Genomic DNA, 72,089 nt, shown 5'->3' with positions numbered 1-72,089 from the left:
GGATTTCGTTCATTTACAATCTAATCCCACGACAGCTGCTATTGGTAATTGCACTCCAGGAAGTTGATTCATGGCCTTTTATGGAAATGAAATGACATTCATAAATTACAATAACAGCAGAGGACAAACGGCGAGAGGAGATCTCTTTGGGTTTGACCTTAGTGACCACATCATCCCGAGTATAAAATAATAATGTGTCAATTTATGCAGCACACAACCGCATAGTAGGTATTACCACAGCGCCAACAGTCAATAGCACAACACATAATTAACCCGGATAACCTTATTCTACCGGGTACCCATTTTCTGTTGGGTGAGCAGAGGCAATTTTAAACAAAGTCTTTTGCCTAAGGTGAGACCACGTGTATCACACGGGCTTCGTTGTTCTGTAGGACTGAAGTCCTAGTAACCTTCAGGAGTCAAGCTGCCAAACGCGTTCACCCTCCCATGAGAGACTCTCCGCGCCAACCATTGCTTAACTTCAACTGATGTCTGACTTGAGCTCTATGAACAGGACCACACTCACCAGCTCTACCTCATACATGTACACAGCCGTTGAGTTGAATCGGTTGACGAAGGCGCTACAAAAAAGTAGTGCCCTGGTAAGCCGTACCAACAAAAACTGTTGCTGTTGCCGATGTCACAGCAATGAAAGGCGTCTATTGAGCAACAGACCAATTTCAGTCCCTGATCTCCCCACATAAATCTCGACGCTGTTCCTGCGACAGTACTGTCCATTTCAAATAACAAGGTCGACATAGAAAAAGAATGATATGGTCAATTCAAAGCTCTAATTAGGGGGAAAGTATTCCCCTGGGGGGAGCGATCAAAAAAGTAGTCCATGAGCCAATTTTCTCCAGAGTCAAGCGAGACAAGTGAATATGATACATTTGAATCTGGAAAACCTCTACAGACCTGGCCAATAGATTGAAGCTAAGGACAATCTGTCTTGGCAAATCTTTGGGTGAAGATGGAGCTAATTGGTTGCAATGTTCTAAGAAGTGATGGGACAGGTTACGACGATCCCCTGCACGGTTAATCTTGACCGATCAATTGTCTTGTCCTTTTTATTGAAGAAAAAAACACAACTCTGTTTTCCACATGCGTTTTTATGCGCAAGTAGTTCCTTGAAGTTCTTTATATCGGGACTAGATAAACTCTTACAGATTGCCACTTGGGACACGTAGAGGTCTTCACTGACGTAGCATTCCAAACTCTGCTCTTAGGTAGATGGGTGCTCATTTCAGATCAGTTGAAATAGGGGTTGGCCTGTCCTATGCTTTCTAGAATGGTCTTTTTGGTCGATCTTGGGATCTTTTTACCTGTTCTTGAGCATGTTTTGTTTTTGTTATAAAACCTCGGATGTTTCTGTTTGGGAATGCAAGTTTCGAGAGGATGCTGGTCGTTTTAACTTGGGACGCTATTATGATGACGAAAAGGGTGGCTGCAGTCGTTCTTATGAAGTTTATTTGTATCCGTATATTGTAAAAGCACATTTACTTGAGATAAAACCAGAAAAAAGGAACTCTTTACAGGAAGTCCCTTAAAGATTACTACGTTCTCAATTGTGTTGTTGATGTTGTTTTTGTTGTTGTTGCAGTATCGTAAATTCCCTCTCCTATATTCCTCCTACCAGACCATAAGTCTGACTCTTCGCTTATATCTCACCTTATTCTCCTCCACACCACCTCTGCAGTTCGGTCTATCGATTACACTCTTCATGTCACATTTGATGTCTCATCATTGATTTTGTCATACCATCGTAATTCATACGATAAGATGGCGAACTAGTTTCACCTCCCGTATTGACAAATAAGATATAGGTTTCACCCTTAGATTAAAAATGAAGACACTGGTTCCACTGCTGTGCTTTCAAATAAAAGGTTAAAGGTTTATTTTACAATTTTTGTCGAGACGAGGATGGTTTAGTATGTCTGTAGCCATCTACTGGGTACAACACATTGTTTGCGTTTGCATTAGTGTTCTTGCCAACGGACCCTATGAAGATCCGGCATAGAATCTTCAGTACTAGAAATCCATATTGTCATAAAACGAGTAACAGGATCGGTGGTCAGGCTCGTTGAGGTAGTTGAAAGCATGGCATCGTATCCAAATCACAAAGATCGATGCTTATGATATCAATCACTGGATCGTCTGGTCCAGATTCGATTATGTACAGACAAGCTTCATATAAACTGACGAGCAAAAGAAAGTACACAGGTTGTGTTTCTTCCAGCGATGTTGAAATAACAAAACCTATTGTTGAAATGGCAAATGTTTGTTGAAGTACACTGAATTACATGTGTTTTGTCAGTCAGATAACATTGTAACAATAAAAAGCGATGTGGTGACAACCACTGCAGACGATTACTACGATTCTGGAAGGTCAAGGCCATTCCATGCAGCGGTCGGTAGTCTCGTATGGCAGCAGTACGAAGTCGCTCCCGCGATGACCCAATGATGTGGCTACTGATGACGTGACCGTTGACATCCGGTTGCGTATAGCGATCCTTTTGAGGTGTTGTGACTCTGGCACGCCCACTTCTGGGTCGATCTGAAGTCAGGCCTGTCATGTTGAAACGGTTAAACAGCCAAATCATAGTTTGTCTTTTGCAACCCAATGCCCTTGCAATATGTCTGTTGTAACCACCCATTTGTGGCATTGCCATGGCCCGTTCTCGTTGCGCCGACGGAAACTTGGCATTTTCTCGTGCGAATTTTGTCAAGTGACTATTCAGTCCTCACGACGAAGAGGTTTTGTGCCCTCTGTACGAAAAGTCCTCCTACATGGGACAATAATCACTACTTTGCAAACATTCGTGCAAAACACATAAAATGTTTGGGCAAACGAAACATGATATTTGGCTTCTATACAATCAATGTCCTTCAGTAATGATACTGGTTGGAACGCAAATGTGGGATTGTAGCAACAACTTTTGCTCGTCAAACAACACACATATCAGTGCTAGCAAGTTGCATGTGAACCAGAGACAAAACAAGGAAGCATATTTCAGTGACAACGTATGCCTTGTCGAAGAATGAGAACAAATAAGGTTAAAGTTCAGAGCCTCCTTTCAGAAAGCACCAAGGTGATCATAAGTCACTATGGTGACCTTGGTGCAGTGTTTAAGAGTGAGGGTTAAGATTAACCTTGGAAAAGGTTGCTTCGTTAAAGGAGAACCTGTCATCCTGTACCTCTATCTGAGAGCCCCACCTCCAGCAGCGATCCATCAGGACTTGCTAATATGAATGGATGTCAACAATTTGCCCGTTTTACCTAGCCTGCCTCACAGTCCTGGGACTATATTACATGCCAACTGCCAAGCCCTATCTGCAATGTAATCTGTCTCACAGTCCCTGAACTATATTATTTTGCTAACTGCCAAGCCTTCCCTGCAATGTAGTCTGTCTCACAGTCCCTGAACTATATTATTTTACCACCTTCCAAGGAAGTGCCAAGCCTTCCCTGCAATATAGTCTGTCTCACGGTCCTGGAACTATATTATTTTGCCAACTGCCAAGACTTCCCTGCAATGCAATCTGTCTCACAGTCCCTGAACCATCTTATTTTGCCAACTGCCAAGCCCTATCTGCAATGTAGTCTGTCTCACAGTCCTGGAACTATATTATTTTGCCAACTGCCAAGCCTTCCCTGCAATGTAGTCTGTCTCACAGTCCCTAAACCACATTATTTTTGCCAACTGCCAAACCCTCCCTGCAATGTAGTCTGTCTCACAGTCCCTGAACCATATTATTTTGCCAACTGCCAAGCCCTCCCTGCAATGAAGTCTGTTTCACAGTCCCTGAACCATCTTATTTTGCCAACTGCCAAGCCTTCTCTGCAATGTAGTCTGTCTCACAGTCCCTGAACCATCTTATTTTGCCAACTGCCAAGCCCTCCCTGCAATGAAGTCTGTTTCACAGTCCCTGAACCATCTTATTTTGCCAACTGCCAAGCCTTCTCTGCAATGTAGTCTGTCTCACAGTCCTTGAACCACATTATTTTGCCAACTGCCAAGCCCTCCCTGCAATGAAGTCTGTTTCACAGTCCCTGAACCATCTTATTTTGCCAACTGCCAAGCCTTCTCTGCAATGTAGTCTGTCTCACAGTCCCTGAACCATCTTATTTTGCCAACTGCCAAGCCCTCCCTGCAATGAAGTCTGTTTCACAGTCCCTAAACCACATTATTTTTGCCAACTGCCAAACCCTCCCTGCAATGTAGTCTGTCTCACAGTCCCTGAACCATATTATTTTGCCAACTGCCAAGCCCTCCCTGCAATGAAGTCTGTTTCACAGTCCCTGAACCATCTTATTTTGCCAACTGCCAAGCCTTCTCTGCAATGTAGTCTGTCTCACAGTCCCTGAACCATCTTATTTTGCCAACTGCCAAGCCCTCCCTGCAATGAAGTCTGTTTCACAGTCCCTGAACCATCTTATTTTGCCAACTGCCAAGCCTTCTCTGCAATGTAGTCTGTCTCACAGTCCTTGAACCACATTATTTTGCCAACTGCCAAGCCTTCCCTGCAATGTAGTCTGTCTCACAGTCCCCGAACCATATTATTTTGCCAACTGCCAAGCCTTCTCTGCAATGTAGTCTGTCTCACAGTCCCCGAACCATATTATTTTGCCAACTGCCAAGCCTTCTCTGCAATGTAGTCTGTCTCACAGTCCCTGAACCATCTTATTTTGCCAACTGCCAAGCCTTCTCTGCAATGTAGTCTGTCTCACAGTCCCTGAACCATCTTATTTTGCCAACTGCCAAGCCCTACCTGCAATGAAGTCTGTTTCACAGTCCCTGAACCATATTATTTTGCCAACTGCCAAGCCTTCTCTGCAATGTAGTCTGTCTCACAGTCCCTGAACCACATTATTTTGCCAACTGCCAAGCCTTCTCTGCAATGTAGTCTGTCTCACAGTCCCTGAACCACATTATTTTGCCAACTGCCAAGCCTTCTCTGCAATGTAGTCTGTCTCACAGTCCCTGAACCACATTATTTTGCCAACTGCCAAGCCTTCCCTGCAATGTAGTCTGTCTCACAGTCCCTGAACCACATTATTTTGCCAACTGCCAAGCCTTCCCTGCAATGTAGTCTGTCTCACAGTCCCTGAACCACATTATTTTGCCAACTGCCAAGCCTTCTCTGCAGTGCTAAAGCCATAAATGAAGCAACTCTAGATTTCCTCAGGTTCAGGATCTCTGGTCTCCCCTTCTTTTCAGTTAAAATGGGTTTATTTGTTACTTTCAAAATTATAATTATATATTCAGATACTAAACCTTAATCTACCATTTTACTCTTCGTAATGCATACGAAAGGAAGCACGAGCTTGTACCCATTTAACACATTGTAAGCTATCGACAAATAAACTATTCACATATTATTTTTCATGGACACAATTCAGTGATGAATGCGTATGAACGAGTGATTAATGGATTGTCGTTACACTATATTACTGACAAATGAAAATGACATGTAAGACTTTTTATCTTTGATTTTCATTCCACATAATCTCAAATTCACTGTAATGACACAGTTCCATGGGCTCTTTTCCCTTCCCAAAATGTTTTGATTGATTACATGATACACGGTTGAGACACCGATACAAGTTGTGACAAACTGTGCTTGCCTGTCAGAATAAGCAGAATGACGTTGATATGAGTCCTTGACATAACAGTCTTAATAGTTCAAGGTCATCCCAAGGTGAATGCCAAAAACAGCTTCGTGTCGACTTCCGTAAAAAGCATCTATCGTTCTCTCGCCATAACGGTATAAATCGAGATATAGTTATCAGAGTTCGAGGCAGTGGTGTTCGACTGCACATTGGGAATAGACCATCATATATTTTCGATGGGCTATCTTATCATTAGGTTTTGATTGGATTTTAGTTTTAGCTAGTGATGTCTCACGATTATTGTATCAATTCGTTTCCGTATTTAGAATTGTGTAATTCGAACATGTTTTTTTGGAAACGTTAGTACATGTGCGTATCTGGTCTTCTTCATGTGCTCATCTGTTGTTCTGATTGTGACTTTAGTGTGATGTATACTATTTAATATGCTCTAGCCCAACACAGTCATGAATTATTGGCATACACTTTCTATGTTCTATGCAACTGAACTGTGCTGCGATAGAAAGTTTACACCCATACCCTGTAGTGTTTCAATATAAAACATTAGTACAGATAGTGACAGGTCACAAAGCGGCTGAAGTTAATCAACATTGCTCACGGAGAGTCACTGGTTGAGTGACCGTGTTTGGCAGCTTGGCCCCTGAGATTTATTAGGACTTTGGTCCTACCCTACAACGAAGCACATGTGACACATGTGGTCTCACCTGTGAGTGAGTGAGTTCCGTTTTGCGCCGCTTTTAGCAATATTCCAGCAATATCACATCAAGGGACACCAGAAATGGGCTTCATACATTGTATTCATGTAGTTAATCGAACCCGGGTCTTCGGTGTGACGAGCGAACGCTTTAACTAGTCTACCCAACCGCCTCACCTTAGGCAAATGAGTTTGTTCAAAATTGCCTCTGATCTCCCAGCAGGAAATGGGTACCCGGTGGGATAAGTAATATACTCTTAACCTTCTTCCTGCACATAATATCAGCTGGGTTTACTCGGGGTAATAATGTATAGTATGTTGTGTGTTGAACACTTAGTTCTGTTCTACACCGAAGCACATATACATGTGGACTCACCTTCGGCAACGGAGTGAGTGAATTTAGCAATATTCCAGCAATATCACGGCGGAGGACATCAGAAATGGGCTTCACACATTGTGCCAATGTAGGGAATCGAACCCGGGTCTTCCGCGTGACGAACGAACGCCTAAACCAGTAGACTACACAAAGCTCTAACACAATCAGGAAAATTGTTAATGCTTTGCCATGTAGTTTCTCTTTGCCATGTAGTTTCTCTTTGCCATGTAGATTCTGACAAGGGAGACACACCGTTTGTTTTAGAACACTGAAAGCAGTACCTACCTATCCTTTCATACGTATTTATCCATATATGACCCCAGTTATTATCTGCTTTATCCTGCCAGGAAAGCTACAACTTAAATCTTTTACGCTTTAACCATCTCTGAGAAACATACACGGCATCGTGTAGCAATTTCGTAGGTTGATGCTCATTGTGTTAACCACCAGATTGTCTGGTCCAGACAGGATTATTATCGGCCACCATATAACTAGAATATCGCTGAGTGCACGTTAAACAACAACAGCAACAACAAAATACAAAGTCAAATATTTTTTTCTCACTGAAAGTATCCAGTACAAACTTAGGAGAACATAAATGATCACCAAATACAGCAAATGTTTTCGGAATATGGGTCACATCCAGGACCAGGGTGGGGTTATTAGCTTGTATAATTCAGTCACAAGGTAACATACTCTTCAAAAAAGAAGGGGAACGTCTTTTTTTTTAATTTTCGCTTCAAAATATTTAGGAGATTTATCGGAGTCATCCAATGTTGATACTATTGAATGTTTTGAGAGTGCATCACCATTTGCACCTCCTTACAGCCATAGTTATTTGGAATTTGGGAAACGCTCTGTGGAAATTTTAGCCAGATAAGATGTATATGCAGTGACTTTAACTTACCTTTAAAATATTTATGAACGAAAATTTAAAAATCTTTATCAAAGCTACATGAAATTCCATAAACATGTCACTTGTAAGATTCTAACCCTAAAAATCCCTGCAATTATTTCCCTCATCGCTGTGAAATATTCATATTATCAAATAGATGTTACTAGTCACACACTGAAACAACGTATTTGGTTGACAAAATAGGGAATATGCAATCATGCATTACTTGGTCTAGTTGAAATCGGCATATGGTCTAATATAGACATTGAAAATAGAATGTGTACAATATGTAACCAACATGCTATATGTGACGAAGTCCTTTAGTTATTATCTTATCCTGATAATGTAAGAAAAAGTACCCGTCCTTGTTTGTGCACGCTTTCTTGTAATAACGCTCATATTGATAAGTGTATTTCCCTTATGAAATCAAAATATCCCTCTTGGTACAGAAACTTTCCTGTTTGACAACAGCAGCATTATCCCAGATTTCAGCATACATTTCTGATATACTGAGCTTCAAAAGAAACGAAAGATCCCCCAAAATCTCATGAACGTAAGCGTCCATGTGCATGTCTTGACTTGACATCAATACAGAGTTGCGTTTCTTTTGCTGGTCAGAATATATTTAAATGTGTGAAGCCATAATGGAACATTGTATGAAGGTCCATGCCTGTTCCCTATTTCATTTTGTATGATTTATGAGAATAAAATCCAGTTCTGTTCTGTTCAGAAATACCCCACTGTAGGTAAACCGCGAGCATTATCTGTATAGAACGAAATGAACATCCGCGAGTGATATCCGTGTACGTCAGTCATCCCGACTGACAGGTGTGATTGATGACTCACCTCTCCCTGCTGTTCATTACATGTAAACTAATCATGTGTGTAGATCATGACCCTGCGTCCTTATATTTAGAGCGACAGGTAGGGATCTACAGGTTAGTTACGATAGTCCTATATAATCTCGGGGTCACGACGCCTTAGATGCCGCTTTCTTTAGTTGTAGCTGTTACTTGAAAACAATTCGTGGTTACTAATTGTGTTAAATAATCATTTAAAATATCTGAAATATTGCGTTTACATGAATCTGCAAATACACAAGAAATATTTCAAAGTTCAAAGTTAAAGATTTTAAGCATAACATATCTACGAGATCAACCAAAGACAAAGTGATACTTTCATCAAATGTTGCGTGGTTGTAAAGATATTTGTTCACTGATCTATAATAAAACCAAGGAAAAACATTAGGCTTCCTCCTTTGATGTATGTCATAATATTGTTTTGGCTGTTGGTGTCAGTGAAAAATTGCTTTAAGGAAATTCAGTGTTGTCTGACTATTAATTAGTTCAACTAAGAGTGAGAAATATGGAGTCCAGGCAATCTAGACTTGGCAAATCACTGTAGACTCACGTTGACTATCCTTTTCTCCTATTCTCTCGGATCTGGGATGTGATGTGAAATCATGAAAACAGCTGTAAAAGAAGACAAAATCCACAAACATGTAACCATTTCATAACATGTCGTTACATAATGTTTTTCTGTATTTGAATCTACAGTGGAGACACTGGATTCAGTGGATACAATGGATTCCACACAACAATTTTTTTATGATAAAAAGTTGCATACGAAGTATGTGATACGTAACGGTCTTCCATACGTATTAATACGTATGCTATACAGGGACAAAATAATTGAGAACATGAATGAAAGACACTTTGAGATGCAATTGACAGCTGTAGAACTACTTTTCCATGTGTCAATTTCTCTACAATGGCTTCTCTACTTCTATTAAGCATGGGGTATTTCTATGATGTCTGATAACCTAATATGATCGTTGAAGCAGCCTTATTTTCTGGAATTGATTTTCTTAATAATTAATTGTAAGTTGACTGGTAATGTACAATTATCAATCACATATATCATGATTGTCAGAAAAGACAAGTCTAGTATGTTGACATCGATCTATCATTCAGTTGTGCAAATAACACGTTGTCTCGTCCACACGTACACCAACTGACCCTCGCTACCGTCGTAGCCCATGTCGTGTTGCAGCCGGTGTATGCGTCCATCTTCTGACACCCCCGTAATCCAGCGTCCCACGTACACATAGTCGCGCTGGGTGGACGCCAGGAGCTGTGGACAGTCGGGAACTGCCTGATGGCTTGACAGTAGCCGTCAGTTAGCTTGTCACTCACAGGTGCGGGAATGGACAGCTCCTACCTGTTTGTCTTGATGTTCTCCTCTGTATCTCGTGTCAAGGGAATAATGATAATAATAACTGTGATAATAATAACTGTGATAATAATAACTGTGATAATAATAACTGTGATAATAATAACCAATCTTATGATACGTATGTGCATCAGATTAACCAGTCTGGTTTAGTTTCATAACATGCATGTGTGAACAGAACTTTTTTACGCCAAGGCCGGAATACTGTGCAGTAAAAGTACACACGATGGCGAGATGGTTTAAAAGTAACATTGTAAAGTTTTCATGAGGTTTTTATAAAATATACACAGTTGTGTTGTAAGTTAAACGTTTCGTTAAATGTGAACACGTGGCTATTATCATAATGGTTTGGGATATATGCTTTCCGATGATGTTTGAAGAAAGAGCAGAGAAAAATGAAGTGAAAGTCGTCACTATCATCACACGTGTCGAAGAGTTTACACATTCTTTCTTCAGGTGGAATTTTGCGCCAACTTTGCACCTACTTTTATGGGTAGACACGATGGCAGAAAATTCTAAACGTCAGCATGTTAAATGATACACGTATCGGTGTTGAGAAAGCGCATAATAGCGGAGACAAAGTGGACGGCGATGATGATGATGATGATGATGATGATGATGATGATTGTAAAGACGACGGTAATAATGACATAATAATAATATTCCAATAACGACTGTATTAATGACGACAACGACGACAACGACGACAACGACGACATCTTATTAATGATGCCAAGGGCGATGACGATCATGATTATACCATGAAAAGATAACGTCAGCTGCAACGCTTGCATCTGAGTCTTGAAGGGGATTAATAATATTTTGAGATATTGAATTATGTTATATCATTATCTTGCTCAGTATCCCCAATAACACAAATATGACAATGACAGATTACAACGGAATTTGATATTGTATAGTACAAATAATGAGACATGAATCATCAAAGAGTTGATACACTATCAGAACTGGAATTTCCTTGTCAGATTTGATTTCAGATGAGATACTGAAAGGATGGCATATAATCTTTTATTGCAATTGTCAAATGGGGTCGTTATTACCTTCTGAATCTATATTTTCTAAAATGACATGAATAAATGACCAGCACGTGAAACAACAATACGAAAATACTATAAATTGTTTGAAACTACGAAATGATGTCTGAAGATTAATAAGAATTCCAGAAATGTATTATTTCAGCTTATTAATGATATTACAACGTTTTGTGTCCAGGCGACTTGATGTACATTTCAGTAAAACGTGTACAACGAACTTCGGTTACACCGAACTAAAATTAATGGTTCCTTTGAATTCGGAATAACCGTATTTATTGCTTATATTAAATGTGCTGCATATTTGGACTGTACCCGGTCACCTTTGCCCATCTGGCCGAGATGTGCCACATTCATCCCCTCCCCGTGTAGATGTAAGAAAGCTGATGTTGACGTACACCTTCACTGAGGCGTGATGGCTCCGTCAGGTTAATGCCGTCGCGGGCTTGTCGTATGTCACTGGGGAAATATAAGTCCTTTTCTTGGACAGGTGTGAGTTGACGCTGGGAAAAGTAGAGTCTGTTGTGGTTGAGATTAATTATGGAAGACTGCAGGTACACTTGTAGAGTGTTTTTAAACTGTGGGAGATTGTGTGAGCGATGGAGTACATTCACCCCAGGCACCATGATTCAGATGTAATGAGAGTTTTTTCTTGATTTATATATCGTTCTGTTTTCGCTAAAAAGTAATTAATAATGACACGTGTAAGTGAGATGTTTCGTTGTAGCGTTTTCGCCAAAGTGATACAGGAAAGGCACAGAAAACGTGTTATTTGCGTTAGTTTGTGGTTTAAGGTCACAGTCAGCAATATTCCATTTATATGTGATCAAATTTATGTATCGTTCTATTTTCGCTAAAATAATCAATAATGACACGTGCTAGTGCCCGTTGTAGCTTATTACCGAAAACAAATGATGCAGGTGCAGTGAACTTCAAATAGTGTTTGTTGTTTAACACCGCACGTAACAATATTCCAGTTATATGGCGTTCTAGTAGCGAGAACTGTCTCGGCTGCAACGGCATCGAATGGATATTTCGAAATAGATTCGTGTCGATTTACATATTATTTGCATACACATTGTCTGGTGTGGCGATGGACCGGCTACTGCGAAGGCCTAGTGGATGTATACGGCGTCAGCAAAACAAGCGACGGAACAGCCTGCATAATGCACAGTTCGTAGCGTCTTGCTTCTAGTTTTCGTCTAGTATTTTTGTTTATTGTTCGTATGGGACAGCCATGCTCATAAAATGATAATCTTATACCCAGATAAACACCGTCCGAAATTCCATCTCCTAATCATCATCATCATCATCATCATCATCATCATCATCATCACCATCATCATCATCACCATCATCATCATCATCGTCGTCGTCGTCGTCATCCTCATCATCATGGTCTGTGTCGTCAACATCGTAATTGCACACTTCTGAAATAAAAACTACTCAAAGAAGACAGACGTTGACACATAGACTGAACCAGATGTTCTACTCAAACACATTCACACCTTCCTTCGATTTCGAAAAAGTCATCAGGACACATTGCAGTACCGAGATGGCCACTTAAAACAATGAGATGTATGCGTATTTTGACATGCCAAGTTTGACATGAGCATAAGCTCCACGCTGTATTTTGGGATTGACGGTCGTCTCATCTTCTCGGTGTTCAGGAGAGCGATGTGGAAACGTTCACCCGTCACGCCAAAGACCTGGGTTCGACTCTCCACATAGATACAATGTGTGAAGCCCATTCCCTGTGTCCCCTACCATGATATTGCTGATATAGTGTTAAAGCGGCGTAAAACAAAACTCATTCTGTTTTCTGGACGAAATAGGCAAGTACTGTGTTAAACAATATCCGGGCTTGTAACGGAATTCATGTTCACGTTTGGATGGCGTTAGAGTTATCTACCCTTGGGTACTAACTCCGGAAATGGTTGAATCCACACATACCGACAAAGACTGATAAACAACACATACGGCTATATCACTGGTTTATTTGAGAACAATCGTTTCCTGACTGAGACTGTATTTCTGGCATCAAAACACGTAATGACGTGGTCATATCTGAAAGTGACGTCAAACCAACGTCACTAGTTGTTAAGAGTTTGATTAATTTGATCAGTTCAACATGAGAATAAAACTGAAACATTAAAAAACGGTTACCATGAAAACCGAGAAACATCAGTAGTTCGCTATTACGTCCGAATTTCGATACTGACCTGAATAACGACATCGATTACAACTGGCCTTAATTTCGTCTTAACGGACAATTCGCCATAGCCAACGTTTTAATCAATGTGATTATTTTGCATGCCACACTGTTCGCCCATAACCGATGCCCAACCCACTTCGCCGTCTGCAAGGATCACTTTGTCTTAAGTTTGAATTGCATTCGAAGAGGAGCTGTGGCCTAGTCTTTGAAGTGTTCGCTCATATGCCTGAAGACACCTTTCAGTCCTAAAATGGAACAGTATGTGAAGCCCGTCTCTGGTATCCCCCGCCGTAAAGCAGGTGTATTATGAACAATAAATGAAACTCAATTTTCGAAAAAAAATGAAATCTCATAAAATTAAGCGTTCATGTTTATGTTTTTCTATAAAGAAATTTGACAACCCCCTCCCCCAACCCCCAAACCAAAACAAACAAAGAATAACAAAATAAACCCAACCCCCCCGCCCCACCCCCCCAACCCCCTTCCCACCTTCCAAATCCCAAACAGAGTAGCATTTCTTTTGCTGTTCAGTATATTTCTAGAACCGGCGTGAAACCATATTCACTCACTCACTGAAACAAATTCAGTGTCCCGTTCAACAAGGCAATGTCCATTAGCACAAAGTCGATGGGAACACCCATACTTTAAAACATACGCCACTGTGACAGCTTTCTGAAGCAATGAACAGTTCTCGTATCACTCATGTTTCAAGTCTGAGCGCCTAACGGAGTCCGATGGCTCCCGAGATGGAGCCTCATAAGGCATGTTCCGCTGTCGCCTCCCCCCAATACAATGTCTTGTCCCCAGGATCATGGTGTCAGGTACGCACAAGCTTCGTGTTTCTCCCCCTGCGACAATCGTGGGAACACGCGAAAGACCAATTTTTCTTGCGCTCAAACGAGTCCCCATTGTCTGAATAATTTACTGGACCCAGGCGAATCTGTGGTGGCTCTACGTTTAAGGTGGCCAGCCTTGGCGCGGCGTTTAGCCAGGCTCTCGACAGTCTATGCATTATACTGCTAATCTATTGGATTAGTGGACGTTAATCTCCGGCCCAGCCGCTTACTGTCGTGTGAAATCTTCCCTGTCATGCATCATTGGAGGTGTCTAACTCGCATCTCTAATCTCGTTTTCTAATCATTTGCGTAAAGCTAGCTGTTTCCTTAGTTAATATTTCAGTTATTCGTCTCGTGTGATAGTGGAGACAGGCCTGACAGTTACTGCATGTAAAAGTATTAATTGTAATGCTTGCGTGTTTTCGTAATAGAGAGACCTGTGAAGGTCCCGGGGTAGAATAGGCCTTCAGAAACCCATGCTTGCCATAAAAGGCGACTATGCTTGTCGGAAGAGGCGACTAACGGGATCGGGTGGTCAGGCTCGCTGACTTGGTTGACACATGTCCTCGGTTCCCAATTCCCAGATCGATGCTCATGTTGTTGATCACTGGATTTTCTGGTCCAGACTCGATTATTTACAGACCGTCGCCATATAGTTGGAATATTGCGGAGTGCGGCGTAAAACTAAACTAACTCGTAATAGGGAATGCATTTTATAGTTTTACTTATATTAGCAAAAACGTACCAGTCGTGTCCCGAATATCGTGTTTAAAATACGCTCGTTCCATATTCCTCGTCACGCTGAAGACCCGGGTTCTATTCCCCACACTGGTACAATGTTCTTGTGCCCCCTCCGTTCCCCGTTGCTGGACTAATGCTAAAACCGGAAGGCGACTTGTTGGGTAGGATGTTTTTTTCCACTTATCAAAATAAATAAATAAATAAATAAATAAATAAATAAATAAATAAATAAATAAATAAATAAATAAATAAATAAATAAATAAATAAATAAATAAATAAATAATGCGTTAGTATTCTCTTAAAGTGTTTGCATACTGCATACTAGTACTTGAAGACCCGGGCAATAGTCTTTTTCAACCTGTGCTTATCGTAAGAGGCGACTAACGGGATCTTATGACCATACTCGCTGACTTGGTTGACAGAGATCATGATGTTAACTGTTTGAATGTCTAGTCCAGTCTCGATTATTGACAGATTCCCGCTAACACCTGGAATGTTGCTGTAGGCGGGTTTAAACAACAAACAAACTTTAAAGTGTTCAAGAGACTTTTGACATTTCCTTCGTCTGATGATGATCAAGGGATTCTTAGCAAAATCTGAATGCATTGGAAATATCAGCAAAGAATTATGTCGTTTTTGGTTATACAAACGCATCTCATCAGATTAGATTAAATCAATTAATATTTCTAAATCGGTAGCATTGTAACAGAAGGTCAGTTGGTGAAGATTTAGACTTCTGTGATTTTTGGAGTTTAACCTTTGGTGTTTAATGTTCTTGACGTATTCCCATGATATTCACAAGAGTCGCCTTTCTTTCCTCTTTCATCATCATCATCATCATCATCATCATCATCATCATCATCATCAACAACAACAACAACAACAACGACATGATAAGAACCATTGTATTTGCATTGTATGTACTCTTACAATAATCGCACTAGTGTTTTCATCTTACTCGACGTCCAGTGCAAATATTTTTCATTTCTTTCTTATTATATTCATAATTATCAGAATAATTATCATTATTATCGCAGCCACATCATCGGCATCCTCACCAGCGTCATCATAAACAACGACTTGTTAACAACCATTATTACTGGAGTACATGTATATGCAATCGTACATTACTCTCATCTTAATCGATGTCGAGTTTAAATATTTTGGGTTTCTTTATCGTTGTATTTATTACAAAACATGACATCGATCTTCATCATTGTTATTTTACTTGTCATTGTTATCGCAATCAAAAGACCATCAGCATTATCATTATGATCATCATCACGACTTCCCCGTGAGTTGCAACCTTTGTCGCTGTTGCTCACTGGCCCCTGTATTCCAAAGAATGTCACCCAATCTTCCAGGCGACAATTTCATTTCATCCATTTGACAGGAAACATCTAAGAGAAAGACATGACCTCCTCAACCCAAATGTGAAACAGAACTTTAATTACGTCTCACATGTTTCACGAATCGCCTTGTCTTTGAATATGATATTCATTCTATATTAATGAAAACTAATTTGATATTAAAATCGTTCTTTTTCATTTCAAGCTCGTGTCATTTGATGGTGTAGATTTCTTTTCATTTTGTAAGTTTCGCGACATTTGAGGCCCAGACGCGACTGGCGTTTCTTGTTAAGACTTACCCGAACCTCTGCAATAATAAACGGACACTTCAATCTCATGTAGTTGACAAGTGAAATTAGACACGGTCTTTGCGCCGCGGCCGTAGAATTAACTATTGAGGTGTCAATCAAGAAAAGAAATGTCTACTTTTTTGGGTGCCACTTGACAGCTAGACTTTTAACGCAGATTATTAGTACAACTATTTCGTTTTATGTCTGTCAGACACGAAGAGTAACATTATGCGCTATGGATTAAATGTCTTTCGTCATTTGCCGACTTGTCTCGCGGTGACGTCATAAAGTTGTTTCTGCCAATCAAAACTCGCAGACAAAATGTTCTTAGAACGAACACGGCATGTTACGCTGCTTTCCATTCAGCTGCGGTGACTTGTCACATACAACAGAACATGTATTTTATATAGGATGATTGAATGGATGATTTTCAGTTTGGTTAACTGTTATCTGATAAAGTGATTTTGATTGTTATGGACGTTTACAATGTAATCCTGCCACACTAAAGGTAGGTAACTCTTCACAAAGAACACTAAACCATTTTATCGTGAGTTATGGTCCACATAGGTACAATGTGTTAAGCCCATTTCTGGTGTTTCTATCTGGAATATTGCTAAAAGCGGCGTAAAAGTAAAGCCACTCGTGTCACTAACTCACTCAGCATGACTGCACTACCAGGAAATAGGTAACCCCGGAAATTAGATTTGACAAAAATATGGCCAGTTCCAAGCTGTTTCAATGTTTTACAATGTTTACTTTCTCGACAGCTCCGTCCCGAAAAAAAAACACACAAAAAACCCCCAAAAACAAAACAAAACAAAAAACCCCAAACAAACAGTGACTCTTAGTAATGACTGTCACATTACATTACGCTACGTAATATATCGAAATTTGATCCTTCTATCACTCAGAAGAGAATTTGGTTCAATACGAGAGAGGTGAACTATACTTAAAGGGGGCTCTAAGCATCTTGTCTGAACCAAACTCGTCGTGTGCAGGGCGTACCAGAAATGGGGATTGTCTTTACAACAACAGGTGCGGGTTGTGCACCAGTAGTGCCACAACCTGTTTACAGACAAATGAGGTTTGGCCCATGATTCACAGAAGGCAAAACACGTTTCTGGCGACGTAGTGGGGAGTTTGTTTCATGGCTATAATTCTTAAATAAGGTGTGATCTAGAATCACACAGTCCTGACTCCTGAACCGATTTGTTTATTGTGTATGGGCAGTAAGAATGACCGTGACTGTCGGGTTAGAATTAATCTTCAGTAACCCATGCTTGTTGTAGGTGGCGACGGACGAGATCGGGTGGTCAGGCTTGCTGACTGGGTTGACACATGTCATTGTATCCCAGTTGTGTTGATCGATGCTCATGACATTGATCACTGGGTTGTCTGGTTCAGACTCGATCATTTACAGACGCCTTATTACTAGACTATCGCTGAGTGCAGTGTTAAACAACAAACAAACACAAAGACAAAGAAAACAGATTGAGCATAGAAATAGAACATTGGGCGAGCCCGTCAAGTCACGTGACACGTCCACAGTGGATTGGCAAAGTTGCATAGTATACACAAAAGAATGAGCATCCGTGGTAGCAGAGCTTCCGTTCGTGTTTAAGACGGAATGTGGTTAGTGAAACCAGAAGCAGCCATGCCATGGTCAAATTAACCTGTATCGTCTACACCAGATATTAATCTACACACCCAAATTAATTTTACAGATATTTACCGTCACACGATCTGTCATTTCATCAGTTCCAACGTTTTTGTCGGAAGTTCGGATTTACGTTTTATTGAAAATGGCCATTTTAACCGAACTCACCACAGCATAAACGAAGTGATGTTATTAATTATATTAATATTTGTCTTTCTAATATCCTTCAAATACCACCTGTGTCAGGTTTCTGAAATCGTTTCGGATTCTTTTTTAAACGTTTTCACAGAGAGCGGAGAAAAAGCCCTGCTTCAATGAAATAAAACAGCTTTCTCCGCTATCGTTCAAGCTGAGACGATATCACTTTGTTGACGGTGAATGGATATCATTTACTACTGCAGTTGATATAGCTAATGTTTACTGTGTCGCTTCTCAGCAATGAACATAGCTTGGCCATTACCAAAATGATATTAATACAAATATGTCAGTTATGTGCAAGTTCAAGATCGAGAAACAAATAAATCGATTTATCGATCTTTGGAAATCATAGAAATATGTATGTTCGTGGAATCACTGATGTCTGTCAAACCGAGTTTTGCCGACATGCTATGTATCACTTGACTTTAACTGGTTGAGTAAGAGTGACGTAAACTGTTTGTCGAGTCATTGAAGTAGAGAGACTCAGTGTTTCTGCGTCATAGTACCAGCGATAACGGACGCACCTTTTCATCGAGAACAGCGTGGGTTGGTGACGTCGAGACCGTTCTTTGTGATTGTTACCATCCCTGTTTCTGAGCGTTTTAACCTCGGTCATGTCATCGTAACTATTACACATTCCCACGCTTTCATTTCCCTTCCCACACGCCCGACACGACGCTGACTGTTTCCTCGATGTTGACTTCATGTTTGTTTTATTGTATAAAATTACTAAATACGATTATTCTAGCTGATTTAAATCCAAGACGCTCCGAGCTACATGCACGGAAATAACCAATGACCGTGCACGACAATATAGACTCCGAATAAATAACTTAATTTGAACAAATAAACTCATTTGAATGGAAAAGGAACACAAGCAAGACGAGACAGACCTGAGGAAATCTGGATTTGCGTCATTTGGGGCTTTTAGCGTTGCAGAGAGGGCTTGGCAGTGGGGGAAATAATGTGGTTTAGGGACCGTGAGACAGCTAGACTACATTTCAGGGAGGGCAAGAGGGTAGGGGAAATAATGTGGTTTAGGGACTGTGATACAGACTACATTGCATGGAGGGCTAGACTGTACGGACAATAATGTGGTTCAGGGACTGTGAGACAGACTACATTGCAGGGAGGGCTTGACAGTGGGGGAAATAATGTGGTTCAGGGACTGTGAGACAAACTACATTGCAGAGAGGGCTTGACAGTAGGGAAAATAATGTGGTTCAGGGACTGTGATACAGACTACATTGCAGGGAAGGCTAGGCTGTGAGGAAAATGATGTGGTTCAGGGACTGTGAGACAGACTAAAATGCAGAGGGGGCATGGCAGTAGGGAAAATAATGTGGTGAGGGAATTGTGAGACAGATAACATTGCAGGGTGGGCTTGGTAGTATGGACAAAACGCTTCAGGAACTGTGAGACTGGCTACACTGCAGAGAGGGCATGGCAGTAGGGAAAATAATGTGGTTCAGGGACTATGAGAGAGACTCTTTCTCAAAACATAAAGGGGCATGGGTATTCAACTTGAATATTTGATGCGCATAAAATTACATACACATTTGTATGCCACCATGGGCATGTAGGTTGGTAAAGCGTGGTTCGTTCCTGACGAAGTCCTGGGTTCGAGTACACACATGGGGTGAGGGATTGAGTAAGTTAAACTTGACCTCACTTTGATATCATTCAAGGAATACATCAACAGAGGAAACTGAAAATGGGTTCCGCTCATGGGATCGTGTGCCGGAAAAAATAAACACAATGTCATCCGTAATTTCTGAATAATTGAAGTGAGTGTTCATTGACGCCACAACGAACAGTATAAACCAAATATAAACGGAGAATGTGGTTGTGTATTGATTAGGAATATCATTGCCTGAACCATGCTGAAGGTTTACCACTGACCCGAGTATGTCATTGTAAAGGTCAGGGTTAGATATATTGGCATTCAGCAACCCATGCATGTAGTAAGGGACGAATAACAGGAATGAGTGGTCCACTCGATGACTTGGTTGACACATGCCATCGGATCCCATTTGCGCAGATCGGTGCTCATGCTGTTGATTACTGGCCTGTCTGGTCCACACTCGATTATTTACTATAGCTTGAATATTGCTGAGTGCGGCATAAAACTAAACTCAACCACTAAAAGGTTTATAATGGACCGATATTTCGAATTATGACGCTTTAGACCCAAATGATGAAAATCCATGTTTTAATTGTAAATGTCCCGTTTTCATTTTCAGGTGTAAAATTGCCTTGCATGTGTTTGGAAGGGATGGGACTCCGATTCGAGACAGTCTTACACATATTTTGATATAATCGCTTCTTAAAAGTGATTCCTGTGCACATGCTCACGCTATTACTAGTAAACTACATGGACATGTATGTTTTTACAGATAAGGACAGGGGTTTGGCGATTCTTTCTGAAATTCTTGAAAACTAACATACATATTCGTCCAACTTGCTCAATGGGCACACAACGATGTGAACCCGCGGGTCATCTCCCACGCCCATAGTCAAATGTCAATTGTGTATCACTTCCGGGTTGTTTATTTCACCGAAGCACATTGTCAGTGCTGTGATGGAATGGAATGACAGGCATCAACATCCAGCCCCTTCCTTGTCCATTACACTTGCCTCCGGCACCTTGTTATGTAAGATTGACGAGGCTACAATGGGAGAGAGAGCCTTGAACGTAGGTAGACTAACACGGAACCGAAGCCCGTCTAATCATGGCACGAAAATGCAAAGCAGGCATGGCGTTTCGGTAGTTCTGCTGTTAGATCTCTCTGTCTGACATGTTCCGGGTTGATAAGAAGTAAATATGTCATCTATTTCACGCAGGAAAGACATGCTTTTTTATGGCGATCTGTACACAGCTTGCATATTTGTGGATGCATGCGGTATTTTTAGAATGTTTATGTTTGATCTCCATCATCGTCGCCGCCTTCATCGTAGTCGTCATCATCATCATCACCATCATCATCATCATCATCATCATCATCATCATCATCATCATCACCATCATCGTTGTCGTCGTCGTCATCATCATCATCACCATCATCATCATCGTCATCATCATCACCATCATCATCATCATCGTCATCGTCGTCGTCGTCATTACCATCATCATCACCATCATCATCACCATCATCATCATCATCATCATCATCATCATCATCACCATCATCGTTGTCGTCGTCGTCATCATCATCATCACCATCATCATCATCGTCATCATCATCACCATCATCATCATCATCGTCGTCGTCATCATCATCATCATTACGATAGCCAGTATCGTATGCATTGCTATGAAATCATTTGTTATTGTTGTTAGCATCCTCGTTGTCGCCTCGACATGTGCATCATCAACATCATCATCATTTATATTTAGAACTATCGGTCGATGTACCAAGACCACAGATTTCTGTCCACGTCTTTGTCTACAGCACCCTCAGATACTAACCTCTTTTGGCCTGTGAAGATAAGGGTTAGAATTGGTCTTCAGCAACCCATGCGTTTCGTTAGAGGCGACCGACGTGATCCGGTGGTCAGACACGCTGAAATGGTTGATACATGCCATCGTGTCCCAATATCGTATATCGATGGTCATGCTATTGATCGCTGGATTTTCTGATCCACGCTCGATCATTTAGAGATCGCCGCCCAACAGCTGGAATATTGCTGAGTGCGGGGTTAAACAGCAAGCCAGCCTGTTTTTGAAATATGGACTCCATAATAACCATAATTGTTCCAGTCGACGAAAACACAGTAAGACATAAACTTTTGGACGATTTGTTCTAGAAGTCATCCCATAATTCCCTACCCAAGCTATAACTCATCGCATCCTGTTAACACGAAACAACCTTGCTGTTTTTTGCACTCTGAAAACGATTCAGACATTAGGACGAAAAAAAACCACCCTTTCAAATTTTAACGAAGGAAGCGACGGGAAACTATCTGAATGCACGATATTTCATATTTAACCTACGTACACTTATAAGCAGATTATGCTATGACTACCATTGTGTCGGTGCTATCAATTACCTCGATATCCCGCCGGATGCAAGAAACAAGGAATATAATGTCTAGATTTTCCCAAATACAAAAAACCTTCCAAATTGCTGATTTAATGAGTCCCGCCACTGTGTCACTTCACCTCAAACGCTCGCTACTCTCTCTTTACCTAATTCATCATTCATTGTTTTCCCGAGCCCAAATCTTGTTTTTCTCCTTCGGAATATTACAAAACCTACCTGTCATGTCAAAACCGAAACGAACATGTTTCGCCTTGTCACATGGGAGTTGTCTTCAGATTTTTACGAAGGCCGAGGTTTTCCACTGACGTCGGCAACGAAGATGCGTCACGTACGCAACGACCGCCCTCCAACCTCGGGGTTTGAGTTCACTGGGGTTGGAGATGGGGAATGAGGAAAGTCGTGGATGGAGTGGAGTGGGGTTCGACTAGTCGACACAGAAATTTAACAGAATAACCCATCTATACTGTCCGGTCTTGTGCTACAGGAGTAGGCTTGTGAATTAAACTTTCAACAGACATTTATTCATAATGTATAGGAATTTATTTGTATTTTCGCAAGTTTAATTTTCTAAAGTTATTTTTACCGAATCCAATGCATAAACTTTGTCAAACGGAAAAGCGTGACTTCTAACGTTCGTGTTATGAACATAATTTGTATCAGCTATAACATACGTATATGACTGGTTCCGCCCGTGGGATAAGATAAGCACAGTTTTTACGAATACCTAATTTTGGTAGTGATAACACATGTGCATGACAGTCTGGAGTAAAAATCGATTTCTGATGGATGTGAAAAGAGTTTCAATTTCCTTCTCACAACCCTTTCGGCATATACAATGAGGTTGCGGTAACTCTACATATGTTCGTGTATGCAATATACAGCAAACTTAGATTTGGATTGTAGATCAGCGACATCAACTAGGAGCACATATGAGGTCTATACCCTAAGATCGAAGCCAGCAAAGTGTTTGTTGTGTTTTTACGTTAAACGTAATGATATCACTATAATTGTAAACTAGTGATTTCAGCTATTTTGAAATGTGGATATGTTACAAAATGTACTACAAATTATACTGACAATGCCGTTATAGTTGTGGTTAAGAATTTGAATGATACATTTCAATCCAAATGAACCTTTCATCTCTGGAAAACAACTTTGCAATGTCTGGATGTAGCTACAGGACATTTCCAGGTATGAATCTTATCATAGAAAGATACCGTACTTATCTTTCGCAGTTGTAAAGACCTGTGGTACGATTGTCTAGACCTACGGAAACATAACGAATATTGCAGCGATTACGCTTGAAACTTTGGTTAAGGTTGGATTATTTGAGACACATTTTACTAAGTACGTATTCACATATTCACATATTTATTTGTAATGGATCTTGTATATATATACAAACTTGATTTCATCGTTTTGTTAAAATGTTTTGTCGTTTTATGAAATGGTAAGAACGCAACTTATCCATGAATTCAAGCAGGTACGCGCACTCATTCTTCAATAACGAATTTAGAGACATAGAACAATATAGTTTCAATTTCTCGTTGATAAACTGTCTCGAAAATTACCGACAGTTTTACCATTGAAATCTAGTCTTTAGGACAGGTTTGACTGCAATATGAATGTACATGTCTATAAATTATACTTTTCACTGTTCGTGAATTCCTTTATATCTGTATGGTGATATTTCTAACTTTGACGCATACAGTCACGTACTATACATGTATGTCAATTGATTTCTATTGTTAGGTTTCGTCAAAAAAGCAAAAAACCCTTCAGTCTTCTCTTGAAACAGTGATAGAATATTGCGATAATGAATTAACTGAGACAGGTGCATGTGTGTCAATACTTACCAACAAACCACACTGTCGATAAGGAATAATAATTACATTATAAACAAAACTAGTACTTGCATCGTGAACCTTTATAACTTTCGGAACAAGATATATCATCAATGAGTCTAGATCACGTGGTCAAAATCCAGGTCAAAATCCATACCTAAACGTCATCACTGACAGCTTACCTGTGTAGTGATCTCGTGATCAAATTTCGATGATGTTAACGCGAGCAAAATCTGTAGTTCTTGAAAAGCGCACTTTGCATGTTGTTGTATTACTGAAATAAAATTCCTCATCGACTGAATGACGAAACATACGTTTAAACACACAACTTACTTACATGTATTAAGCTTTATGGATAACAACTGGTTTTGCTTCGTGAGTGCGACGTTTCAGTTCCGATTCTTGTACTGTTGTCTAGCAGTCACACTAACCATATGTCTTATTAGTCATCACAATATTTCGTAATATTTTTAAGGCGGGGGCTGTAAAATCCGTCTTCTTCAGTCCTAAGCAGAAACTTTAGTCTAAGTTAAACAAAACATCGTAAGACAAATTAAACTAAATACACTTCCCATCAAAACTATATAGTCATTAGTGTAAATATGGTCACTTACTTCGGGCAGCTGTTCAGAACTATTTTTTTTGCAAAATACGCCATACGGTTTAAGGTACTGCTTATACAAGAACCAATGTATTGTAAAACATATTCGTTACATTGAAACGATTATTGTCATGAGTGCAGTAAATGAAAAAATCAGTGAAAATTGGCGCATTCTTTAAAATAATTATACCGAAACGCGTGCACGGTACCTGCGCATGCTTTTTGAGAAATCTATGACAGTTATGCAATTCAGCTGCACAAGGTTTGCAGTTGGTTCCCCAAAGTTAGTGAAGAAATCAATTTTCGGTGTAATTTGAAATTCACATACATAACATATAGTGAGTGCTTTAAGTGAATCTAAGGTTTTGATAGGGAATGTATGTAGTTTATAGACAGGTGAAAATATGGCTTTGTCGGTTTCCTTTGTTTCTGCACGAAATACACGAGGTGCTTAGGTTAAGATGGGCATATAGTAACGTTTCAGAAACATATTTGCGAAAATGAAGGAATGGTCATTTCACACAAGCAGTAATAACAGCATATGATATGAAAATATAATCGGTGCACGTAGCATTCTCGTGAAGTAAAACTGAAATTAGTAATTAACAGAAATCAGCAACTCTCGTCATTCACTTAAAGAGCGCGTTGCATATTATTACCATCGCACGTGACTTCTTGTCAGCTGGCTTGACCAACACAGAACAACGTCTTTCATTATACAGCCGAAATACCCACAGGATTTTTCAAATTACAGTTTATAGGTTTGATTAATTACCCGTCAGAAAATGACAAAAACTTTTTACACAACGTTGAAATGTTTTTTACAGTTCGTGACAAACATAACGTCCATTTGAATTTGTAATTTAGACGGAAAGTTCTAGGATTATAATTTCCTGTAATTTTGCATTCCAAATACCCAAATGGGTTAGCACAAAACGGTACCTTGCATGTTTCGATGGGCTCCCCTTTAATATTGTGGACATTTTTTACCACTTTTTTCTCTAGGTTCATCAAATGGCGTTGTTTGTCTGCGACCGTGTCAGATTCAATCAGTTTTATTTCTTAATACAATACACGGGACGGCAAATTTGGTATAAATATATTCACGGACGTATCCCTGCCGCGTTATTTTGATGAATTCAAAACGGGAAATTTTCACTAGTGGTGCACCGTGGTGTTCGATACCTATCATTGGGATATAACCTGACACATCAATAAAACATATATAGATAATTCATGCACTTGGCTTCAGAAAAAAAATGTGGTAGTTCATAAGCTGTTAAAGGTTTTGTAAATATTCTCGACCCTAGACCTATTCCCGCGACTCGCATTCATGGGTGAGACTTCCAAAGTGCTGAGATGGCGCTGTGCACTAAACACTCACTCACTCACCCCTGTCGTCATAGGTTCGCACACACTGGAACTTATTTATTGGATATTTTAAATTAGTCTCTTCTGTTTTTCAAAACAGTTAGAACCTTTTGGAAATTGAATAAAAACACCATTCGCTTTGCAAATTGCAGTCATTCGAAGTAACTAAATCTTAGCTTGCTTTTTCACATAAGTCTTACAAACAGAGAACAATACATATTTCACTTTGATTCATTTTCGAAATCATGAGGTTATTAAACTATAGAAAGTTTGTCTAAACATGTTGGTCAACACAAAAATGTGAACTTACGTGTTTATAAATGAGCATAAACGCAACACAAGAACTCAACTTATTTTATGTAAAGTTTACTGAATCCGACTGTACCGTATCCATGGAATCAAATAATGCGGAACAATGAAATAACAATGATACTAGCTGCCAGTCAGAAAGAGATGCAAAAACATGCTACGTGTGTACTTAGCATTCACGTCAAGACGTGGTACTGGCCAAAATACGGAATCACAGTGGACGTAAATATGGTTCCTAATTAAAACGTAAAAATAAAAAAAAGTTTAAAAGGGAAGGTGTCTTTCAAGTTACTCGATAATTTACAGTAACTGTCTCAGATAATTTTTGTTACCTTATATAACAAAACCACATGAACCAACAGTGCCTCTGGGCGATTCACGCGTTGAACATGGATCATACTTTAAGTTGAATGTCTACAAAAATACCTGGTTAGCCAAATCCTCGCTGAACCGGAAACTTCTTGACCCGGACGAGTAATGCAAGAAATAAAACAATTTACATGTCCTTGTCTCATGAAAAAGAAAGAAACTAATAATTAGAACACATTTTACAACATATTCTTTTCTCATGAAACGTCATCGCGAGAATTCGTAAATGCATGCAAAAATCAAGTCATTTCAGTGACCATGCATGAGTTGAGTCAAAACCAGATAGTAATGATGTCAGCTTGGCGAAAAGCGGCGCGTTTCCAATAGTACCACTCTCAATAGTAGGTTCAAAGCGCGGAAAATTGCATTGTGAACACATCTGTGAGAATCAACAAGGTTTAACGGTAAATAACTGAATCAGATTAAACGGGTAACATTTTTGTTTTCAACTAGTTGCACACAATTCTTGACTTATTTATTTTACGATTTTTCTTATTCAAAGTTTGTCCGTTATTCGTTATAATTCAGGGAATTAGGGACTGGTCTCGCATGAAGGTGTATTGCTGAAATATCTGAAACAATAAGTTGAAATACCAACTTAAAGGTACTCGTCTCCGTGTTGCCCTCCACAATGGAGACCAGATGGAACTCACTCGAGGATTTGGACATGCAGGCATATTAAGGAGGTGAGCTGTCGAATACAATTAGATAGTTCCGGCGTTATTGACTGAAACCAATTCGCCTTTAAGTGCGAGGATAAACATGTAGCAATGAACACGGTAAACAAGAAAATGTTGTGTAGTTGTAATCTCAGTAACCTGTCATTCAGGTGAAATTAAACACCCCAACACAGGTGACTGCGTACATTTCGTCTGCTCTTTCCTCAAATGAAGATAGGTTTTGATAACGCTTACGTTTTGAAATTTCTAAAAGCGAAATACAGCGGCATGGTTCATATGAACGTGTCCACTTAAGAAGTGCTCAGAAAGCGTATTAAGACATCAACGCTGAAGTCGCGTATTTAATAGCGAGTAAATTGCAATCCTGGGTCGTCATGTCCGGGAGGACCTCATCCTATCAGATTCAACGGTGTAGGAGTAACTTACAAACACGCTTTAATGCGTACATCACAGATAATGCCCCGGTAATGTAAGGGTCACCAAACGTGTCTCGTAAGGTTTATCCTTTTAAAAAGACATCCCCGTGCAGGATTCTGTCTGAAGAGAGTTGACATCCAACGTCATGGCCTCAGACTTCAACGACAGCGGGTGGAACAGTCACGTGACGTTCACGACCATGTCGTCCCTGGCACGACGTCAGTTAAGTTTAGTTACGTGTGGACAATTGCCCTTAACTAACACAGAAAACGTGGCATGCGCTCACAACGTTGAGGAGATACTCCAAACACGGGCTGAATTGTCGTCCATAGTGTTGACGATACTGTATGAAGTACTTCAGGTCTAATAGCAAAATAAGGCACCCTTTGAAGGAGTTGACAAATCGCCATATGGCCGCTGAAGTGCGTGTTTAAAGGCGGTTCGATTCCTATTACGGCGGGTGTGTGTGCTCTCTAAAACCCATCTTGTTGATACTGCTGTTTAGTATTCAGCCTGGTTGTACTGTCGTTGCCGTGTTGACGGGGGTTCCCCTCTCTCAATTTCCTTTCTCTTTCTATCGATCTGTGTCGTGTATGTACCCTGAGTACAGTGTTCAATCGGTAGTCAGACCTTTTGGTAATAGGGTTAATATTAACGCCGTGTGTGATCAACATTTTATTTTAATCGACATTGACTGTAATCTGAAACCTGTCGTCGACCAAACCTGGTGAAGATACATTTCACAATTTTATATAAATATCAGTGTATATACTGTGTGCGGGGACCTTGTCTTGTTATGTGTGAGGCGGGTGGTTCAAGCGGTCGCTCTTCACGCCGAAGTCATGGGTTCGACTCCAACATGGGTGCAATGTATAAAGCCAATTTCTGGTATCTCCTGCCTTGATGCTGGAATGTTGTTAAAGGCGGCGTAAAATAATACCCACTCAATCTTTTTTATGTGTCCGGTCTTTGTCAATAATCTTTATGGATTATTCTGGTTTTAGCATCTCTTGGACAAGCCGAATCTGATGACCGTGGGATCGGGGTTATGGTTGACCTTGACTATGAACTTTCTGTTGCCAGCACCCTGTTTGGTGACACACCTCAAATATAATAGTGTTATAGTTTTGATAAACTGTCGGGTAAAGAAAGGATAAAAAGAACACATATGCGCGTGATACAGGCTCTCAAACAGAAAATTTGAGGTCCAAAAACACAGCTGTGATATTCATTCCAAACAATCATTAGTTTCATTTTAGCCAGTTAAGTAGTTGATTTACAGTTTTACAGGTACGCAACATGCAGACTTTATTGAACATGCATACTTTATGGCACATGCATATGTTGTAGAGAGTGGTCTTGTACTATGGACACCGGTCATAAATTAAGTGCACGTTCGTCACGTAGAGTCCTTGGATGGGTGACGGTGTCTGGCAGCTTGACTCCTGAGATTGTCCACGACACACGTGCTATAGGCAAGTGGATTTGTTCACACTTGTTTTTGTTCACCCAGCAGAGACTGGGTACCAGGTGGGATAAGAATTAGAATTATTAACCAACAGCTATTCATGATCAGCTTGGTTATCTGGGGTAATTACGATGTATGCGTTTAGTAATCTATCTATGTATCTCTCTTATGTTGTGTCTTGTATATACACGGGAAAGAAGACTGGACATTTTCGCTGTGCTGCGCAGTCCTATTTATGCTACACTTGTGTCGGTGGGGTGACGGTGTCTGTGAAGCTTATTTTACGAGCCTGAACTAATGCCGGTTTTATAGTACCAACACGGTACCAGACAAATGTATCACGCGCTAGTTTAAAACAGATACCCCTCACAGACACTCTACTGACACAACCCGACCAGACTGTGTTTTATCCTCTTAATTCCCGGCGTTGGGCAGAGTAACAGTAAATACTGCCTAGGTAATGTCTCTTGGTTTGACAAGACCGGTTTGGCACCTCGGCTCCCAGCCTGGACTATTCGCCACTTAATTCTAAAATTGCCAGATTCATCAAAACTTGACTTTGCTCAAAATTTAAATAATACATGAAATTGCTGTATGTCCTCTGTGTCACATTATGCGATTTTTGAGAATACAATTTCTGTTCTGCTCTGTACTGTTCGTCACACCAAGGAAGGTGCATGGATACAATATGCAATCAGATCGATTTCGTGTTATATGAAACTTGATTGATTGGATGTGATATGTTCGATCATCCAGACTTGATCGATTCCTTTTCCCGCAATATTGGTTCGGTTCCTAAATGATATTAAGGCTGCAAACGCTCTCTCTCTCTCGACATGCATATTCTTGAGAGAATTATTTAACAAGCGCAGGTGTGTATTTAAGTGATTGGTATACTTAAGCCGCTGAAAGTATTGAATATCAGATCTGTTACATAGGCTTCATGCAGTTGGCATAACTTTCAAGAACACTTTCCCAGAGTTGTTTTGCCCTTATTTACGATACAGTTTATGGTGTTTGTTTGTTTTATCTCCAGCTGTGTAGCCAAGTTTACAACTCCAATAATTACATCAACATAAAATGGTAAATCAATAAAACATTTAGATAAACAGTGACACTTGTTCTCATCCAAATGGAAACAAAACAAGGAAGAAATTTGTTATACACCTGCAATGTGTAAATGATCAATATCAGCTGTTATATCGTTTTATACCCTCACCGTTGTTAAGATACTATACATACACAGGTCTTTTCAAACATGTTTCCAGGAATTTCCCAAAACACTGATGATATGTACATCAAAATAACTGTACATGTGCATTACCGTATACAATCTCATGACTCATTCATTTCAAAATCAGAACAACCAAAACTGGTACATCAGAGGGTCCATCCGTCACTTTGACCAATGGTCAATGTGACTGGTCACTCGACACGGTGATTCAACTGAAAACTCCAAACAAAAGAGGTTAGCACCGTCTGTCAGAGTAGCTTCACCTTTACCCGCTTCCCCTATAAGGTCAAATTTCCATGGATCGATACGAATTTATACGCCGACCGACTTATCTGTATGCAGTGAGGAAGAAAATCGTTCAGGTTGTCAAGGACAATATGGAAATCGAGACTGTATTTAATGTGAAATTATCCGCCATTTTCTGGTAACCTCAGACCCCGATTCGATGGCCAGATTCGGGCGCCATCTTTGAAACGGATATCACGTGACCTATAACCTCCAATCAGCAATTCACGTATTGACCCTTTAGACTTCATTGTGAACGTTCGGGATTCGTTAATAAGTTTATGATTGATTTTCAAGGTAATTACTGTACTGAATGCCAATTTTTCTCGTCATTCTCTATTTCAAATATCATTTTTCCAGGATGTGATTATCAGAATATCGAAAGTGATTAAAGATTTATGAAATTAACCAGACTATGAAATTCAATATTTATTATACAAAAGCGCGCCTGCGTTCGATACACGCGCCCTGGTTGTACTGTAGTTTGCACAACTTGGCCAAACGAGCACTTACATGAACAATGATGGAGGACCTGGCTAATTCAGGTTGACAAATTTTAAAGTGGAAACGAAAGAAATGTCATTTTTAATCTTTAATCTCATCCAATACCCGCTTTAGCCAAATGTGAGTCACAACGAAAACACTCCTCCCTCCGTATCCTTCCTCGTTCGAAATGAAAATCATCGCAAATTCGTTAACCGTTGTGAGAATATACACATGGGACTAAGCTAATCAATGGCTTTCCTTAGTAATACTGATAGGGAACATGTAATTAAACTTGAAATAAACATTCCTGAGATAATATGCTCACATTCATATTCATATAACGGATTAGATTTCATAGGCGTCTTTAATTTTTTAATGATATAGGATTATTTTAACCATTGGTATCGGCCTTCCGAAAATGTCCGCCCCATATGTATTTAACTGCTTCGTTACTTTAATGTTTTTAAAATTTAAGTTTTAAATCGGGGAGTACTAACATTGTAAACTTGCTTGGAAAAGGAAGTATGACATATACCAATGATAAGTCGATGGTTCTATTAATTTTAGACATGGTTGTCGTGTGTACACCTCAGTTTTGAGGGTTTTCAGTGATAATTTTCAGATCCCAAATGTTGTTGTAGTTTTGGGTTAAACATATACCATTCATAAAAAGTAGGAGATATTGGATTTACATGATTGTGAAAATGCAAATGATGAAGCCAAAGAGGAAACAGATGATGAAGATAAAATGAGGGGAAATATGACAATTTATTCCATTCCTTTGGAAGTGTTTCATCTGCATGAATGTACGTAATGATTACTGTTTTTCATATGCATTGGCATTCGCTAGGGGTATGCTGGCAAAATGAAGTATCTCCTACGTTTTTGAATGGTGTATTTTATACTTTCATTCTTTCATATAACTAATATATTACAAACTAGTTTTATAAATACTGCGTTAAAATATTTTATCATTCTTTATCAATCTAACGAAATACTATTGAATGACGTTAATGACAAAGGTTTATCAAAATGGCAGAAATTCTGTGTTTGAACCGTTTTTGTTCGGGTAATGCAATAAGTGTTATATACTGCTCAAAAGAGGTTAAGGTCCATCGATTCATAACGGGACAGGTCAACAATGGTAATAATTATAATCGGATGGTCCTTAGCGTATTTTGAGTAGTGTTGTCTTCAGTCAAGGATTACATGTCTTGGCACATGAATGCTTAACTACCGTATATAACAATAATCTCTCTCTCTCTCTCTCTCTCTCTCCCCCCCCTCCCATCTCTCTCTCTGTTTGACGGAGTGTTGAGTAGCTGTGCATTTAAAGCTTCCATATTTTACGTCAGAAACCTCTGCTCGAATAAATATCAGTATCCCATTTCAGTGTCTGAACACGAAGCAAGACGTCCACACCCATAGCAATACTCTGTGTAGAACTGCCTCCCTACTCTCCCTTACTCACTTATAGAAGCAGTGGACATGACTATGAAACAACCCATATCATTCATATTTATGTACATAGGTATCTCAGAATGCACACCGATTCGCACACCTGAATGTAAAGAGACCCATATTTTACAAGAAAATTGGAATATGTGCTGATGGGCCAACAATTAAAACAGTCAAACTATTTCCCTTCCGACCACACAGTATTAAAAACACAGACACATACATTTTTAACATTGGTTTATTATATTGCAAATTTTAATGTTTGACCAGACATATCATATAAATTATTTTGACAGATATGACAGTATAAATAAATAATATCTCAAATAGTTTGAGCATACAATACTCTTCATTTCAGAGGCTGACCAGCTCGCCTATCACAAAGTAAACCAATACTAACATGCACAGGACTAAAACAGAATCATTGCGCGGTTATAGCAGTGAAAATCTCCTAACATATAGCATTACAGCATAGACTCCGAGAGGTCCATTTCGCCTGGACGGGCGTCTTATGTCTATTGTATATTTCAAGCAAAAGCGAAAAAAATGAATATATTTTTATTTTTCACATTTATGATTTTTTTTGTTTATTTGTTGGTTTATGAATAAAAAAAGAAATAGCTCTACTCCAGGTTGTTTAGAACAATTGGGATTACGTTGCTAATTCGATCTGGTGTATTTTACATGTTATCGATTACAGTATGATTATTTTTTTTGTAAACAAGGGAGTAAAATGTATGTGAAATCTATGTTTTACTTTACACCAGAGCATGCCACTGATGCAGAACATCGCCCAACAAATATCCTCTAAAACGCCCATTTGTTATCAGACTATCATCACTCTCATTAATAACTAGGAATTGCACAACAAATATAGCTTGTTTGACATTGTCGTTTTCAAGTATTAGAATCACAGCAGTGTGATCAGTCGGTGTCACCCCGTGGTTTTAATACTATTTGAGCTCAGAACCCTGTAGACATGCAACCGCATACTGAAATCGGTAAACAGTTTTAGTACTTAGTCGACAAATAAAACAAAATAAATAGCAACTATCCACTAAGTCAATTTTGTTTTCTATTTCAAATTGATCCCTAAATGTGAAATACATTGATGTAGATTTCAGGACTCCATATTATAGATCTATTACAAAATCTCATAACCCCAGGTGCAAATTTCACAAGAAAAAGCACAGGCCTGGCTCCTCAGTGTCTCCACTAGCACCTGCACGCTATGGAAACAGCCAATCAAATTCACGGACCCTTTCGTCCTCTTTGTTTTTGCGAAATCAAGATCGAACATGTCTGTTAATTCCTGCCGGGTTCCGACAGCTATTTAATGACTTTTGGCCACTGTGCTCTGAGCAGGTTTAGTATAAACTCGGAAATGTACACTCAAACATGAAAATTAGAAAGGTTTTTGTTTCTAAAAGATAATATGATAACATAAAAATTTCAATTAACATTATTTTTTGATGCAGTGGGAAACATAATATCCTTTACCCTATTAGGGTTATTTTGATAGCAATCATTTTCTGTCAGGTCTTATATACCCACCCCGAGGACGTCGTTCGAGCACTGAATTTTTAAATGACACTGGCTAGCGCGAGCTTTAATCATGCAGAGGAATGAACCACTGAGTATAGATACTGTTATGTTCTGGACCCTGATACCTTACTGTTGGTATTAATTTCAAAACAGTCTCCTAACTCCTATAACTCCTAAAAAAAAAAATTCAAACAAACAAACAAAAACAACCTAATCACTGTTGCTTGTTAGCGACAAACTGAGTTTAAAGTGTGGTAATTGTTTGATCATAACTGCAATGAAACGAGGGTCGAGAAGATATAGATACACGATTTAAGACTGTTTTGAAATCAACATGAACCTACATGATATATACACGATGATGAAGACATTGAACAGTGCACTATACACAAACCTACAGCACCATAATCGAAATAGACATGATCACCACTGAAATAAACACATGCAGCTTTATACACAGGCGTGGAATGTAATATGCAGTGGACATTGTAACAAGAATTACATCTGTACAAAAATCAAGAAATTCATTCAGTCTGGAAGCAACGTTGCCATGCACAACCAGACACTACACAGTCAGCCGGTGTTCAATCAGGCTTAGAGTTTCCAGTCTGAAATACGACAGACACCCTTTCGGTTCTCGCTACTTCTTCATACTCGGAACCAGACATTAAAACAATTCTGTATGCATAAGGGGAGACCATATATGCATACTAGGAAGCTATTATTAATTTGTGAATCTATTATCTATTCCCCATATGTATATTTTAAGAGCTTAGGCACAACAATAAAGATGCGAAGGGATGTGTTCGCCACAGCCAGCTGTTCAACTTATGCAAGACTATAAAAGTCAGATTTTGAAGACATTTCATCTTTTAAATCTCTGTTAGTTCATTTATAAGGTGTTATTACATTGTAGCATATTTCTAAATGATTGATTTCGTTATCCTTTACTAACTTTCACATGGTGATAAGGAATTCACACAATGTTACTATCCACTAAATCAATTTTGTTTTCTATTTCAAATTGATCCCTGAATCTGAAATACATTGATGTAGATTTCACGACTCCATGTTATAGATCTATTACAAACTCCTAGTAGGTGGTAATTTCAATTAACTTTAACTGAGCCTGTCTAATTAGGTATGATTGAGAAAGCAAATCACACTCAGTTTCTATAGCAACTGGTTGGCAATATTTTGTAATTTTAAGAGCGTCCACTATCATTGCGTTGGTGCAGTTGTGTCCAGATGTGAATGGCAACATTGTTTGACATGTTTTCACTAACGCTTTCAAAATCAACAATTAATCATCTACTGGTCTACATGTGTCTTTGAAACAAACACAGAAAGTTGTCATGAAGTTGTTCTCTCTAGAAACAGGAGCATAAACACATCGGTGGTCATCTTGTGTACGTCACGTGACAGATATTTGTGGCCTTTGGTCACTCGGGTTGACTGACCGTTCTTGAAACTCGAACTTAAAATGATAAGGCAATTCGTTCGCTTACATACACCACGTCTGACTTATAACGAGAGAGAGAGAGTAAGGGTTTAATGCCACTCTAAACAGTATTCCAGCTACATCACGACATAGTGTGAGTGAGTGTAGTTTCATGTCGCTTTTAGCAATATACCAGCAATATCATGACGGGGGACACCAGAAAACATTGTAGCCATGTGCGGGATCGAACCCAGATCTTCGACGTGATGAGCGAACCCTTTGACCACTAGGCTACCAGGCTACCCCACTGCTACCCAATCCCCTTGGTCAGTGTGGAAGATCGCCAGGTCGCTAGCCACTTTGATAAAACCATCGAGCACATGGATGGTGCTGACAAACCAGAGAGATTCGAACGTGCTCAAGGGAAGCAACTCTGCAAATTGCAGTGGATCAGAAAACTGGGACACCTGTTACCCCCTGAGTATATATAATTTTGAAAGCAAAACAGACGTTAAAATATACCTTAACTTCACAGAAGATGTTTTTAATCCTTGAGAAAATGTTGTTAAATTAAAGACATGCTGAAATTGTAGCCAATGTGCTCTCAACGACAATTACAAAAGTGGATAAAGATATCTAGAAGGAAATTTCATGATCTCCTATTTCATTTGTTATTGAATTGTCATGGTGACACCTCTTTTGTCCATTTCGTGTATAGTTCTGGCCATATGGGCATAATTCTGGCAAGGAAGCTGCAAGTTCTATTAAAAAGAATTGAAGCGAAAGAAAATCCCTTTGAAAATAATGTTGTAGACTTCAAAGGATATACCTCGACACAGTTGAGAAGTTATGCCCCTTGACAGCACATCCGGGTACCTCGACGCCATATTGTGTTCATGTTGTCACTTCCGGTTTCACTGACGCATTTTTGCACTCATCACGGGCATTCCATTTCGACACAAACGAAATGAAATGAAAAGATGAAAGATATAACAGCTAGACACAAAATATTTAACGCGCGTCATGGCACAAACTTAACGTTGGGACTGACAGCCCTTCAAGTCCAAGTTGACACGAATTTTCATTGCCTTTCTCGAATTGTATTTCCCTCATTCGTTTCTTTTGCTTCATTCGCCGGTTTTGAAACCAGATTTTCACTTGTGTTTCATTGAGACCTAGCGCTGCTGCTATCTCAATTCTTCTTGCCCGGGTGAGGTATTTATTAAAATGAAACTCCTTCTCCAGCTCTGTTAACTGTTTATTTGTAAAATTGGTACGGCCCGATGCTCCTCCTTGCTGTTGTTGCTGCTGCGATGGTGCTGTGTATCCATACTCTCCAGGTTTGCCAGCTGAAAAACGAAAAGAACGAGAAAAAAATCAATTCTTTTGATGAATGATACGTCAATCTGCCTGACTGAGAGATACATCACTGGTGACGCGGGAAAGCGATCTGAAAGCGACAACACTCCATGCAAACTGTGACACTTCTATGATGAGTTATTAATTGAATAATGGCACACTAAATGAGCGCTAATTTCCTAATTACTCATTCATCAATTTGGACTTCCTACAGAGGAGAGGGAAGGCGATATTTATATCACTTTAACGCCTGGTCTTGTGAAAACGACACCACGTCTATGACCAGGGTGCTATGATATATTTCAAAATGTACATCTTATTGTCATTATCGCCTTGTAAATTTCCGCCTCGTCACAGACAGCGGTGGAGGATCTAAAGGAAACAGGTTGTTAATTACGAAATTGAAACGAGAGAATTTGCAATAGACAAGATTCCTTCACGACTGTCAATTACTTCTTAGTTTTCTGTTAATGAAGGCACACATAACCAACCCAGAAACTGTTACGAATGTGACATCTCTTTGTTATACCCTGATGGATGAGTTCGCAAGTCAGTTTCAATGATGCCTTGTCAATATCTGTCACGCGTAGATCTCTCCTTCCTAAGCCCTAACGCATGCGCCTTTGCCGTTGTCAGATATAAACATGTTCATTTCAACGTCGACCCAATATAATATATCCACATCGCGAGGTATTTCCAATAAACAAAAAAATCAATACACAATTACTTCCTGGACGAAATTAATCTGTGAGGGCAAAGCATCCGTACTTTTCGGTGAAAATAATCAAAAAGTTTAAATGACAACAGTTTCTACAAGTTTATTACCACGCTTTGTGTATTATATGGGTTTTACTTTCACTGAACCGGGACTGAAAACTGATGGATTTAGAAATATATTTCTGAAGATAGATCAACATAACTGTTGATGAAATTACACAGGCTGTCAGAAAAACATACTGAGACGAACTAAACAGATACATGTATATTATAACATCTTTTATCAGTAGAAACTACAAAGGCTAGACTCAAAGTGTATTAAATCTCTTCAATGATGTTAGCATAACTATGTGAATCTTAGAACGGAATTTAGGCCGGGACAACATATTCTAACACTCACCTATGTTATATCAGGATATCATCAGTACTGTAAGTATTATTCCGATCTGGTGCCTTGAACGTAAGTGTTTGACAACACCACGCCATTACATGTACCATATTGCAAACACTAAATTGAACTAAGAGCTAATACTACATGTAAACACAGCCGTATCTATTCTGTCCTACAGCGGCTCTAAATGACAAAGCTCGCGTATAACATTTCACGCTTGATATACTGGTATCGTTCAATACACATATGCGCTAGCATTGAGCGTACATATTAATCTTAACAGGAAAATGCTATCTTGATATATAAGACACAACATTTATTTTTAGGATACTTAAGCCATGAGTCCCCTTTACAATACGATTTTCGAGTTTATTACATTAAAATATATATTTGTATTGTACTTGCATCCAGTACAGAATTACAACTGAGTAGATTTTCGTTTTTTGATAAAATTTAGTAATTTATCTGGCGTTGAACTGGAATGGTTTTCTTTATATTAAAAATTTATCCTTCGAAGACGCTTGTTTGTCATACTTAACGTCTCGATCAGACAATTTTATTTCATTGACGCAGCCCTGTTTGTAAACATTATGCTTCGTGTGGCCATTACGATGTCATGATAAAACGCCCGTTTTGCATTTTTATACAGTTTGATTGAAACGCGTGCCAAATTGTAAGCGTTAATTGGAGAGTAAATCTGATAGTAAAATCTGTTTAAGACTGCATGCCTAATCTATTACAATATCTGATATGGTATAAAAGAGAAAACTGATGGTTTGCATAACAATATTCCAAAGTACAAAATAAATTACAAAATAAAAGAAATGTAGAGAGGTTTCAAGAAAGCCGAGTCCATTTGATGTGTCCTTTAACAAGAAATAATGTACATATATGGACTATAATATTTAGGTTATATTTGATATTGCTGAAATAATGTGAACAAAAATTGACTCTGATTTCCAGATATAAAATATTAAAAACTAGAGAGTCGTATATGGATTCCTAAAATAACAATTAATGTAATAAGCAATCCAAAATAGTAATAGATCGGTAATATGTCATAGAATTACATAGCATCTGCGCTTGCCGGGTTTAACAAAATGCAGGGGTGCCATTCAAAATGAAATTAATCATCTATATAGATTAATATTACACGATATTTCCAAATAAACAGGCAAGCTAACTGTTAATTTAATAACAATGCAGCCGTAGAATGATGGATTGACCAGCTTAATAAACAAACCCAAGTTCAGAGGAAATTTTATCCGTAAAAGCACGGTATTTCGTAGACAATAGCCTAATATTCCTACTGATGAACGTTATTTGAGTTTCACTTAAAACAATATCCATGCTAAGATCTAACACTGCAAAATCCGTTCTCAGGTTGGTTTCTGTTGGTATGAACATAGCTACAGTCTGAATATTAATATTTTGTAACAAACAATGATGATAAATGATTTTTTTTAAATATCATACAAAGTTAAAATCAGACTTGAGGAGACGTATGAAGATTATCTGAGTTAAAAATAACGCAAGCGTTTTGTCCGTATGATTCTTCCGAGATTAATATAATATCTGTTGGTTTTACAAAGCGTAATATATTCCTCAGTGGGTAATATACCTATTGATATTCAACGTATTCAATTCACAATGGAATACACGCAGACCTTTTCGGCGTCCTTAAAACACGACTTTCAGTGAATTCTTCCACAAATGGAATTCGAGGCACATATCTGAAATCAATCCTTTGAATTAAACAATCTTTCCACCATGAGATCAAATGTTTTTAACGGCATAAATCCCGCAATTTTTCATTTCCAAAAATGAAACATTTATCTCGACTTTCTAATGCAGTTTCCTTTGCTTCGTACGCATGGCATTAGAATTCTAACGAGTGCAAATGAACATTTTGTACACCGAGTTAAGCTGTCAAGCTACGAAAGGGAAGGGCTATCATTTAATTGATCAATTCACTTTAAACCAGTATCATTCATCATGTGCGCGAGTTAAATCGCGAGTTGTAGATGGTAATTCACCGCAAGCACGGTAAACACATGCAGTTAGCCAACGTCGAACATTTGTCTTCCGACGCCGATTGCAACTGTTCCAAGACCAACCGTTGTTACTATCAAAACATATCAATTACACGATCGGCGTAAAAGCGATGGCCGATCTATAATTGTATCTCTGCAATGGACAATTAGGTTTTGGCGGGGACAATGCCAAAAGCCATTGAGACCCATGCCGCGTAATAGAAATGTACAAGGTTTGATTTCAATCGCGCGCGAACAGGTGCCGCTCGTGCTGAAACTGACATGACTTTGTCATGCACGTTTCAGAATGACCAAATGGAATAAAACTGCATTTATCTCCACGAAAATAATGAAATGAAATGACAAGGCGACGAAAAAATCTTAAAGGCTAACGAAGCAGGGGATTTTTCTCTTCTTCTTCTCACAGAACGATACCCTCGTCAGAATGTAATTATAGAAAAGGATTAATCTACTGGCAATGTTATCAGCGGAAAACAGGCTCGTGCTTTTCACATGCCATCAATCCAATGTTACTGAATCGAAGTGAATTTTAAACTCTGTTTCGTTTTGGTCAGGCCAGAGGTAAAATTAACCGCACGCGTTGTATTAGAGCTACTAGTACTGCATACGAATACCCTAATCATGCTACCAGCGTAACCACCGAACACAACTACGATGTCATTAGAATATGAATATAAAGTCACTTTCAAATTAATCAAAATTTAAATTCACACGATTGATCATATTAAAACATGATTAAAGATTACTATTCAAGAGCGAGCGTAACGCTCGTGCAACCGTTACGTTAAATCGTCAACATCTGGTGACAAGTTTCCATCTAAAGATTTAACAGCTATCTGGATTTTCATGGTATTATTAATTATATGTCCAAGCGGGTTTGACAAATTAAAACATCGTGTAATCAAAAGTATGCAGGAGGTTTTGATCCCTAGTAACAGTCATAAAGAAAACAGAAAACAATCTTTTAATTTTTTCCATGTTTGAAATAACATACGTATAGGTGAAACTGTTAACGATCGATAGAAACATCAAGAGTACTTTGGAATATGTATAATCTATCATCGATCGGGTAATCAATCAATAATGATCATAAGCTTAATTAGTGAGGTTGCATGAAATTATTTTTTGATGAATTGATGCAATCAGCTCAAATATTTGGGCTCCAAATGAATTCATCATCGATGATAGATGTAGTGGTCAGTTATATTTGACAGACGGCATGTTAGGGTGAGACTGTCGACATAAGTAGCATATCATGAATTGCAGGTTAGGAATATTGGACATATCTATCTCATACCGATTTCATTAATTTGGGGTGAACTAAAGTGTTCGACCGATCACTGTGAAAGAGTCCTGAAGATCACGAAATATTTTAGATACTTGACGTTCTAGATTTTCTGTAAACAATCACAATGGAAGAGAATATGTTCGCATGGCCATATGTAATGATAACATGGCCATATGTAATGATAACATGAACATAATAATGATAACCTAACATGAACTGTTTCATGATGTCAGTCTCAAATTGTTTACACTGGAAGCATACAAAAAAGGTTTGATATACAGTCCCCATCATCATATGAACCTTATGACTGATTTTAATGACGTACTGTATATACGTTTTCTGTTGCATGCATTTGACGTATATTTTCAGTCATATGAGTTGCAAGTATAAACACGCATAATCATCGAAACACTACAAACGTCATGTCAAACACAGTCAAATATATATCTTATAATCATATATTAACAATAAAGAATTTTGAACCACGTAACACCTAAATTTTACTCTATATGAAAACACGCTTTGAATACGTCGTATCTTATACATTAGCCTTACGGCTAGGTAGTAGTGAATGCAAAGTCCATGGATACGTCACAAGGTCATCATATAAAGAGTCAAGAACAGTGTTGTCTCAGTACGCTAGCCTGTTATACTGACACTAGTTTTTATTCACGAATTAATCACTTAAACCAATGGTTATTGCCTAAGGTACCTATACAAGCCTGTTATACATGTACAGACACGTTATTTTCATAATACGACAATACAAAAAGCCAACGAATGAAATTCTACTTTACCTTGATGTAATCAGTCTTATACATGTATTGATAATATGAACTCCAATATCAGTTCAGCTTTCTAACAATGTTAATGATAAAACATGATTCATATGCATACACATTTCTGAATGAGGGTGTTCATTTCATATCATAGCTGTTTGGAATATTTACGTTCTTAAAGAAGTCAACAGTTTGCCTTGTGTATACTTAGACATCATCAAAATACATTTAAGTTAGATGCATACACGTTAATGCTGGATTAGTCCTTACATAGAGGCGGGTTAGTATAGTCATGTTTATTATTATGAACGTGAGTATAATGGCACAACAATGCATTTTGACAAAGATTCTCGAGTAAACGAAAGGATACTATCTGACAGACAAATTGCGTAGGTGGTTAAAACTCTATTGTAACACATCAAACCACATGCTTATAAATCATGTCTAGCTCCCACATAAAATCACCATCGAACAACCATCCAATAGCTTTATCTAATATACTGACCAGCTACCCCACCCCCACCCCCCACCCCCCCAAAAAATGCAAAAAAAAACAACCAAGAAAAACAACAACAACAACAATAAAATAGGGAAAAAAGAACCCCGCAACTCAGAATTAAAATTATACTTTTTCAGCATCAGTTTGGGTTCGATCAAGGAAATAAATTCTTGTGATTTCTTGAAATGCGTTTCTTTTGCTGACCAGTATACATCACCGTCAAATAACCTTCCATTAAGCGTATCAAGTGCATATGCTGTTTATTAGAATAGGAATTCTTTGACGTTAAATAGTCGTTACGGCAGAACGACACCACAATTTATCTTGTTTATTGGATCAAAAAATATTCAAATGAGCATTAAGACGTGCTTCGTTGAGAAACAACAGATGCTTTTGTTTAAAACTGTTTAAAGGCTAAAGCTAAGGTAGCGTGTTGTCACAAGAAAGTAATCCACATATAGACATTTGATATTACTTTGTATGCGTTTGTTACTTTGTCCGCCGGTGGGCAGGCTATACTTGCATTTTCGCGAACACATGATGTTAACACTGTTATTCGGTTCATAAGCACTTGTATATGGTGGAGTCGGAATGGTATAATGGATTCTGCTTTTAGGAGAGATCTTGTGATTTTGGGAAGAGTTTTGGCTTTTAACGTCTTAAAACAGATTCTTATTCTGAATTTAAAAGCATTTTCCAATGTGGATACCAGATCAACCACGTATAAGATAACAAATAGCAAAGAACGGAAATAATGTACAATACATATGAAAACATTCGCCAAGGGGCTATTAATTCGTATGTGTATTAAACATATGACATTCATTTGGCTGGAGTGTAGTGCGTATCCTAAATAAACGGAGCGCAAAGATAAAAAACAAACCGAAAGATGCCCTCATTCTGTAAAATAATATGATCTACAGCATAAATCCTCATGTCAGAAGCTAAATCTTTCCCTGTCACATTTGACAGTAGTCGTCATGAATGCAACATGTTGAGTCATCGTGTTCAGGTCACGTGACGATCGATGTCGTAAAATATGTTCGATTAACGACATGGGCGTCGTAAGACTCACTTCCGGTCGTTCAGTTCCGGAGGGTGTGAAACGGCACTTGTTGACACTGGCGCGTCTCACAGTTTTATGTACTCTTTATTATACATGCCACAGGGTTCTAAATGTGCGATCATGCGAATTTGGAAATTATTTATGACCTTGCATTGAAAAGAAGAAGATTTAAGGATTATTTGATCTCTTAGAGCAAAAACAGAAGATCAAAGACACGACCTGACTTCAGCTCGTCACGAATTCCAGTGTTTTATCGGTGCTCTCTCCCTAATATTTTATGCAAATAGTCATGTTCGACATTTTACGACGAGAGTTAGGAAGGTGTTAGTCATCGAGGTATCTGTGCGGTCTGACGAGTTGATATACTTCTCTTACACCGTAATATATACTCTCCTACATTGTGAAATATCGTTAAAAATATACAAACAAAAAATACATGAAAAAGATAACCTCAGCCTACATTCACGTGTTTTAAATATGGTTTCAATTCAAACCGTCAGTTAAATCGTTTAATTTTTAATTTGTCTTTACTGTTTCACAACAACAGTCAGTTAGTTGTTTTATGTGTTCAAATTATTTATTTTAAGTGATAAACTAGCATACTTACATTATACGTTGATGTTTATAAAGGCATATGTATTCCAATATCATTTCGTACATGTTTACAAACATTAGGAATTGGTTTTACTGGTTCTGACTATCCCCGTTATGAATATTTCCATATGCTCAGGTGAAATGCAAATGTGTTCATGCATTTCATATCACATGTTAATTGACATGAACCAACGTGAAATTGACCATCTTTCTACCAGCAATGATGTCGGTCGGGATCAAAGACTTTGTGAAACCGACACCTGCGCTGTACTAGCAACACATGATCAATATATATTAGACACGTAGAGTAAGTCTCCAGGGCAACATAAGATCCCCCATTTAAAAGATTACATGCAAATGAAGCAGCGGAGAAAAATGTCCCGTCCCCAGACGCCTGTCATTTCTCAATGTTATTAGTCAATTGATGAGGTTCTTCGTATTTTAGACCATGTGTTCAAATCGGCGTTCCTCGCGTGCACATATGTTGGGTACATAAGCCGACGTGGGACACAGTGACGTCTTTAGTGACCGCCTTGCCGAACGAAATAGGTTAATTAGTGAGTGAGTATGGTTTTACGCCGCTTTTAGCAATATTCATAGCGCGGGTTGTAGTTAATTAATCATGGACACCGTCGTCTTTGTCGTGACCATCGTTACCATCATACGTAGTAGTAGTTGTGGCGTTTGGGGTTTGGTAGTGGTAGTGGTTGCTGTGGTGGCGGTAGGGGTAGTGGTTGTAGTAGTAGCAGCAGTAGTAGTAGTAGCAGTAGCAGCAGCATTGGTGGTGGTGGTAGTAATGGTGGTGGTAGTAGTAGTAGTAGTAGTAGTAGTAGTAGTAGTAGTAGTGGTGGTTTATCTTTGTTAAAATGTCGATCTTTAGGTAAGTGTTACCATGTTATCATAAACATTATCCTATACTGTTATCATTGTCACCAACATTGTATGTCATTGGTATGTGGTATGTTACGATGTTGACAAACATGCTGTCACAGCTGATATCAAAACGCGAGAATCTATAGATGTCAACTTCATATTATGAAGATAACGACGTTTCGAAGTACTCCTTCATAACCTTAAGTTAAAATTTAATTTTAATTTAAAAATATGCTACGTACGAAATTACCGTTATCTTCAATTTCTTTAATAGAAGCATGCATTATCATCATCATCATCACATGTTTCACTGATGAAATCTGTAATTTCGTTCTCACGATCACCTGAAAGCCTGCATCAATTCCAAGGAAACAACGCATGCGTACTCAATACAATGAACGCCATCTGACGTAAAAATTGAACAACTCGTATATGAATATCGCTAGTGACTGCACGAGGCGTCATGGCACCCGCCATAACTCGGAACAAGAAAGGGGGACACGTCCCTGTCAGCGGGTTATTGGAAATCGCAATGCTCCACCCTTACACAACCTGGCAATATGGACGCCAGCTTCGGTACGCGTCGTGACAATACGGTGTATGTAACCTTCGCTGTTTCTCCGTTCTCAGTCACCCGCTTGCAAACACGTGGCCCAATATTTAGCACATGTTAGCGCTCCGAGTGAGAAAAACAAGCGCTATAAGTGTTCTGAATGATCGATGCTTGGTCCCCATGCATTCGCAAACTCACCATTGTGAATGTGACAAGGTTTGACGAGGTAAGAAAGGCTATTGTGCTCAGTGTTTTCACGGCGTTTTATATATCTCCCGATGGGGGGAGGAATCCAGTCAATTTGCAATTGCCTCTCACTGATTGCCTGTCAACGGTCTGGCACAATGTTTAATTACACTGTGTTATGCAATGAATATCATTATACAACAATTTCACACGTATCTCTGCTTGGCAGGGTAGACCCAATGTCCATTTCACCCTAAAAGATATTAACATGTCTATGAGCACGTTTGAGGTTGATAACTACAGTAGCACGTAACACTGTTTGTGATATATGCACGCATAGATTTCAACTTGAAATAGACACTACACATCTTCAGCACAGTCTACGACTTGAAAACAATCCAGTCTAGTAATTCATGAACAAGACCAAAATCAAAATACAGTCTTCAACAGAACGATTGATTTGACATCAAAGACATTTCCTATTTCTTACGGAAGTATCGAATAATAAATTCCAAGGCACTAAACGTTTTTGTTTACTTTTTATCCAGTTGAATTCATTTTTCTACCTCAGACACGAAAAGTGTAATTATTATTTTTTGTTATTAAAGGATACGAATACAAAGCACATATCCACGCAGCTAGTACATGCTCCAGTTCTAAATACAGTTATGGTCAAGTTCTACCAACAGCAGGACACTCGAAGCTGCATCATTTAAACATCTCGCTATTTCTTTGTCTGTCGAGAAAACAAGCAAGACTCCGTTTTATTTTCGCAGTGACACTTCAATAATTATTTCCAGTGTTCGTCGATGATGAATGTGCTTCAGTTACAGACTTGGCTTGTGCTAATCTGTTATACGGGGTTTGTGTGTGACCAGCGCGCACGTGTGGGGAGAATGATAAATGATGGAGTATCGCACTTAACGGGTAGCCGACAGCTCATTCAGGAAAGCTCGGGCGTGCTCGCTACGGTCCGATGAGAGTCTTGGAAAGTGGAGCTATCATTGCAGAGAAGTAAGGCACTGGATTTGGTTGATTTCCATGGAGAATAAACATCAATATTTGGAGAAAAGATAGCAGGAAATAGTATAAAAAGCGGAGCTTCCTCTTCATTCGTACGGAAGTTCGTTTTATGAGAGGTGTAGAAGTACTTTTGTGGCAATTACCATTGTAATCTTTGGGGACTTCGGAGACATATGCTCCCTCGTCATAGTGAAAATGAAACATGATGTATATTTGAAAATGGCTGTTTTTAGTATCAGTGTGGGACCACAAGCAGCAAGACACCGTGACCAAAATTCAAGATGAACAATATGTACCCAATCCTGTGTGAAATGAATTAATACAGACTCCATGAGTGAGTGAGTGAGTTGATTTTTAAACACACACAAACACAAACCCTGCAAAGACTCACCTTTGAACCTCAGTTCTCATATTTGTGGAAACGGTAATAACATCCCTACTCCGGGATTTCTTCCCACATCTAACAGACCTTCTTTGAACTGAAATATTGTGTAAAGTAAACTTAGTTTTAACTCACTTGATTTGCAAAACATTACAAATGTTATCAAATTGTACGAAGGCGGATAACGGCCACGTAAAACTTCAAAAAGAACCCAAAATAAAACTCTGATCTACGTCACTATGGAATAACCATTTCGTCCTGGTTATATGCCAGTCGCCATCAAACAATGACTTGTACATTCTTTTTCTGTCTTCATGAACGCGGCCATATGTGTAAATCGACCAACTGAGGCAATTTGATGTAAACAGATTTGAAATGAAAATCATACTTTTCTAAGCTTGTATGTGAATGCAGATCCACATTTATATAAAACGTCATATTATCGTATTCAAGGCACATATCGCATGATATGTACATCTCCGTGTACTTAGCACTGACTAGCTACACGTGTCTATCACACTGTTTGACCGGAATACTAATAACAGTATGACACGAGCGTGATAACGTGTACATTGCATGTGCATTTCAACCAATGATACATTGACACGTAGTAAGTTGCTCTTATCTACAGCGTTTAGCACAACGATTAGCAAAGCGTGTCAAACTATTTTCCCAATATAACGCATGTTATACTTGAGATTAGACTCTCAAAACTAAAGTAGCGTCGCTAGTCAGGTTACCTTTGTCTACGCCAAAAGACACAGTGTCTTCATATTTGATCAATCACGGTGGATGAGAAAACAAGACTACCATTCTTTCTTAGTGGTATAATATATTACTACCATTAAGATAATGCCTTGCATCACCAAAGTTTAAAATCCAATCATCTTATATATGTAAATAAGCTTCTTGGCTAGCAATGGTTTACCTTTAAAACGTGAAATCCTTCTTTCAAACCTGGGACCGAAAAACACAGCAAGATAAATCTTTTACCCGTGAATGTACAATAGTTTACGGCCATGGACATATCTGTTTCAGAAACCCCAAGGTATTGTCAGATGTTTGACGTTTGATTACTTTTCTCATATTTCAACCTAATGTCATGATCAGCAAATTGCGTAATAGTAATAACATTGATAAGATAATTTTATCATAAACATTATGATCCGTGAAGTCATACATAATGTATTCCAGAACGATCCGTCTACAAGGAGACGCACTATGTTATCGGTTCAATCAAACACAGATATTGAACGTAAGGCCACAGATATCAAACGGGCAAAACGTCTTGGGATTGTCAGTATCTATTCTTCTCCAATAACACAACTTAAAGCACCTGTCATTGGTGGGTGTTGCGTCGTTTTAACAAGTAAATACTCCAAGTGAAACCACGAGTATATTATTCTTCTATCTATATCAATAATAATCTATCTCACCTGACGGTTTTGTGGGTAATTGTAACGAAATCTGTTTGCAAAGTGTATCCAAAATGTCAGCAATGATCGATCTATATAACAATGGTAGCGAGGCTTTCACCATGGCACGAGGACGGATTACCAAGAGGGTTCCATTCAGTTTTGTAGCAGAGCACAAACATATTAAATGGCTCCCTGACAGCAGGGTTAATCACCACACTGCCTTTATGTCTATAACAACCACTTCGATTTCATTTTCCGACGGACCTGGCAATACTCCTCATGGCCCTCGTAAGTCGATCAGATTATGCACCTCTCACGGAGAGGCATATCGCCTCCAAGAGATGGGCGATGTAGCCGAGCTTTCGTTATTTGTCATAACAGAAATGAATGCTTGTAGTTATATATATATGATGTGGGTCACAGGGCAGATTGTTCATCGTTTGTGTTATTTCGTTTTGGAAATGGATCGGTATTTGTGTAGACAATGTGTACAGCGTTGTGACCCTTTGTACTGATTTTGTGAAAATGAGAAGACAGTTACGCCATTTTAACTGATGTAAAAGTGAGGAGAGTGGTGGAAAAGTGTACTGAGGAGAGCGGTGGAAAAGTGTTCTAGGGAGAGCGGCGGCATAAATCTGCTACGTAACTCCTCACACGGTTTCGAACTCACCCTAAGATTCACCCATTCGACAGAGCGTTGTATTGAATAGATGTACAACATTGTATCTACAACATCGGTGGGTTCGACATTAATAACGGAAAGCGAATCAGCAAACACCAAACTCCTACCAACGAACATGAAATCTGTTGAAACGGCTTCGCATTTCGCTTACAGAACACACAAACATAAATTAACATCGACTGACCTATTTACATACTCATGTACATTTCAGGGTGATATAGGATGCATACAGCTGACAAGATGACAGGTAACATGTCATTACAGAAATGTGCTGTTCCATGCACCTGCAGATAGACACGGCAGTTCAAAGCCAGCAGTGCCTAATCAAGATCGAGCGGATGTGAAAATACATCTGAAGATTCTCTCTTAAGTTGTTAACATGACTTTGAAGATCGTCGTGCTTCTAAACGAACAGGCACATAACAAGTCTTTCTACCCTTTCCGCCAATCGCATCTCTTCCCAACCAGGCTTGTTTCGGGAAGACGGATTAGGTAGTTTGGCTATGACGCTTACATGAGGAGAGGGTCGTTGTTACATGACCGAGCAATCTGTGAGAGAGAGCGGACAAGGGATGACCTTTTCTAAAGAGTTAAGACAAACTCAGCCATGTCTCCGATAAACCAGCCAGACCAGGTGAAACTTTATGAACTTCATTTGGACATTTTGATCGCGTTTTAATTAGAAAGAAAGTAAAATTCGAAATAAAATATACGTATGTATATGTATATATACACGAACTTTCATCGTGTCGAATTTTGACGTATCTGTCCTACGGCTGTTTGTAAATCGTGATCTCTTCTAATTCTTTCTTGATTCATTATGCGGTTACGTCAAACATAGGATAACTCGAAGTATTTTCAACTTCGACACAGCAGTATTTAACTATATAATGGCTCAATGAATATGTGCAATGACACCAGGTGTCCGAGAAACACGTATTTTTGTCACAAATAAAAAGGGATAAAAATGGTATCTACATTGTGTAAGCTGCATTAATATCTTCAAGCTCAAGAGGTTGTATTGCTGGAGAATTAAGCGCTGGGTGAAAGTGCCTAGGGTCTGTCATTTAGTATCAGATAGTCATTGAGCTCTTAACAAATCACCGTTTAATTCTTACACGAGATTTATCAGATTGTGTTAATCTAGCGGCGGCCTTTTACACTTAAATCGAATAGGTAGATATTGCACCAGTGTCGCGTGCGGAGAGAACATTCTATTGTGACGGTATTAATATAGGTCTTCACCGCTATGGGTACCGCTCAGTGACTTCCTTTAAGTGAACTATCAACGTCTTGAACACATTGCAAAGACATCAATATCATGATAGTATTATGAACCACTAAACTACGGTTATTACGAATGCAAATTGTAGTTCAATAAAGCTGTACTTTGATATCAACATTTTCGACTAAACTATACAACAATAGTTTGAGATCAACTGTTCGTTATATCCGCCAGTTCGCTAGAAACGTGTTTGATATAAACGTAATGTATCACATACACGTATACAAAAACGTTAAGCAGTAGTGGGGACAGTTTTTTGACCATCTGATGCATTTCCATGTCACGAATCTCCAGAACAAAATATGTATGCCTTCATTCCTTCAAATGATTCGATAATCTCCTGGCCATCCATGCCCACAGTTTAGCCGTATAAACAAAACTGATGTCATTCTTTAACATCATCTTCCCTCCAACAGGACCAATTGTCCACCCTTTACATCTTAACATGCACTGAAACATGGCAAGAACAGCGCTAATATTAACCATACCGTCCCTTGTGGGGGCTAGTTTGGAAATCTTGATACACACTAATGTTGTTAAGTCTCGTTAAATTTCGCGACACCTCATTTTAACCAACCCCCACGACACAAAAGGGTAATCTTTTCTCCTCATAAAACGTACAGCGTGCTATCCCGCGACAGCCCAGGGCTCTTGAAGAGCCTTAGGCGGGGCTCTTGGGAAGGAGCATAGTTAAAGAGACAAGTATTAAACGATATTTTTATTACCGATGCGCTTTGATCTTTGACATGAGATATGTGTTTCTGTCTCTCAAAGCATCCAGCTAACGTCAAGAAGATGGTGCCTGTCAATTGTTGCCATTTTTTAACGAAAGATGTATTTCTGTGTGAGTTTACGTGTGAAGGAACCCGATAACAGGGATATGAGCAAATTATGAGCTTGCACTCCTAGTTTGTTTGTGCAGATACATAACGAACCTCGAAGTTAATGGAGGAGAAGGTTTTGGTCTGGTCTTGTGAAGCTGGTTTTATGATTAACATAATGATCATATATTTGCATGTATAACTTCAGTATACTGACATATTTAGAACCAATAACCATAAATTTGAGGCAGAAGAAAAACAAAGCAAACTACATTTAAACTACCACATGATTCATTTACACACATTTTAATTTGAACATTATGTACTACGCACTAAGCATAGACGTCTTCGTGTAAACTGTCTGAGCGGAGGTTGCAAGTGGTTGAGCAGGACATGGTAACTATTTTGTGTGTTATCCATGGGGATAATCTTCATCACCATTGTCTATTACAGCCAATAACAACTTTTTGTTCTGTGGTGTTTTGAATTACTCCCTGAACGTCACCATTTAGTGCAATACACGTTTCTCACACAAGGAGTCCAACGATATTTACTGGTAGCTATAGGTTTGTTTGTGTTTATGGAAAACATTAGAAACGCATCGCATATTTCAGAAACACTACCAGGGTGAGGATGTTCCTGGTTCTACAAGAACCGCTTCGTTACCATCACGTTCAAGAACTCGAAATCAAGACACGAGTCATAATCAACGTATGTAAATATCACGACGGGGGATACCAGACAAGCAAAGACATGAAATGTACACGCCTTTTTCTTCCTTTTAATGATCCCAGACAATGCAGCAATTGGTATCAGTGCGAAATGAACATCTCGGTACAAGACTAAGCTGTTCTTGATGAGCGGTATCTTGGTCTAACGGCACCAATGGAAGGGAGAAGCTATTCTAATGCCTGCGTGTTTCTAATTTTACTGCGTCGTCCATCTTCTTCTCCGTCATCAGTCAGACTCGCTCTTTCCGAGCCCTTGAAATAGGATACTATTCGTCGATGAGGATCCCGCGATCATCCATCAGAGACTTGTCCTGTTTTTAGGGGTCTTTGCGAGTTAAAACATCATTAGAGAATGCTGCATTTTAGACGAAATTGAACAAAATAAAAATAACGAATCACAACAACTCAACACGGGATATTTAGAGCACAAATAGAACACATGTTTTCTACGGTCATAGAACATAATTGAGATTTTTGTGAAATACCTTCTTTTCCTTTTGAACGTAGTACATGTATATATGTATATATGTATATATATGTATATATGTACAGCTATTTCATTTACAATGAAGAAATACAACCTTCACAATTTAACAAAACGAAGCAACGTTTGACTGTTTCTAATCACTAACGACTTTTTCGTAGTGAGAGATAAAAGAGTCTTATGCCATTGAAGGTTACCGACATAATTAGTATCGAATGAATAAATTACTTCAAATAGCACAAACTATTTTTTCAACTGCTCTACGAAGTACATTTATAGCAAGTTTAAATATAGTTGGCATTTTACAGTTTTATATATGTTCTACACTCAATGTAAATATATAACAAGCTATATAAATATTTTACTAAAAAACAATAATAATAAAAATAAAATAAATAAGAAATAAATTCGATGGGTTACGAAAGGACCCTCTTGAATTAATCACGATTATCGGTTTTATGCTTGTGCGATCAATGATCGATGAGAGTTTAAGGTCGGGCATTTAAGTAAACTTTTCCATGTCTATTTGTTTCACGAATTAAACACACACACGGGGCGTAGTAATACCATCTAATGTACATTTTAGTGAAAGGGCGAATTTGTCGGGTCATAGATAAACGGGTTTCGTCCGAGCATCATGTACAGAGAATCAGACGGAAACTGGAAATGAGAAACATCAAATAAATCAGTTTCAAAAACTGACACTTTCTTTTGCAATTAACATTTTTTGCATCTGGGCAGATTTTTTCTATCACTTTTGAATTCTTGTCTGAGAGGTTGGTATTTTGGCTTCTATCGTAGGCTTTCAACTGCAACCAATATGTCGTAGAATATTTTTCACATTAGCTCCGATGTTAATTGAAACTGAGAACCATTGCGCGGAGATCAGTCGTGCTGTGCATATTTGTTACACTCTACAAACAAAACTCGGATTTACTGTCAAATAGCTATGTTCGGTGTCGTTCCCCATAGCCAAACGTTCCTCCAAAAAATCTGGCCCCAAACTCTCCCCGATCTCAACTATTTCCGGTTGTGCGAAAGCGTCACCTTTCAAAGCAGAGAGAGAAGTCTTTTTTTAAATGACTTTTTTATATGACATGCAATAATGTAGATAGCTACACCGCGATCTGTACGTTTTCTTGCCTAAATAGGTCTGAATTATGCCCGTGATGCGATTAGTGAAATACTTTACAAGACCAGCGAAAGCAACGAGAAACTTTATAAATAATTCAACGAAAAACACACATATATATATATTCCATTTGGCAAAATATGAATCATTCATTATGACTTTTATGTTTTATCTACATATATGACATGCGTGGTTTCGTGTTTATTGTATTACGTATACTTGTATTTGTATATATGTATTTTTATAAATAAATATACGTGAAAGGAATCACTCATTCATCTTGGTCTAGTAATGTAATAACACACTAGAAGACACATTAACTTTAAACGATTCAGTTCCTTGTGATAGAGGCATTGGATGAAACACGGAGACGTGATCTAAACGACATCACAGGTAATTTGTCCAAAACGTACTTCTTGTGGTCACATCCTTTCATCTCGATAGACGATTACATCAACTGACCAATCACCTCAATGAAAATTAAAAAAAACCCACACCGTTTGCGTTTATTTAAAACGGTAATACAGACACGCATTTGTACCCCCCAGAAACAATGAACAAACCAACCATCAAATGGTGATTTGTGAATTGGATACGCGTATAATAGTCTAGACTTGAAACTTCAAATGATTAAACAATGGCTCTGCTAACGTTTTTTGTGCTTAAAAAGTTCATTTTTTTAGTGGTAAAAAACTATAATAACTCCATTATGTTGCTGGCTTAGGTCGGTGAAGAATTATTTGTCTGCAAATTGAAAAGCATTATCAATCACGGAGACAAAAAATGGTGTTGAGGAATGCCAATGACAACGAATCGGAGTCAAATACCTTCAACTGACTTGACCGTTTCACCATCCTTTTCTCCATCATGCGTTTACAGTCAGTACTATTAGCTATATGAGGGCAAACAAGGATAGAGTAAATCCAGTTTCGCGGTTCGTTAAAAAGAAATGAAAAGAAACACAATATTACGTCACTTCGCTAAAATAACGTGTCCTCGAGTCTCGTCTGATCTTTGACACCTGGGATAAATAAAGGTTAAGATGAGACTTTGAATTGGGGATTATGCGTTTTTTCAAAATGCAGGAGACTGAAATTTGAAAAATTAGTAAAACATTTAGACAAGATACAGTCATGGAGAACCAGTGATTCACCGGTTATAACAGCTTGTAAGTGAAATATTTGCTTCGAATTCTTAATGCAGTGAAACTGAAGCTCAGATTATACGAAATTCACTTCTCAATGGTAGACAAATAAAACCATCAAACCTCATGCTTCTCATATCCGTAGTGTTAGGTCTAAATCACAGGGAAAAAACAACTTCGAAATATTTTCTTAAACTCGCTAAATCGATCAGTTTCGTTGATAAAAAAATATTACGTAAAAACTTGAATCTCTGCACATATTAAAAGACGTGCTGTGAACCCAGAGGCTCTTTCAAAAGTAACAGCTTAACCTATTTTGCTTCAGTTTCAACACAATGGCGAAAGTTTTCACCGAAGAGTGCTCTACCCGACCATCTCAGTTAGTAAATTGATAAATTGTCAAGTTTAATAGCGACCATCAATTTTATTCCTAATAGAAGCACAGTTGCCTGAATGAAAGTTCCATAAGCCTATTTATCATAGTCAGAACGCTGACATCCACTGTCCCAGCATGCCTAATGTAATATTTCAGTTGTGATTGCAAGTTTCGATGAAATTATTTGTTCAGGGAAAGTTTGAGTTGGTTAAATTGCTGAGGTGTCTTGCGACTGTCAATGGATAATAATACTGTTTGTTTTTCTCAAGATATGTTAATTTCTTACTCGAACTATGATATATTAGCTTACTTAGGGATGAGAAAGGGCATAATTTCTTGTTGCACAACTGATTACAACGTTAACAAAGTTGAAAAAGACAAAGCTGTTATTATGATCAAATGCTTCCATTGATTTCTGTTAGAAACAGTTCAGTTCGAATTTCAAGACAAACCGAATATTTATCGTTCAATGATAATATGTGCGCAAGTCAAACTGATGTATTAAAACAATGGATTTATGAAATGAATAAATCAACCCAAAGCTAACCTTATCTGACATTAATCGAAAAACTGGTTGAATGGGTTCCAGTATACTGACAACCTATTAGCGTATGAAACCTTTCCAAATGATGCTCAAGTGATCAAATAACATTATCATCAAAAGAGTCTTACACCCGTATCACAATTAGAGCCAAGCAACACGAGACTAAATTGACCGACAAGCAATCAGCAGATAAATCCGTTTTAATTCCGATCCCAGTTATGCGCCAACCGGAAGCATGATAGTGTCGGATGCGCAGCGGGAGATGTCATGTTGTCTCTGATTTCATCCAGGCCGTCAGTAAATGACATGTTTTAATTCTCGTTAAAGAATATTCAAAATGCAATCCCCACCATCAGTGTTCATTAATACAAAAAAGCCAGGACTAGTAGTCGAGATGCCGGTTTTAATTGGTCCGTCGGGGCCACGTCTCGAACGCGTGGACAGACCAGGCCGTTTATTAAGGTCAGTGTTGCGAAGGCAAGGCAACGGCGGGGCTGCGATCGGATGGAAACACGCAGTATCAAAAGAATACGATTATTGTTGTAATCATCACAGGCTTATGTGAACACAGCAGATGCGATAGGGACGTTTATGTTCATATTTCGATCTAGATTATTTACCGACCAATTGTCAGCCGAGATTGGTTGAAAAAAATGCCAGACATATATTGAAAACAATGTTCATCACAGTTCGAAGGTCGATTTGCCGTTATTTCGACCAAACCATAACAAGGTCCCACTGCTAAATTTTACCGTTTGAAAATCATGCACTTCCATGCGATAGCTGTTCCCGAGACAACACGTCGGTACGTATTGTACCCTTTCATGAGGGTATATAGTCGTACAATCTGCTCCACGATGCAATAGCATGCTTGATCTTCACGCTTGACCCTGCTCACAGACAACTAGTGATATCGGTTCATATATCTCTCAACACTGCAATTCAGCATGAGGTGTTCTCATCTCAGAAAATAACCCCGTCCAAAACTCTTCCATAAGACTACACACATGCTAAAAGTACAACGCGATGTACGAATACCAAGTATTTGTAAATAATTATCAAATAGTAATGAGGTTTTCAGAGGAAATATCCCAAGCAAAAGATGAGGACTTAGACTCATCGAAACACACGTTAACAGCAGAATATGACTCTGGGCCCTTATACTCGAAACGTTCGTAGCCCTAAGAATTCTTAACTTTGATCGTAGCCAATGTGTTAAGAACGGGCTTAAGAAGTACGTAGGGCTACGAACGTTCGAGAATAGCTAGCCTGGACCTTTATCCATGCTTATTCTGAAAGACAAGACCAGCGAAAAGACACGTCATGAGAATGGAATGAAACTTTAGCTTTCGAGTTGAAAGAACACTTAAATATTGAAAAGGAGGACCACAACATCCTGCCAGTGTCCTGACAGTTTCAGGACAAACGAATTCCGGATTATCAAGGTACCAGGTTACAAAGGTTCCAGCCTTATGAGTTTGTAAAGAGCATGTACCTTGATTCAGTACCATGGCAAATGACAATGACTGACCGAAATGCCGTTATTCTTACATGCTAAAGGATATACCGAGTTGGAAATAGTCGATGCCATGATCGTGGTTTTTTGGGCCAATCGAAGAGACTGAAATATTCTAATTTAGCAATGAGGGAATACGTTGGCGTTTTCACCATGGAGTAAAGAAAAGAACGTGAACGTTTTTGCTGAAATATGGTTCACTTGCCGATAGTATATGAAATAAAAGAAATCGATAGCTCGACCTAAATATTTTCTTCAGTCAGTCCTAATTGAACGACAAGTAGCACCGAAACCTCTCTAGTGGCATGTTCGCGACGTCATTAAAAAGCAACGTCAACACCACCTCTCCCAGTCGACTCAGAAGAGATGGTTTGAACTTAGAGGTGACGTGTTCAGGCTCAAGGTCAAACCAAGGTCAGACTGGTCCGGAGGTTGCACAGCTGTAGGCGAAGGTCCAAGAGCCCGGATCAAGCCCGCTTTGCAGTGCGTACAGACGTGGTTGTAATATACACGGCCTGTATCGGACGGCAAGTTTCCGTCGAGTGTCCGGCAATGTTTGTCCAAGCGTCGGCGACGTTGAGAACGAGCGTCGATGGCGATCCCTAGCGTCTTGTCGGGTTACGCGCTCACCGTCGTTTCAACGGGCGCAGGTGGGATATCATCCTTCTCACTAGTTTTGGAGAGTTTGGCAGCCCCGTGCCGTTACTGGTCACCGATTCAACTTGGTTGTGGTCAGTTACAATGGGCTATTGTGTTGGAACAGGTGTAATCTGACCGTGGTCAACATTTCTAGGTCAAGGTATGATTGCGTGACAGCGTGGTGACGAAGATCCCCATGAGTATATATATTATACATATATGTACATAAGCATAGGGTGTGTGGCGGATTTCACAGTGTCGCACTTAGACATACAACAAAATAGCACAACTGCAATAAACATGAAGAAAAACTCAAAATTACCAAGCGATAATCATCTGTACGAATTCAGTTCAATACCAACTACAGACTTTATATGGTGTTTTCAAATTGTATGATTTTCGCAAGAAAATCAAAAGCAGGGAAACATATATTTAAAGTGATTTTTTTGCAGCACATGTCAAAATTAATTTCAGATTTCGTTTAAGTGACATGATACCGTTGCTGACATCCCGACATTCTTGCATATCATTGCGAATTTAACTTCACTTTTTCCGTCAGAATACATTTTAAATTACATTAGGTTGAAATGTCAAAAAGATCGGAACATACATTCCTTCATATTTGTTTCCTCGGGCTGGCTCCTACCACTAGTAATGCATTCCTAATAAGGTAAGCATGTAGATTAAAGTTGACATTAGTTAACATAGCAGTAATATTCCTCAACTGTGTCCCTCCTGGAATGCTCAAAGTTGAAATGCCGACGTTTGAATTATTGATAAAGTATTTGAATATAAACGAAGTCATTTCCGTTGGAAGTTCCCTGTAGCAAACATAAGATTACGAGGAAATTGGGGGATGTTACAATCAAACCAATTGTGAAAGATCAAGACGAATGCTTCAGGGGATTTTTAGAGCCTACTCAAAATCTTCAATGTTATTATTGTGAGTTTGATGGAGTGTGCATTTACAATGTACGCCATGATCCATCCCAGAGCTTATTACGTTATAATTTGTCTGGTAAAAATTTGATTTTCCCTATAATTGCAGCATTTTGGTTTTTGAAAATGCTTCTGCATATTTGGCATTTATGTGAGGATTCTGGAGATGTTTGGGGAACTTTCTAAAATTCGTTATACGCAAAGATGTTAGGTGCTCCTTCTCTCGACGATATATTCCGACCGTCAGTCATGAGTCAACGTCAAGATTTAAGTACGTTTTCCCTCGACTCCAAAACGTCGTTTTCTTACACCAAGACAAACAGTTTTGTGCGTTTCACATTGCTCACTTATTAACCAAAATTGTTTGAAACAATTTAGCAAAACGAACATGTTATGCACAGTGTTTCAAAACCATAATAATGGTTTCTCATAATGTCTACGTCATTTCGAAATTCAAAACAACTGAAAAACGACAACAACTTGTATAGTATGTCAAGAAGGATATATGACATCAATCTGGTTTAACTGTTGGCGCAATTCATGCCATTTTGGCAAGTTCAGAACATTATATCTCAATTTATATCGTATTTATATCGTCTGTGCCTTAATATATGCCACTAGTGCTATGTTTATCTCTGACATAATGATATTTATATCATGATACTTGTCTTTAGATGATAAACAGTATCCCACCTTGGCAGTGCAAATCACTCCATCACAATGCTGTCTTGTGTAGATTGTATGTTCAGAACGAAGTATTGTCTCCTATAGGCTTATATTGTCATTATGGGGTCATACAGGGTTACTATCTGCGGTCCCTGTGATTGACAAATGGCTATATGATAGGTGTATCTAACGTCCCTGTCTTGAATCCTTTAGAATGCATAACATAAGATATCGGTTACTGGGTTTAGAGGAGGCGTGTGTATTTCACATACTATTGATACAAACACGTAAGATAGTATCAGTGATACATTTTCTTGAGTGTACATGACACTATTTGGGGGTAAATGTTATATGGGTTAACTATAGTGCAAATCGAATGTATGAAGCACACAGAAACGTGTATATGAACTGGGTCAGTTCCACTACTTTCATACAATATTTAGATCGAATATTTAAAAAAATATCAGTTTGTTATAAATTTGTTTTAAACTGAAGAAAAACTTTGATCTTACTTGTCACCGAATTTCATATTCGAATTAAAAACAGTCTATAACTTTTATTTATTATGGCAAAACAAATTCTAAACTATATAAATTGTGATATCTCCAGAGTTTGACGATAGAAAGACGAAACGTCGACAAGCCCAAGTTTCTTGACACGAATAATCCTCTTGTTTTTTTTCTAATTAAACGAGTCGCAAAGTGTGTCCGTTAGGAGCTTAGGTTTTATAATTTTTCAAAATATTTCTCCTAAAACCTCGATCACACGAGGAAGTGCAGTACACAGGATAGTTCCTGAAGCCTTTGATAACGCCAAGGTTTGGGTGCCGGGCCTATGTTGGCAGTTGCCTCTGGCGTACCTATATGACTGGAAAAGCTAAAGTTTGTATGATTCATACAACAATTACCCGAGGGAAAGGTGACGTCTTGCTCTTTGAACACATATCGTGAAATATGGCCACAATCCCACCCTAAGGCTCAAACACATCGAACATCTGAAGCCTTTTAATTCTAAAAATAATGTGCAAAAGAGTCAAAAGTGTTTCGTTCCGTAAAAACAAAGACAGAAATGATTTATTTGATTTATACAACATCTGTTATATTGAAGCATTCAATAACAAAAAATAGGTAAAATATGTTTCAAGGGCTTAATGAGATTGGGGGTTAAGGTGATGATATATAGTGTATTAAGATTAAACCTGTCCCAGAATCTCTTAATTATAAATTTAAAGTATGAATTGTTAGTGTATGTCAACAACATAAGTCATTGTACTAAACTTGCTGGAATATATGGATTAATTTTGCAGTACTGTTTCATTGACTGCGTTCACAACCTAAGTATCGGTACACGACATTGATATTCGGGAATGGTTTGTACGGGATTTAAGTATTTAACAATCTATGCAGACTGGTTTCGTTGTATGTGTTGAATGATCAAATTATGTGACAACGGAGCTAGTATACGCTCCTTCTTCAACCCATGTGTCGGCTTTGGGCCCTTAGCAAAATACCGTATCACGCGCTGCCGTTTTTTAAGTTTGCAGCATACCTCATAAATCTGAATTGTCCATTTTGTTGTGTCTTTTCTTCTTCTCAACGTGTGAAATGATGTATGTATTTAGTCTAGATAACGTCTTGGAGACATTTGAAGAGGTAAACAATGGCGCGTTAATTTGCGAAAATTCTTTTTTTGAATAGTGTGTTAATTGCATACGCCGATCAAATGAAAAATGAATGTTACTGAGCGACGAATATAGTTTTAAAGATCTCGTAGAATCTTTTCTTTCGAAGAATCAGTCTATGTGATCAGTTCTAGTAGAAGGTCAAACCAGAAGAGGGATTTTGCAACTATCATCTGCGTCATTCAATTTGAACTTTTAATAACTCAACATGATACACGCATTGTGTATCTCGTTAAACAGCTTTAACGAGCTGTTAAACAAAATGCTGACTAAGCACAATGAACTGTTACTTATGCGAGAACATTAACACCCTTTTCAATTAATATCCGTGAATTTGTTAAATCATCAATATGAGTATTTGAAGCGTGTATTTTAAACACATAACGTGTAAATTCGCAAAATTAAAAATTCAATTTCGAATTATGAGGCTTCGATGCTGTGTTATACCCATTTCCCCGGGATGATAAATGACCGTCATTTCTTTCAATCAAATTTTGAAACATCGCGCAGAATTACAATTGTTCCTTTGTAACCTAAGGTTAGTCGTCTAATAGAAGAGTTAAGGGGTCTTTCAGCACAATATGAAGGCAGCTTTACATTTAACACCGCTGCATTCGCCAGGGACACAGAAAGCCCAACACAACTAATGAGCGCCTATGATGAATGACCAGTGGGTATTTCCCACCTCGAAACACTGGCGAACGGTCACCGAGGCCGTGGCTTGGGATTCGACCTTTAATCCTAAGCTTCACAGCGGTATCTCAGTGTTGATTTATGACTTTAATGGAAAGAGTGAGAAAAATAAAAGAAAAATTCCTGGACACAATTTTCTGGTGTTTTTCGCTATATCTCGTCGTTGTGTTTTTCGCTTTTATTGCAAATTGTAGCAAACGAAGTAAAAAATAGATACTTTTTTTCTTGATAAACATATCCCTGTTTTATCCCTACACTGACAAAGTTTGGACTCACTTTTGCTGTTTATTTGCTCTAAGCCTGATTTAATACTAAAAACTAGCAAGCGTGAATGCATATTATTACATATGTGTTATTGTTATGAATAATATTATGCTTGTGATTTTTAGTATTAGTGTTTTAATACATTTTATATTTATCTTATACATTTACCTCACGAACCAGCATAAAATGACAATGAGAATATGATAACAGTAAATATACATTAACATGTTTTATCAAATGTGACTAAGCTTAATGATTAATCTATATACCTAGGACAACATGACACAAATAATAATGTGAGTGAGTTAGTGAGTTAAAATTTAAAGTCACTTTTTATTATCCATAATATTTCATCCATAATAAATAATGTTATTTACAGGAGTACATAACACTTCATAAGGTAAGTTTATCCCCCTGAACATATTCATATATGATTTTAGAGAGGGTAGCAATGTAGATGAAAACATATTAAGTGAAAGGGTATTTATTAAAGAGGTCAGTGATTAAATTACAGGCCTCGGGTTTTACACATACACACACAAAAAAAACTACGAAAAGGGTATAGACTAGCCTAAGACACATGCTAAATATCGCGAGGGGCCATCTGGCTTAGAGGTTTCAAACAAGTCCCCTCTTAGAACTGTGGTTCTCCTTCTGTTTCAGCGGTGCGATTTCCCAAAAGGGACGATGTCTGTCCTCGTTATAAACGCCATCTTTCACAATTGGGAAAACAGAAAATCGCTCATTTATCTTACGGGGTGACAGGCCACTTTCGCCAAGACATCCACGCAATTTGCAAATCCATATTCCACCATATCCCAAATTTTTGGCGAGGAAACGATAAGAGTACTGATCGAAGGCGAGCACTCTTTAAACCACCGCCCTCACGGTGTTAAAGGGGAACCTTTGGCTATTTGTCATTACTATCAGCTGAGTATGTGGAAGATACCGCATCCCTCTTGCTATTAACAAGCAGAAGAATTCAGATTTGTTTCTTCCAAATGCACAGCACCGTCCTGCAAGATACTTTCGGTTAATATCATGAGTCTGACTCTCTATGACAGATAATATGCTGAAAATCACTACATTGTGTTAAGGTTAACGAGCGAATGGATGACTAGTCGCGTCCATGCATGTGTCATTTACAAGTGTTCATATGAAACCGACGCGTGTCAGTATACACAAAAGACAGTCATGTTAAGTGTACTTCCACACGTTTTGGGCAAATTTGAAATGAAACGTTGTCAATTTCAGTGACCTAGAAAATAACATTTTCAATATCAAATTTTGACCTTTAACAGGTGCAAAATATGTGTGTGGGAGAATGTGGGAATCGGTAATTATATATTATATATATGCAGTATCTAGATCTTAGATGCGATTAAAATAAACAATTATTTTCAGAAACATAGTCATGACTGTGATATTAGTGTCATACAAATAAAGGCCATCCACTTCCAATTCCAAGAAAATGTATACTTCTGTTTCGAAAAAAACAATGCAGTGATCGATCGAAAGTTTGACACTTCATAAACTTGATCTTCATGATGTATACAAAATCCGATCCTCGACTGGGGATAGTGTTGATACGTCGAACACTTGTAACTAGATACGATCGACATTGAGAAAATACCGTAGGCGACGAGCCAGAAATAAGTACGATACCCTTCATTGCCACGCTAGTCACCCACTATCTCCACGTACAAAAAGTACAGAGCAGCTTTGCTAAAAGATTGACTGTAAGGAAGACTATGAATTTCACATTCCAATCGAAATTGAATTCACTAGAGATAAATTTTCCTTTCGAGTTAACGAACAGTACACTATGTATATTCATAAACCTGAAAATATATTGAAAGTTATAAAGATTCAATTAAGCATTATTATTAAATGCATTACATATCCAGTCTGTAAAACTATGGGGTAATTTGATTTGTATAGTGCGTCAGTTGTCGCTGTATTGTCTGTTCCATAACTGTTACAAAATGTGCATGCATGGTGTGAGTGTGAATCAGATGCTTTATAAAATTAATTTACAAGGAATTAATTTAAAAATGAAAAAAACAAATATACGTATGAAGCAAAACAAATGTTCGTACAAGTAGGACTTATTTTAAATGAATTAGGCTAGTAGAAGAACCTCCACTGCATTTAGAAGTGAATATTTGCACAGCGTCTGTGATTTGAAATAGATCATACCAATAAGTATGCTTGGCGTATCGATTTCACGTAATCGATGTTCAGAGGAAGTATCGGGTAATCGTTAAAATTGAAACAGTCTGTTATTTAAAGAAAGAATTTTTTCCTGACGTGCAATACCTGTAAATTCGATGTTGATTTCAAACCTGTTCTGTCAGTTTCACACTCAACATAAAAACTGTACTTACATCCACCGTAATACGACAATAAAGTTTCTCGAAAAGTCGAATATGTGGTTTGAATGACTGTGGTTCAAAATTGCACTTTGACCTCATGATTCTAATTTACAGGGAATTCACATACTACAGATTCTTTATGCCATATGTTTTATTTTCACCCTTTTAAAGAATGATACAGTTGCTAGGAGACGCTATGAATGTCATTCACGCCTCTTACTAATAAACAGTGATGAAACATTTTGACGATACGATATATCATTCTGTCGACGAAAGGTGACATATATTTTCATTTTTCCTAATTGTACATGTTGACTGAAGTGACATATGGTTTGTAGATATGATAGATATCTTCCGTGAATATATCGTTGTGTTAGAGCTACATGTTGTTTTCACACACACATGTACTGTTTATGATATTTATACTACAATGTGCAATAGATACTAATATTGATCATCATTTTTATTTTTATTAGTGGCCTATTGGTGGTGGTAGTGGTGGTAGTAGTAGTAGTAGTAGTAGTAGTAGTAGTAGTAGTAGTAGTAGTAGTAGTAGTAGTAGCAGCAGCAGTAGTCGTAGTAGTAGTAGATTGTCAAATCCATTACATCTCAGAATACGAGAGAGAGAGAGGGAGAGAGACAGAGAGAGGGGAGAGAGAGTGAGAGAGAGGGTGTGGGGAGCAGGGAGAGTGGCAATCTATATAAGGATCTGGTTAATTCATCATCGAATCTGTCATACCCATCCCGATATTATTCTGTATTATTTTAACGAGGTAGGAATTAACATTAATATAACAAATATATTTATTTTAAATTCTATTTTGACAGGAGTACATGTAGAGTAGGAAGATCTCGACTCAATGTGTATGACAGTATTGCTTCATATAGCAACATCATCTTTGATTCAAGATAAAAGATTATTGTCAACATTTGAAAATTTATGTACATGTACTATGTAAATTCATTGGACAGAAGTGATTGCATATCCTAAATGTATGTTAATGGTATTCAAAATGCCTAGATGTGATAAATACTCATTAAAGCAACCCATTTTGTGTTATTTTGATCAATGTGGGCAATGAAACATTATTCATAATCTCAGTCCATACATATACTTCATTAAATATTACAAAATCACATTCAGGAAACATAGATTCTATCTTTAGCTTCTTTAAACTTATCACCTGTAAACACTACCCACAAGGCAAAAACGTTATTGCTTATGTACCGTATATTGAAATAAACCCCCATGGTAATCAACTGCTAGTGAGTGACAAGAAATAGGCACGTGTCAATTTCGCCGCCAAATTACCATAATCCTCGTCAAACACGATAAGAACCGACGAGACTAATATTCAGTAAATGGGTCTTTTCTATTTAAATGACTTCTCGTGTTGAACGGAAGAGGAAAACGCAGAGAGAAGAGGGTGGAAAAAGAACCCAGTTAAGCGTGGAAAAATAAACAATCAGGCTGTTAAGAATAATGTACCCGATCCCAAAAGTAGGGGGAAACTAGGGTAGGGAGATTAGTCTTAGTAGAAGCGCAAACATCTATTAAGCATAGTCTGTTTTTTGATTGTCTGGTTTAAGCCAAAGGTCACTTGCATAGGGGCTTAAACACAGATGAAGGACTTAACTCCACATTGAATCGTTGAGAAGGGCTGGGTAGCCAAGCAAAATGTAGACAAGATCACTATTCGCACTTGATGAGTTCAGTGGTTGTAGAGGCCAGCTGTGAATATGTTTATGTATGAAATTGACAACGGTTCGTGTAAGTCACTGAACAGGTGTTGGGATAAAGCTGTATTTTTTTTAGATTTGTCGATAATGCTTGTTTGACGAGGCATATTTAAAGCCTACATATGTAAAATTAATATTAAATCTTCTTGAATAGGTGCAGTCTTCGTCTAAAATCTTTATGTAAATGATTGACATTAGAAAGTGACATGCATGAAGCTGAGGTTAAAACTGAAATGTATTTCAAATGTGTATTTCATGTCTATTGCAAATATTAAACGTACATAAATGTTTGTTACTTGTCTCTTGTAGATTTGCCATACTCAGTCACATGTACCTTTCATTTGATCTGGTATTTTGCCAGGCTTTCACTACCTATGTCCAGAAGTTTACTCAGGGGTGAAATATATACCAGTAGACAAAATACTAGTCATCAAAGGTTATTAAGCTTTCGGTGGTGTTTTCAAAATACTATACGCTTTAACAATAAATGGATACATTTCACAGGGAAGCGTTATGAACATACATGCAGTGGTCTGTGTTATTCATACTGGTTTCATTTCAATAAGCCTCCTAACCTTGGTCTCGTGCCAGTGTAGACCCTCTACCAAACATTATTATCATGCCGGCTAGGAAATCCTATTGTCCGTGGTCATGCGTTTGAGTGGCGGTGCCTTTCAACTTACAGGTGAGATTGTTGAAAAGAAAATTCGATACAGGTAGAATGAAACGGGTGAAAAGATCAGGCACGAGTCAAGCATGGTTTTTGACAAAAGTGTGGAAGCGTTTTCATCAATTAACTCAAGAATAGCGATGTGATTATGGCTTTCAACACATCGTTGAGCGAGAATAATAACACACTAAAACGGCCTCCTAAAGCCTGGCTGAACGCATAATCCAGCCCAGTGTAGCAGCCGAGCGAGACACCGTCTACTCGAGCCGATACCCAGGCTATTTCCTGGTTTGACAACGGGGAGTGAACGAGCGTTGATAGAGAGAAGGATTGAAGGAACGTTGATAGAGAGAAGGAAAAACGTAATGTTAACTTACCTGGTTTTGTCGGATTTCTTTTAATTGTCATCCAACGAAATGGCTTCGATTGCATGGCTTGACCTCCGCACTGTTCGGACTTCAGGGGGGAACCCCCAGGTGTATGGGATAGGTAAGCGCTGGTTCCCCCCGTGGGGAGGGTGTTCCGAGAAGGGTCAGAGGCACAAGAAAAAGGCGTCCGCACCCCCATGTCCATACATGCTGCCCCGTTACCATTTCCATTTGGCACATAACAATCATTGACAGTGGGGACAGGCGGGATATCCCCTACCCCCAATCCGTACCCTCCTGGGTGGCGTGTAGCTCGAGCGATAACGCTGGTAGATACAGGGTAAGAGAGCTGAGGGTTGGTTCCCAAAGCTAACTCGCCACCCTGAAGACTTCCAAGGGAGGGGTCAGGACCGTAGTACCCCTGACCAGTATCGAGAGATCTGTTATTTATGTTTGCAAATCCGTAAATGCTCGCTGGTATTTCAGAGTTAGGGAAAGTGTTGGCATAGGAATGAGCGTCAAGATTGCACAGAGTGTAGTCGTTATCAGAATTCATAATTTTGTCCTGTTCCGAGCCGTGCCTGTCAATAGGGGTGCTCAAATTAGCTGTCGATGGAGAGATAAATCTGAAATAAATGAAGGTAAATTACGCCTGGAAAATGACAGGATTAGAGGCGCTCGCGAGCCCACGTGATACCCTTCAGCCAATCGGCTTACACCTGCACTGTATAGGATGAAACGGAGCAATGATAGATCGGTCTAGCGACGGGAACATTTTCCAATTTCTCCCTTGTTTTCTCGTCTTAAATGGGTGATTTCTGAGCTAGATTTACGACTTTTACTCCAAAAATACAGCCACAGGTCCGGACGAAAATGTCGACGCTGAACAGGGAGTGCTTTCGTCACTGTTTGTCGCCCTATCGAGACACGTGCGATCTCGAGACTTGAAGGACAGCGAAAGAAGGTATTTGCATGTTAAAAGCTATATTATTCAGTCTAGAGTGCCTAAAGTAGATCACTGGCGATAAATACTTGCGACGTTTTTAACCACCTACCTGGGCCCAGAGAACAGGACACATCCGGTCGTGTCAATTTCAGAAGCCATGATCTTGTTATGAAATGTACAAGCTTTGCTCTCGCGTGTGTTCCGTAACTTGTCTGAGGCCACACTGAGGCTGGTAGCCAGGAGTTTTATTACTTTACATCTCAGGAGTTTATTTTGATAATTACCCTCCCTGATAACCCCTAAGACTTGATGACAGTTGTCTTTAGGGGATACCCCGAGGACGGGATTCTCCTCATTACGTCATAATCCCCGAATCGGTAAGCGTTGATGGTGTGATTTCGTTTTCCGTGCTGACGGTCCGTAGTGGCATGTGCCTATTGTCTTCTCTGCTGTTTTGTTAAACTTGTGAAAATCTGTTTCAAACTGACATTTAATTATGTAGATTACAAACATTTAAAAACATTTTGTTCTTTGAATTATTTGACCGGTTGCCATATTGCTCAGCTGTAAATTGGGACCCGTATTTGAGATATTTAGATGCAAATGTTAAGAGGTCGCTTATATTGTTACGCAGTGTTGTTGTTTTGGAAGTTGGATTAATATGTTTAATTTTATTCGAAGGGCTGTATTTAATGTCTAATTTAGAGTGTTGAGTTTGGGATGCAGGGTGGATTTTTATTGATAATTGACAGGTTTAATTATCGTGCTGTCATTTTTTTAATCAGCTATTTTCCCCATTCGACAGTATCCAGAACTGTGTTATGGCTTAGTCCAGTAATAGTTTCTTAATTATAAGAATTAATGAGGTTGTAATATAATTCATTTAAACAGAAAAATCATATTTCGATGTAATTTTAGATATATGTACATACAATGGTAGACATATATACACTTATACAAGCTATGTATTTTGAATTTTCCATGTTGTCTGAAAGTCATTCATAAAGTTTGCAACTGTATACACTCGAAACTCCCTAAGAGACTGAAAATGTTATACGTCTATGTATTAACATGCTTACATTACAAATATCATGTTATAACATATACACATCATAGGCATGCATATATTCGTAGACTAGACGCCAGCATATTTTTGTTGCATTTATATCATATCAAACCATTTTAAATATATAGCGATGATAAAACCATATTTATTTATTTTTATTTAATTCAAATTATTCAACGAAGCTACTATACCCTTTAAAAATCCGAGCTGATTTTTATGTTAATTATGAAGTCTAACATGACATGACAAATACACATCAACAACCAACGTATACGGAAGACCGTCGATCTGAAATGAACAACCGATATTCTGAAATAAACATTCGACTCTCTCCTTATCTTTATATGATGACAATGAAAACAGTGTATATACCCCCAGACCTCTCCTTCCCAAACCTCGTTAATAAAACGATACTCATTAATTATACCCATTTGTATATATAATAAACGATACTATAAATACATGGTTCTGAAATGAACATGGCATGAAATAAACAGACATGTATGTCAGTAGGGGTGTCTTTCACGTCTTCCGAGTGATCAGATCGTGTTGCGTGTTGTATGCATTTGCGGCGTTGCTTCTATGCTGGGAATAATTACACATAATTGCATCCCCTGGAATGGACGGGGACACATTTTTGGATAAAATACGATATTTACTGGGAAATTTCTTGAAAAATGCACGAAAAGGTTACCAGTGCAATGGATTTTCTTTGCATCTGGAGACAATTCACGTGATATGGTTAAATAACAGTCGCTAATGGGTTTTAAATCGTGGTCCATTTAATATGGTTTCACGAAAAAATCATTTATTTGCATAGAGAGAGTGTAAAACATGTAATTGTCCCGATCGCCGTTTCACTTAATTACTTTCTGTTGGGTTGTCTGATTAAATTCAGGCAGATTTCTTGGTATTTTTCTGCTGTTTTAACACGGATTTTAAATTCAGTTTATTATTTGTAATTAAATCGAAATTTATGTCATTAATTCAAATCGTGTTTTTATAAGAAAGTACAGCGTTCATTAATTATGTGTTGTTCGTATGTAACATTGTAGAATTGTTTTCGATGTTTGGAAATTTTAACTGTCGGTGGTTTTTGTAACAAACGCATTATTCATTATTTTGCAATAAATCGTCAATTAATTTATAGCGTCGTTAGCGGTTGATGAGATTGATAACCCAAGACAAACGCATTGGTCGAAACCACATGCAACTGTGTTAATTACAGTAGAAAGATGTCTATTACAGAATCAAGTGAAATTAACAATTGGCGTCAAACGGTGACTTTCATGAGCAATTGTACATTGATTGACGTTTGTCGTAATAGATTTCAGATCGATTGACATAGTAATAATATTTGCCCTCAAAATTATCAGCAACAGACATGCGATTGCTTTGATAATGGTTTGATTATTCTAAGACACACTTAATAGCTTTGGCTTTTGGCGACTGCTTATTACTTGGACTCCAGCGTCGGACTTAACATTCGGACTAGTGGTGGTATAATTAGATTTCCACTCAGGAAAAGCGGGGCTACACTGCCTAACAGCGGAGCTCATATGATGCTCCGAATGGGGTTGGGGTGTTCAGAGGGAACAAATTTCCTGAAGGAACTTGAAGTTTTCAGACGTTTGACAGCATAGTCATTTGCAGACTTTATCAGAAGCGCCCACATTGTGAGCTTTTGTTACGCGATATGGCATTTTTTAAATGACTGACAATTTTCCACCACCGGTAGTGAAATTTTGTTTTATTAGAACGTTATTCCATAGCCATTCTATTGTTTGATTTTAAATTCCCGTCCCTGCGAGACGGTAGCTATCGAATCAGCCATATGGTGATAAAATTTAGTTTTTCGAATGTTTTCTCTGTCAATAGGGAGCTCTTCTGGAAAGATTGTGTTTCAAGTTTTTGTAGTTATTTTAAGGCCGGTAATGGCTCTGTTACCAAAACCACAAAATGGCACTATTTATCATTTTCGTATATAATATGTTGCAGTCAGGAACAATAATATGAATTTTTTAAGTTATAAGTATTTATATTTTTATATGATTTTTAAGTAAACTTCATTTCATAAGTTATAGGGTCGACATTTGTATATCATAATTGCTAAAGTAAACAGCATTGGTTATGAGAAATGGGGAAAAAATATTCTTTATCAGCTGTAACACGTATATTTTAGTGTTTGTGAGTTTGGTACCATATTGTGGCAGTGTGTCTCAGCCTTTTGCTAAGCACATAACAAAATAATTTCAATATGGCTCAACTGTACAAATAGGAATAGTAGATACTGTAGAAATCAGTATGTGCATACTTGCCCGTGGTGTTTCATTTTTAAACATTCAAACTGAAATATTTTAGTTTTAAAAAAAGTCGGTTGAAGTCAGTAAACTCCAAGTCAAATTGAATTCAAATTTAATTCAATAAAC

The 72,089-nt window shown here is 38.5% G+C and overlaps 1 protein-coding gene across 1 annotated transcript; it reads right to left on the bottom strand.

Annotated features, from left to right (window-relative positions):
• Positions 1-36,235: 36,235 nt before the first annotated feature.
• Positions 36,236-68,257, bottom strand: LOC137298131 (homeobox protein Hox-B1-like). Its single transcript, XM_067830237.1, has 2 exons — positions 67,658-68,257; positions 36,236-37,065 (listed from the first exon to the last, which is right to left on the bottom strand). The coding sequence occupies exons 1-2, from the start codon at positions 68,202-68,204 to the stop codon at positions 36,728-36,730; spliced, it is 885 nt and encodes a 294-aa protein (XP_067686338.1). The 5' UTR covers positions 68,205-68,257; the 3' UTR covers positions 36,236-36,727.
• Positions 68,258-72,089: the final 3,832 nt, after the last annotated feature.

The sequence above is a fragment of the Haliotis asinina genome, chromosome 10, assembly GCF_037392515.1.
Source record: "Haliotis asinina isolate JCU_RB_2024 chromosome 10, JCU_Hal_asi_v2, whole genome shotgun sequence".
NCBI lineage: Eukaryota > Metazoa > Mollusca > Gastropoda > Lepetellida > Haliotidae > Haliotis > Haliotis asinina.
The sequence above is the reverse complement of the archived record's forward strand: the minus strand, read 5'-3'. Positions and strand labels throughout refer to the sequence as shown.

Bases quoted from the DNA above. Each gene is read 5' to 3' on its own strand.
- LOC137298131 (XM_067830237.1), bottom strand. From the start codon at position 68,204: ATGAATTCTGATAACGACTACACTCTGTGCAATCTTGACGCTCATTCC. The intron at 37,066-67,657 runs GTAAGTTAACAT...TTCGTTTTTCAG, and splicing joins AAGAAATCCGACAAAACCAG to CTGGCAAACCTGGAGAGTAT.